At 48.6% G+C, this 71042-nt stretch overlaps 2 protein-coding genes across 2 annotated transcripts; both read left to right on the forward strand.

Moving 5' to 3' along the window:
- The first annotated feature begins 29592 nt into the window (after positions 1-29592).
- On the forward strand, positions 29593-56901 carry CFAP77 (cilia and flagella associated protein 77). The gene is made up of 6 exons (XM_026062064.1): positions 29593-29701; positions 30469-30564; positions 31105-31333; positions 44854-44955; positions 46536-46638; positions 56779-56901. Exons 1-6 carry the CDS (start codon positions 29593-29595, stop codon positions 56899-56901), a joined length of 762 nt encoding a protein of 253 aa, XP_025917849.1.
- Positions 56902-64504: 7603 nt separating this feature from the next.
- Positions 64505-70704, forward strand: BARHL1 (BarH like homeobox 1). The gene is made up of 3 exons (XM_026062364.1): positions 64505-64955; positions 68483-68705; positions 70410-70704. The coding sequence occupies exons 1-3, from the start codon at positions 64505-64507 to the stop codon at positions 70702-70704; spliced, it is 969 nt and encodes a 322-aa protein (XP_025918149.1).
- The last annotated feature ends 338 nt before the right edge of the window (positions 70705-71042 follow it).

The raw sequence follows: 71042 nt of genomic DNA on the forward strand, positions 1-71042 counted from the left end.
ATCTACACTGTACAGCTCAGTAATTCATTAGAGAAATAAACTAATGAAGGGCTGGTTAGTCAAATAATCATTAGATTTGGTTCTGAGCTTTGTCTTGCCAGTGCCGTGATTTCTAAGGGTTTCCTTCTCAGCACGAACTCATTTAAGATTTTAAATGAATTATTTGGTACACTAAAAATTAACTCCTCATGAGCTTCAGTGCCCTCCCACGTCTTGCACAGACACCTCTGAAATAAATAAAGCATTTCCAAAAAGCGGGTAAACGCTCTGCATGAACGAAAATAGTGGATTCTTCTTCTGGTTGTTTGAAGGCAGGACTTAGGCTGCAACCTGACAGCTGCGATGCAGCGGTCAGAGTCGGCACCAGGCATTCATCGCTGCTCACCCCAAAGATCAGCACACGATGTGCAGAAGCAAGCAAGGGGGCATTTTCATCCTTTCTATGAACAAAACAATGCAAATTGGTGAGACTAATAAGCCTAGAAACATGACAAGGTGAATGCCTTTTACGTTCATGAAAAACCCCTATGTTTATTTGTCTAATACAATGGAAATAAAGCTTCAAAGGCTGTTTGATTTAAAAGTGCATTATTAAAATCAGCCAGCACAATGATAACCATTAGACCAAACTGTTGCATTAGTATGACCCTAACAGCAGTGTTGTCTTAGCAGAGAACATCTGTGCAACCTCTTGCATGAGTTGTTGGTGCTATAAAATCAGAAATTAAGCTAAAGGAAGAAAGAGGAAAAAAATAAAATGAAAAAAGGTCACAAATGGGTCCATGCATAAAACGAGGCTGCGCTATTCACAGTGCACCCAGAGCTGTGTCAGGCTATAAATTTTTATGATGAACCTGAAACTCAAGCTGTATTGTCTGAAAGATATAAGAAACTTTGGGGGAGAGCCAACGTCAGCTTACAGCAGAGGGCCCAAACCGCGTTAAGCCAGGAGGTGCTTTTCAGACTAGCTCAAATCCAGATGCCATGCAAAAAGTCAGGGGCGTCTGAGTCCCTGTCAAGCAGAGGGGAAAGGTTTGCAACAGTCCCCAAGGCTGCTGTGTACAGCGTCTCGCAGTTCCTGTCAAAGTTTATTCCTTTCTGCCATTTCAACCAAAAAACCTGGTAACGTGCCCTTATTCGCAAGCTGTTCTCCAGGGGCACTGAACAGTCTGAGGGCAGCACCACGGACCCAGCTAGAGCTTGTAAGAGCATGAGAACATCGCTGCCTTATTTCCTCCCCGCCTTCCTACCCCCACGCCAACCACCACAAGAAATATCCCGGCTTTCCTGGAAGAGGCACACGAAAGTGTGCTGAGTGTAGAGGAAAAACCCGAGAGGCTCGGTGGGAACCGCGCAGTACCAGGGGACATCGTGCAGGCAACGGGTGGGCAACGGCCGGGAGGAAAGCAAAAGGTGCTGCTTCCTTTATCAACCTTTGCTTCACCACCAAAATCAGCTCCCCTCTTTTTGAGTGCTGCACAGCAGAACATAGAGCAAACAACGCGTGTTCACAGTGATCACAGAGACCAACGTTTTTAGTTCCACGTTTCTGCAAGTTTTTAGCCATACTTTCTCCAAGGGCAGATTTCTTTCTGTGCAAATTCTTAGAGATGCTCTTGTGCTTAATCATTGTATTGGAGAAGCCTTTGTTATCTTGCAGGGACTGTTTTGTTCTTGCTTGGCTGCTTGCATTGTACAGATTAGACAAAACTTCTAAATTTTTAAGGATATTTTCTTTTGTTTAACCTTTTATGTTCTTTAAAATGCAGCAAACTACGCTATAACTTTTCTTTTCACATGTAGTTTATCTGAAGTGACACTGATAAGTGGAAGTGGAATCCTATTACTAGATTTCCTAGGGCAGCCTTTAAGAAAACTTTAGTATCAGTGGAAATATGCCCAGTTCTAATTTTTAAAGTAAATCAGCGTGGTGTTTTGTGCCTAAAAAATTTTACAAGTAGAATTTGATTAAAAATAATAGTGTAATTCCCAGCTGAAAAAAAAATAGAAAAGCAAGCAAAATGTGTTATGGAAGATATTGCTTGTGTTACGGAAGAGCAGGCTGGTCTGAAAAATAAAAATCGTTTTAACGACAAGCTTCAGGCTGCCTGCCCAGGTAGAGGAGCCTCTTCGTTTGCAACCTGCTTTCTAAGTTAGCACCGGCCCTTTGCGTTCGTCCTCTCGGATCACCTCTTGGTGGCCGCGTGCCCCTTTCTGGGATTCCCAGGAGATACCAATCAGCTGGTCAGGAGATGACCCTAACGACAGGAATTACCACGTAATACGGGGTGTTAAAGCCCTAATACACACCGAAACGCAAGTCCCCCCGCACACCCACGAGGAAGGTGCTTCCTCCCTCGCCGCGCTCCTCCTCCCGTGTCTGCCTGGCGCCTCTGCGAGGGGCTTCCTCGCTCTCCCGGCCTCCGTGATCAGGGAGATAAAAATTGTTATCAGATTAGCCGCGGCGCTGAAAAGCACAGTCCCGGATCGCGCTCGCGGTTAGTTAGCATTTAGATAGGCTGGGACAGGGGTCTGTACAATAGGCATCAAAGCTGAACTCTCGGTGCAGCAAGAGGGATTAATTTCTTTAACCAACATGCCTGATCTGGCCTATCTCATTACCCTGCCTTGTCAGTGTCGATGTTAGATTTGATTGAAGATTATACCATTTAGGCCTTTCCCCTGCTTTCCACGGAAACCGGGCCGATTGAATTGCACATTCTTCCGTGGGCCCCTGTCAATACGCGCTGGCCTGAGCCTCTAATTCTGCTTCATTTAAACTTCATCAACTTTTCCAATCAAGTGGAAGGATCTGAAATAGGCTCCGTAAGCAGAAAGGCCCTTTTTCCTTTTGTCAGATAATTTATTCTGTTTTCTCTTTCGCTCCCCCTCACTTCCCCACCTCTTTCTCTTTTTCTTCTTTTCGCTCCCTTTCCCTGATGCTGAAAATGAGATTACAGTATTTAAATGACTATGATAATCAATCGGGGGACCTTGAGCCGAGATTGAGGTTAATTTTTCTTAGCAGAACAAAGAAGCGTGATGCCATTGGGGATTTGAAGGTGCAATCTGTGTTTCATGCTTGTATTCCTCCCCCCCACCCGAAACTGCAGTTTTGGAGTCTTTTCTTGTTACTAACTAGGCAGTTGTTGTGGTTTTTAACAGAGGCAACCCCTAGGAGAGAAGAAATGTAATTTTGGGCTGATAAACAGCTAACGGCCTTCAATCAACAATTTTAATAGGAAAAAAAAATTCATTTACATGGTGTGACTGCAGATCTAATGAAAGTGCTCTCATTACCTTATTTATTTTTAAATATACTTTGAATAATTTTCCATAGTGGTATAGCTAGTCATTCCAGCCTGCACAGTACAGTTGTGAACTTTTAACTGAATACCCCTTTCATTCAGCCACCCTTTCGACTTAGCAGCTTTCTTGGTTGCCTGGAAAAAGTCGAGATTTTGTCATGGTTTTGCTAATCAGAAATGGAGTCAGTATGTTCATCTTAAAACCAGCATTGAAATGGCTCATGAAGTGTTTAGATAATGTATTTTTCGTTGTAACATGCCAGCATTCTCTCGCCTGGATCTTTCCCCTACCCTTCTAAGGAAAAGAGAAAGAGAGAAATATGTATTTCTTTGCTTCCATTCTAGCTGTCTTGTCAGTGCTGTTTTACATGCTGCCACCCAATGTTATCTTTTATTTGTGTCAGGAGAGAGGATTTGACAAGTTCAGTATACAATGTTCATTTGGCAAGGCAAATTTTTCATACCAATTTTGAGTAGAAAATGAAACCATCTTTCAACACAATGAGCAACATCATTTTTGGACAGACTTATTATGAGGAGAGGAATTGCAAAACTTTATTTCTCTACACAATCCCGAAAACCCTGGAAATGAGACATTTAAACAAAAAAAATAAATGCATGTATGAATGTTTGAGGCCATCAGTTTGTTTTAGAAATAAAAAATAACCACCAGCTGCTGTCAGGTAGCTGTGGCCTCCTTTTTGTTAATCAGATGCTGCTGAAATTGGTTGCATCATAACGTAGCTTTGTTTCTAGTCTTTTAAACTGTCAAAAGAGTGGGAAAGGCAGACTGCCTTTAAAAGTTTGTCAGTGTTCGCCAAGCAAAACAGTCATTAGTCATCGGTAGCGTAGGCTGAGCGCCTCAAAGATGCCCAAGGCCTCCATGAGGTGGAGGCTAGGTCTCACCACGTTCCAGAGGGATCAGGGTACCTTCCCTCCCTTGAGAATCCCAACTGCAGCATTTACAGCTGCACTAAAACCTCTGAACAATCCAATTAATGGAAAAGTCTCATCATAAATTCTGTTTCCTGTGCTCCACTGTCTCTCTGGACCCACCGTGTGTCCCGAGTTAGGCAGATGCAGCAGGTTCCTTGGAGAAGAGGGTCTTGGTTTTGGCTTTGTACAGCCCCTGCTCTGATGGGATCTGGTCCATGCCAAGGACTCCCTGCTGCAGCTGCATAGTGATGACCCAAGACTGTTAAGGAAGAGCATGTGTTGAAAAAGAGCTGCAACACCTTCAGTGGGTGACAAGCTCATTTTAACACCCACAACCCCTGCAAAGTTGGAGGATGCTATTTAAGGGCCATGTAGTGGGCTGTATGTCTTCCTTGTTCTGCAAGTCCACAAGAAACCTCAGCCTTCAGGGGGAACTGGGATGGTCTTTGATGCCCCAGCTATGACCCTGCATGAATTTTACCCACAACAAAAGAGCAAGAGGCCCAGAGGTCCCTGTCCAAGCCCAGCAGACTTTGAAGAAGCCTTGTGTGCATCTTGGAGCACTGGTTTGCACTGACAGTCTTCTCTCTTTAAGCATATATTGACTCACCGTGGGGAAATTAAAACTCCATTAGATGTTGCCACATTGTAGAGCAGACCCCATTACAGTGGTTGAGTTGCAATTAATTGGTTTCCTCAGATATTACTTAATTTTGGGAAGGCGCTGGTAGACAGGAAGGACAAGGCTGATCTAAACAATAATTTCTTAAAATAACACAATCTAAATAAACTAATGAGGTGATTACATAGTTATTAATGTAAATATAAAGAAGAGTCAGAAAAATATTGGGTATATAACAATTTAGAAAAAACAGCAGAGCTAATATCATTCTGGTTTAAATCATCGTGAAGCAATCAGCTTTTGTGCTTAGAGGTGGATGATGGTTTAGCAGATTAATTATATTTCATGCAAAAACCTGCTGTTTCAAAGTGTACAGTCTCCTGCTTCTGTTTGCTCAATTGTTTGTGCTGTTTAACTTTTCAACATACAGGCGGGAGGAGGCCTCTGCATACACGGCACTGCAGATTTGGGCATCGTTTTTTCGTTAAGGTTAATTTAGGATTAAGAAATGGAGAAGAGAATAATGAGAGACGACCTTGTAAATGGGACACTTGGTGATACAAGGCGGGAAGAAGATCCCCAGCAGGTTAGGCAGGGGCAACTGGTACCACTCGCTGTGTAGCGGGACACAGCAGCCAAGCTGGGTGACCGACAGATCCGCTTCGTTAGCCCGGGAGGCCCCGTGCAGCAGCCCCCTGCAGAGAGGCCACCGGGAGCTGGGTGCTCGGGCTGCGTCGGTGCAGACCCCCCGCGGTGTCCCGCTGCCCGCGCAGGGAGGGCATCCAGCCCCCAGCTCCCGCGTAGCTCTGCTGGGCAGAGCTCATTTACTCGTATTATCAGGGTGAGAAAGTTTTCGGTTTCAGGAGAATAAATAACTAGGCCTTATAGATCATTAAAAATGTACTACCAGCAAAATGCAGGTTGACTATAAATAGAAAACAAAGCAGCTCATATATAAACTTTTACAATGACTATTACTCAGACTGTTGTCACCATCTGTTTTTAAGCGTGTTTAGCATCCGTGTTCTCCGGAGACTGACATCCTTTCAAATTCCAGTTCTTTTGCTCAGGCACTGGCAGTGCGTTGGCCTCCATAAGCCTCCACTGATGTCAGTGAAGAGCATTTAGTGACAGTAGCTCAGGTCCTGCGACCTGCTCAGTCTGTCGCCAGCACCCCGTTACAGCGAGCAGTGGGGTATCTGAGAGGGGTATATAGTGGCTGATAGGTTCTAAACTGAAACTGTGGGTCCCCCCCTCTTTTTTAAGTGGAAATGTTTTACTTATTTCGATTCCAAATCACTTACAAAACTACACTTGCGACAGTCTGACAAGTAGCAGTTCCTTCTGTAAAAGATACCACCTCTTCCTACAAACCTCCACAGATACACATCTTGACTTAATATGAAATTCACTCTATTTAACAATACGTTAATCACTCTGTGATTTCATCATTATTGTTGTCCTTTTTATTATTACTTTGACAATAGGTGGTGCAGGTAAAGTCAGGTATACCTAGCTATTTTTAAACCTTTCTCAAGGAATGTGCACATTTTTTTGAAGAGGCAGATAGTACCTCTGCATTCTGCTTAATGCTCAAACTGAAGCCAAGATGAGCTTGATTTCAGGGGGAGATGAACTGGACTTTGTGTTTTCAGACTTGAGCATTAAGCGTTTGTATTCTCTAGTCTGATTTTATTTTTGTCATGTGAAACAAAGTGGAAGAATTCAGTGGCTAAAACACATCAGTGCAACTTTGCACCCAACTGCAAAGAGGAGATCTCAGACTTTCAGCTATCTTCAGCTATTTGGTTTACAGCTCTGAAAATCAAATACTAACTTTGGTCCAACATGATCGTCACTGAAAACTCCACAGTGGAGTACTTGGGCTGCTTGAACTCCTGAAGGCAGCTGATAGGTTTCTCCAGGGGAAAGGCTGGGCTGCCTCTGCTGGGCGATGATGAACAATTAGGGATTACGCCACATGGGCGTACCGAAGTGCCGATAGGCACGTATTTGGGTGAAGGAAAGTAGGCCACAGATCTGGATAGTGAATCCTAACAGCCTGAGGTGCCGTTTCTTGGTAAGGAGGAGGCTTTGTGCAGCTCAGATTTTAAGAGATGTGTTTGCATCGCTATTCTGCTGGGTGCAAATGAGAAACTGTTGCTGTATGGTACAGAGGGAAAACGATTTGTTTGTTCACAAGAGTTAGAAATAGCTTGGAGCTGGAGTATTCAGATCTTCCCAACTGTTGGGGCATTCAGGATCTGGGATCACACTGTCCTGTTCGTTTCCATTAATGTGGCACTGAATCATCATCCCTGCAGAGATGGAAGATCTGATCATTGAATTCCAGCATCTAATTCCTGATCAGAACTTAGCGACTCAAACTAGTCTCAAAATAAGGCTGCGCCCTGCCTCTGGAGTCATTCAGCCCAGCTCCAGTGGCTGGGCACAAGTTGCCCGGGTGTGATGGAGAGCAGAATTTGCTTTTCTGCACTGACGTGTGCTCTCGAGACTGGACTCCCAGGCATGGAAACAACCGGCTGGAAAACACTGGCTGAGGATTTCTTAACAGGCTGCACCAATTGGACTCATTTCTGCAAAAACACAAAATTCACCAAGCAATGATTGGAAAAAGCAATTTTCTTTTCAGGAAACACAGGTGCTTTCTTTGTTTTCACAGAAAACCATTTTCTAAAATGCTACACCAGCCTCCCTTGGTCAGGGTCTGGCCCCTCACCTCCCTCCTGCAGGGCTGTTAGTGTGCAGCAGTCCTTTTAATTTGAGAATTTAACAAGTAATTCTGAATTGGGACTTTGGAAAACCTGTGATCCTATCTAGCATGTCTATCCTATCAGATGTGGCTCTGTGCTTTCGCTGTGTTGAAAACAAAGGGGAAGAAAGTCTAACACATGGTATCCTCAGCTAGAAAGAGCTTTGCTGTAAGAGGATACTGAGCTGTTTTATAAAGCCCAATATTACGCTTGAATTATGCCTGAATAAGGAGAAAGGACATTGTTAAAGCACCCTAAACATTGACCATAGTGGATCTTCTTTCTTCCAAACCATTCGGTGGTGTTGTTTTTGCCTGTTAATGATTTGGTATTGTATTATAAGCCGGCAGGGTAATCCAGAGAGCAGCAGGAGGGGCAGTTGCCTTAAATAAAGCTTTACAATGCTGCTAATTAAAATGATCCTTCCTCTCCCAGTGATGACTAATGAGACAGAAAGAAGAACCAGGGAGGGTTAATGAAAATGTTGCCATGAGATTCCCTACTTTTAATTGGTCTTTTTAATGTTTTAATCTCCTTTACAATGTGGGAGTGGAGACGGAGAAATTTTCTTTCAACCTTTCTTGTACCGTGCTCGATAGGTTTGTAATGCATGGCTTTTGAGGTGTGCATTTCTGTATGTAATAAGAGTCTATAAACAAAAGTCTGAGAACGAGCGTGTGTATGTCTTGAGATGGAAGAACCAAATTTTGTACTTAACTGGGGACAGAAACAAAAAAAGTGAAACCTGTTTTTAAGCTCAGCTTCCAAAACTCCAAGGGAGCATCCGTACCCTGAGGACTGAGGCCGAGATCTATTGTGAAGGATTGGCACTGATGCTCAATAGTATTTAGAGCTTCAGGTCATGATGCTCTGTTAAATGCAATATTTATCCCATGAGCATGTCACAGTTCACCTCAGATGTCAAGAATTCAATTAATATTCTATTTAATAGAACACGCCGTGACCTAACCTTTTAATGCTCTTAGTGCGTCTGAGCCCTCCTTATTAGTGTCACTCTCTAACTTTTCTTCTCAGCTGATGCATCTAACAACAACTAGGATAGGGAAATTGGAAGCAAGGAGAGAAGGGAAGAGATTTAAATTACTTTCGGACCTCACTGTGTGGCTTCACTAGCTTTATCCCTTGTAAAACTCAGTTCACAGGGAGTTAGCACACCCTGCTTTTCCCATTTTTATGGGGCTGACATCTCATGAGCTTCAGTTTTCTATTGATTCAAAAACACAAAAGGCACCACCAAATTTTTCATGGTTTGAGTCCGTTATTTCCATTGAAACAGAATTTCCCCTGCCTCACACCACATTATCAAACTTAGGGTCAGGCGAAAGCAATCGTGTGAGTAATGCTTGCAGGATTAAATCTTTGACTTGAAACTTCACCTGTTTACTGTGATGGTGGGTTTATATGTATTAGAGATTTTAAAATTCTGCAGTAGCGATTCCAACTGTATTGCATCTGAAAATTGTATCTGAACGTGGGATCACTTGAATGCATCAAGATTTTTCAGATCAGACTAGAAAATCACAAGATTCCTCCTGGTCTTAAGTCTGTGAATAAATAGGATTGCCTTCTTTCATATATCACTAGCAGTAATGCAACAGCAACCCAACTTGACAATTTTGTTGCTGGTTTAGATCAGATGTAGCAGAACCAGATTCTGCCATCTTTGAGTCGTCTCTAGAGGGCTACTAGGAGAAAGCCATAAAAAACACAGTAAACTGTGCATTTGAGATCACATGAAGTAGAAGATGGGCTTAGTAATTTGACGCATTTTATACCTAGTTTTTTTTCAAGAACAGAATTCATTTTGAAGACTCCTAAACAGGATCGGCCCCAGCCCGCTATCATGCATGTGCAAGACATCCATAACACATTAGAAATGGAAAGAGATGGAAAGCAGATAAGTGTTCTAAATTATTTTGTATCATGTAGCCTTTCCATTTGGAGAAGTACTAAATAGCAACGGAGCTTTTCTTCAAGGCAGCGTTTCTGCACCTTCAGGCAGGCAGGAAGGATGTAGGTTAGCGCAGCCAAAAACACCTGCCTGCAGGTGGGAGGGGGCCAGGCTATTACCACACCTGTGATTTCAGCAAGATTTGTTGAGAAGATCAACCAATAAATACAGAGCCTGTGCTGCAGCCCCTTAGAGGGGGAGGAAGAACAGACATTGTGCCAGCTATTTTCATGCAACTATATTCATTATTTATGCAGAAGAAGAGATATTTCAGGAGAGCAGAGCCGAGCCATGAGTGACAAGGTATCTTTCCAGAGCACAGGGTGCAGGAAAATTGCACTGAGGTTGACAGCTTTTTAATGTAGAGTCTCTATTTCACTGAATTACTGCATGTTGGCATTTTGAAAGTACAAGATGACCTATTTATTAGCTGTGAATCAAATGGAAATTATGTGCTAGAAAATAAAAAAAGTTGTATGTTTCTTCCGACTGGTAAGGTGCTTATCCTACAGAAGTAATATATACATAAAACCAGTAAACAAAGGATCATCAGTCACAAAGCACTAAATTTAATGTTGTAGGAGCCATATTCATCTTGTAATATTGCAATCACATATGCTGGTTTCCTTACTTATGATGTAATGTTAAATGTATGTATGTCATAATACTTTAAGTTTCACTATCCTTACTCCACTTAAGCCCCAGTCATCCTCTTTCCTTTTGAAGGGGGCAATACTGGCTTGGAGAATTGGCTTCAGAGTGACATGTATCTCAGAGCAACACAAAATGGGTCCCTGAGATCAAGCCTTTGATGTTCCTAGCTATCTTCTCCAGGCAAAGAAGTCTCCTTCCCCGTGTATGGATCAGGGACAGGGATGTCCCTGATCTGAGGGTGCCAGGTTGTCCCGTGGAGAGACAGTTCCATCTCTCAGTACATGCACTCTCCTTTTAGCTCTCAAAGATCTTAGCCAAGCTTAAACACAAGATGCCCAACCTCACCTGTGGTGTGGAAAGCAGCACATTAGAAAGTGAGAACATAATTGCCATGACCAGCAGCAATGGGTGATTTTGTACAGAGAGTTATACAATATGCAATATCTATCCTGCTGTGTCACTGTCGCCTCTAAGTCCAGCCATCCCAGAAAACCCAGCCACAAGTTGTGAATATAGAAGAGTCCCTACAACATATGGGACAGGCAGGTGCACATCACCCATTGGAGGTCTCTCCACTACACGTGGATACAATTCCGTCATCTAATCTATGCAAAACCCCCGCCCCGAATGCTATCGTTCTTATTTTTCATTGGACAATGATGCCTTATTTCATTAGAGATAGCATCATCCTGTGGCTTTCAGTCAGTATCTGTAGGTCAGCAATAGCTAGTGAATCTCAGCCCCTCAGTTCTGCAGCAGTCCTTCATGTTCCACCATTCGAAAAGCATCTCTTGCTAAGAGAAAAGTGTGCTGCTTACTGCTGTTTTAAGTCCAAGGGCTGTCTCTTACATTTTTATCTGTGATGTTGCAAAATAGTTGCGATTTACCCACAACTTCCCATACAGGGAAACCACGGGGTTTTTTTATTAAGAAAAAAAAAAAAGCTGGCTATCAATTTACCAGGAAGACTAAGCACCATGTATTAGGCATGTATATGGGTCTGGAAGGAGGTGTCCTGTCCTAGCCCCTCTTCTCCTTCCTGCTTGTGAAGGGACAGTACCACAACCCCATGAGGAAGGGAATGAGCTGCCAAACTAAATGCTAGGAGCTGCCCAGGCCACACCAAAGGAGCATTACCTTGGAGTAAAGGCAAAAACAGGAGGAAAGACTGCCAAAACAGTCTAAATAGCAACCCTGGGCTTGCCAAAGAGGCAAATGCCACATGTGAAAGAAACAGCCACATAATACGCACAGCTTGTCATTTGAAGAGTGGAAATTCAGCCTCCACAGGGAACTTTGATACTTATGATTTCAACAAGCACCAGGAAAAAAAAAGCATGAAAATTATTCAATTTGGCAACTGACATTCCCATGAAGGTGGAACAAGTTCCTGCCTTCTCCTCCCTTGAGTTCTTAACCTAAGCACTTCATTTTAAGGAATAAGTTGCAAGCATGAATGTCCAAGCCCAAACCTGGAGCAAGCTTAAATGTAGCTTTATGAATGCATTTCATACATCTTTTAGCTCAGAAAGGAAAGAATTATTTACTTCTCATTTTTTACTCTAAGTAATACAACCATCAACATGAAAAGCAATCCCTACACAGAAAAGACCCACGCATGGAATATAAAAGGATGTGGAGAAACATTCAAGAGCGACGTAGAAACACACAGAGTTGCTCCAAGTATGCAGGAGTGCAGAAGTCATAATCTGATGTACAGATTTGATGCATGCCACCGGCAGGCTGTAAATACCAAAATCTGCGTTTCACGGTGAGTGGGTGGCCTCATTTCCCTCCTTAGTCAATCCATTCTGTTCCCCTCCCTTTTCTTAGTAAGGGGACAAAGTCTTGGTGTCACACTGCGTGGCTTGGATGTTGTTTTCATGATTAGAGCAGCAGGCTTTGTCTCAAAGATGAAATGATTGCTGACTCTTTTCTTCTCATTAAGCTTGCTTGCATTTTGGACTATTGAGGCTTTGCTGGCTCCGCATCTCACGCTCTCTGCTTTGAGAATCCCTGGCATTCATAAAAGTGAAGCCAGCTGAACCTGTGCAACTCTTGCATTACTGAGAAAAGTCTAATATGGATTTTTATCACATATGCAACAATGTTTTTGTTTTTAAAAGTAAAACTCAAAACCACAAACTGGTCCATCCTTAGACAGGAGGTTATCCTACCTAAGCCCAAACTTATCCTGACTTTGTCACAACCAGACAGGCACCTGAACCTGCAATGAGCAATAACATCCCAGTAGTTTTCATCTCTGCTAGTCCATCCATGTAGCAAGGAAGCAAGAATGACATTAAGAACTGCTGGTCAAGCTAACTACTTCAGAAGGAAATGAAGAGGAAGAAGAATACTACAAAATTCCTGTTGACTCTACTGAAACCCATTAGCAGAGGCACGCAGTGAACTTTATAACTGCACCTTTGTCTCTGCCACTTTGCCCTTCTGGCAGTGCCAGCACAGTATCTTTCATGAACCTTAAATTCATATCGGCCTTGTAATCAGTCAGTACCTCATGGATATATATATCTGGATGCATACATATATTAATTATATTCTTATAATTTCCAGCCTTATCAGTATAATATCTACTTCCTCCAAATAGCTGGATAAAGAATATTTTAAAATACATGTTGAGTCAAGTACCTTTGAAATACAAGCAGGGTAGTTATTTCAGCATTATACATGTTCATTTGTTCAAAGTTAACATATAGGATCTCTGGAAAAAAAATCAATACATTAAAAATATTTAATTGACCACTTGACATTATTTCAACCCCTCCGTGTTAAATCCTGAATAGTAAAACTTAACACAACTCTTTTTTGCTTGAATTATCTTCCAGCTCTTGCATATATACAAGCTACACGCTGCAATGCAAGACTCATACATTCGTCTTAGTAATTTATCTCATTTCCTTTGGAATGGTGTCCCTCAGTGGCTCAGAGAAAGTGGAGCGGTTGTTTTAATAGATTTGAGTTTTATCTGCCTCTCTATTTGCAGCAGGGCATAATAATAATAAATTATGATACTAATAAGTAGGTTGTGCAGAATGGACTACAGTGGTACCACTTCCCTCCCCCTCCAAAAAAGTAATTTATGGGTACATTCTTGTGACTTTAGGGGTGTAATAAATTATCAGGGTTCGTTTTTCCATCCAATTTGAGGCAGTGCAGCTGTGTTTTGCAAGCAATAAACTCTCATGTTGTATTTCTTAGCTAAGCACTGAAAAACACAGTGTGATTTTTTTTCCCTCCCTTCCCAATTATTGTTGCAACGCCTGGTAGCTTCTCTGTAGTTAAGGGTTTGCCAGTGCTTCTATTATAAACCTCAATTTTCAGGGGCCTATAACTTTGCTCTTTTAAATCATAGAGGACTAGAACTTGGTGTACATCTCTGTCAATCTAAGTCTTTTTAAGAGAAAAAAATTTTTTTAAGGATTCCAGAACTCCCAAATTGAAGCCACGTATGGAAGTCAGATCTGTGGATGAAAGTATCTAGTAACGCTTGGATACCTCTTAAGCTCCTGGTAAAGCCTGTGAATGCCTCGTATCTTGGACCTATCTTGGGGCAGTATTTGGTTCTTAATCTATCTCGTTTTTGACTCAGTGGACAAGAAGGGTAGTGCCACATGCCACTTTGCAGCTGGAAGGTTTGGGATCAGATATGGCTCAACCGTTTGCAGATGCTCCCTCAAGGTGACTCCCTGTCTTTGCGGCGCTGACCTAGTGGTTCAGCATGCTGAAAATACAGGTGTCAAGGAAGCACCGGCTGGCGGTCTTTGGGACTAGGCAACCATTTCGACCAAAATACCGTCATAGGGCCTTGGAGTTCAAGGAGAGATTAATGTGGACCTGGTTTCCATTCCCAGTACCCTGTCTGCGTTCACCCTGATGTGAGCAAGTGTCAGACAAGGGGGAAAAAAGGGGGGAGAAGGTACAGTGACAACACTAGAATCACACAATCTCTCTCTCAACCATGGAGACCCTGTGCAGAGAGGTACAGTACATGGTTAGCTCTGCCAGCAAATGGTGCATTCCTTCCCCTCTGCAAAATTTTACTGAATGAAAAAAAAAAAAATCCCCACTGATTTTTCCATGAGGATTTTGTACAGATACAGTTACGGCCCATTTGTTTTGCATGGGCCGCACTCTGCAATAGGGGACAAAGCACCTTCTAGCAGAAGTGAGTAAACCAGCAGTGGAGTAAAAATTACGCTGGGTTTCTAGGGTGCTCTCAGGGAGAGCATCGTGCCAGGGAAAGAGCAGCTTGCAGCCCCTTTGTGCAGCCGCCTATTCCAACCGCTGTCGCATCAGGCCTTAGCAGCCGCGCTAGACTAATGCTTCTGCTAAACCAGCCTTCTACGTGATCAGCAATTAAGCTGTGAAGTCAGCCCCTTAATATTATGTTAGCATAGTTCAGTATATTAAATGTAAAACAAGTCATAATTTTTAAAGGTACCTCGGCTTACTGAGTTTAAATGAAGGCAGCAGTAGGACTATCACAGCCATATGCAAATCACCTGCATTTTAAAGCTAACAATAGATTTTGCTTTATTGTTTTGGCATTTAACGAGTGGGAAAATAATAAATTAAGCCACACGGGGAATCCCTGGTGCTTTTACAAACTGAAGCAGTGCCCAGCCGGAGAAAGAACATTCCCCATTTTTCTCCCTAGCTGCATTTCTCTTAACCCACCCCCTTATTAAAGCTTATAGGGCAAAATTCTCCTCTCCTTTTCCTCCAGCGATTCTTCATCCACGTTCTGCTCTCCCCACCTTCCTATAGCTGCCTCTCGGCGAGCTCTCTGCAGACAGGGAGCAGAATAGGAGTAAAGACTGGTGAGGCCATAGGGAGCCAGGAGAACAGTGTTATATTTTGAGGATGATTACAATAGCTATTAGAGCACAGACAGCTTTTTCTGCCTATTGCAATAGGGAACATAGTTGGCAGCTACCAATCTAAGGGTGGGTCAACAATAAGCAGGATCCATGAAAATAGTGAGATGTCCATGAAAATATCCATGAAAATAATAGGGCCTCTGCATCTGCCTATTGAGCCCCCATGCCAGCTACCATCCACGATATTAGCACCTGCCTCGTTGCTCAGTGAGGTGGTGTTTGCTTGGAGTTGTGTAACCGAAAGGAGGAGGGGGATGAACATCTCATTAAGATGACCTCTCTGGTTAGAAGCGCTTTGGAGAAGGATGTTAGATTGCATTGCACAGCGCATGAAGGAAAAAGAGCAATATTTTGATTTTAGCTCATTCAGCTCTTACTGATCAGAGCCATGAGCCAAAATTCAGGCTCAGCTGTGAGGATGTTGATTGTCTCCTGCTGATTTAACAGACAGGTGTTGATCTTCCAAGTGACAATATTTTGCTCACTTGTTGGTAGGCTTGAAATGTAGCTGAAAACAGATCACATCATGGACGTTCACTCCTGAGCTTCATCCTAGATGTGTCTTCTCCAGGCCACGTTTTTGCAAGTCACCGAAAGGGAAATACGCTGCTTTGCTGCCCACGCAGTTCCTGTGCTGTGACTAAGTGCAGAATTTCCCTATGCAGAACAGTTGCGCTACCACGTTTCACACGTTTGCTCCCTGTATTAACTATGGGAAGTATCAATTATATATGTCCACGAACATATCCCTATATCTGCTTTCCCCCAGAAACATGGTTTCATCGACAAAGGATGCAATAGAAATTAGGAACAAAGGTAAAACAGCCAGCCTAAAGTTAACGTGACACTAGTAGCATTAACTAGTAACAGAAGAATGCCAGGGAGAGTGAGAATTTAAACAAAAAAGACAACAGGAATGTAGAGAAAATACTTTGAATGGAAACCTGCAAACCTCAGATGAGCTCTGAACACACCTAGGGATAATTCATCGGCTCCCATCTTGTGATTCTGCACAATCTTTTATAAAAGCCCCTGCAGTCTCACTGCGCACGTCTGCTTTCCACCATATCTGTTTGTCCTATTCAATACATTTTGTCTATTGTCTACATGTGTGCTTACATACTTGCCACATGGGGAAATTGTGGATGGAGGGTTTGTGCAGCACTCTGAATACATAAAGTGCTGTATAAATGCTAAGGATTACCGTTATTTTCATAATAATTCTCCACCATTACCTATGTTTGAAGTCAGGGGCGCCTGGTGGCTTAACCAGACAAGCAGAACGCATGCAAAAGCCCAATTAGCTTCATAGCTCCAAAGCTCTTACAAACACTAATGCATTAATCATTGTAAAACAGAGAGAAGCATTGGTCTGTACTCCTGGCTCAATTCAGCACGTAACCTGTCTGACACCAGGAGTTATACTAGCCCTCTAGGCCATTTATCCCCCTTGCACAGGAGAGGAAACCAAACAGCAAAGTACCTCCACTAGCAGTCCAGGTCTCACACCCCTAGGTGTCCCTTTGGAAAACCTGATCCCAACTCTCGGCTCAGGAACAGGCATGTCCCAGACTGAGATCCAGGAGAAGCTGGAGTCAGTCCTCCAAGTGATGGTTTTTATTAATTTGTTACAAAATCCAGATGCTGCTCAAAACACAGAAGGTCTAAAAATGACATGGGAATAAATATGGAAGGGCTAAACACTGAAATAAGTGTTTGATTCTGTGATAGATGCGCAAATACACAGAAAGCAAGCTGGCTTTAGAAAGAGCTTTTCAGATGACTTGAATGTGTCTAAAAAAAAGGATTAAAATACAGATTCCCCCTATTATTTTTCAATAATACAAGTGCAGCACAGAACAACTCACTAGTGCCACAAACTAGTTTTTCATTTCTGTTTTTGTTTCATGCTTCAATATCTTCTTCCAGCTGCTCATGTCTCCTTTTCCTTCTCCTCACTTTGATCTATTAGTTTTCCACAGAAATGGGGTTTATAAATCATTGTAATGCAGCCCTGGGAAAGACGGTGCTTAGTGCAGGGAGAAATACATTGCAGCTAACAGCCACGGCAGGGAGGAAAACTCTCACCTTGTAGTGGGGCTTTGGCGACAGGTTACTGATGGCGCTTGGTTATTTTATGTCTGCATTCATGCCATCAGGGGCAAGGCCGCAGGGAGCGCTGCCTGTACCCCCTTTGCAATATTTCAAGCTTTCTTCTGCAGGCAAAAACAAACGCTCCGGGGCTCGCAAGGGAAGGGGGAAGGAAAAATTGCCGGCAGAAGGGGAGGGAAGGCAGGACAGGTGGGGATGGATCATTTAGTTCCCGCTTTTGCAAGATCGCATCTTTTTAAAAAGCAACATTTGTCTCTAACACACCTTGGAAAGATGCAAATTTTATGCAAGTCTAATCTGTTGGTAGCAGCCGTAGGATCCAGCTCTCCCATAACATTTCAACCACTTTGTACTAAAGCTTTTGTTTTTCCACCTTGCACTTCAACAACTTTGTTGCCGAAGGCCCGTGGTCACCGCTGACCTCCGGCGTAGCTGCAACTCAAAGTCAGGATGTAAGCGGGGGGGGGGGGGAAGACCCACCACCAAAACCTGGGCAATTTTGCTCTAAATGCAGAAAACCCAACACCAGCTATAGCAGGTGACGCACAGCTCTGTCAGCAGTTGTTTAGGAACTAATCACTTGCCTTAGGGTGTGGGATGGATAGAGGAACTTATTTCCAACTCTGTTTGTTTAATTAGGGAAGAAATTTCTGTAACCTCCTAAAAGCAGCACAATCTCCCCTTCAGACCCTTTCAAGCACTTGCTGTGTTTTTAGGAGCACCAGCTCCTAATAAGACCACCCCAGGCAGGCACACCATCTTTTAAGTTTGAAAGCACACAAAAGAGACACCATGCTGGAATCGTACCTATATCTTTAACAAAGCATTACCCCCTCCTCACCCTCTTCCCCATAATTGCCTTGTTATTGTCATTGGTGCCATTGTTCATTGGCTCGGCCGTAGAGAGGCCCAAGGGAGCAGTTCTGCCTTAGCTAAACCAATATCTCCTGCAATAACCCCCTGCAGTTTCCCCTTTGCTATCCCGTGTTGAATAAATCCTCCATCTCTGTTTGCTGAATGATCATAAAGATATGATTGAAGTTTCAGATTTATGGTTTCTTCTGCGTCGAGGAACAACTCCAATAATGCCAGAGCCTGTTTGCTGACTGCTTTGGACAGGATATACGTAAAGGGAGATTTGTAAGAGCAGAAGTAGGAATGCAAAGAGGAAAGCGTGGTATTTTCCATACATGCAGTGCACACACATGCAATCACGTGTTGGGGTTTAATTCACACACACTGGCAGAGCATCCTCCATCCACGGGCCTCACCACAATTCACAAACACCCTGCAAGTCAGGCAGGCTGCGTGCGCAATATTTTACACTAACAGCAAATCTGTCTCGAGTAACCACACAAGGGACCCACAAGAATTGGTTGCCTAGTAAAGGAGGATCTTAGCTAAAGATTGAACACAATTGTACTGGAAACTACCCTAAAGTGGTTGCTGGAGGCTGGGGGAGGGTTGTATACTGAAGCAGTCCTTAGTGTCGGCTTCATTCTCTAAATACCTCAAGTTCCCTCCAGATTGTGTTAATGCAATCCTGTGGGTACCAGGGTTGGGCTTCGAGGAGCACTGAGAAACCCTCTTGCTCCTGCAGGAGCGGAGAATGTCCCAGCTGCTCCCTCTGATCAAAGCCCCGACATCCAAAAAGGCAGCCAAAGGGGCATTACTTTGCAAAAAAACCACCGCTCCGCAAGGACACCAAGCATTGCGTCTTCCCCTTGGAGGCAACAGGCTCGAGGAGCAGAACGGGGGACTCTGGTGCACGTGCTGTGAACTCTGAGCTGGGGATGGTTGTCATCTTCCCTCCTCCTTCCAGGGACCTGCTGTCTTGGCCCAGGTGTCCAAACCCTCCTTTGGCCCTCAGCCCCGTCCCCGCAACATGTAGTAGGACATTTCAGAAAATCAACAGTTGCTGGGAGGCTTCACCTGAAGCACTGCTGACCTGAAAAAGCTTCCCAAATGCATTCTCCACAACCTTGGGGCCACAGCAGATTTGCTCTTCGCCGATTCACAGCCGTTTATGCTCATTCGCTTCTCAACAGCAACCTATAAAACTCTTACAGCATGACGCAGTCCTAAATTAAATGCATTTTAACATCCCTATATAACAAGGGAGTCTTTGCTCTTTTAAATTAATGCATGGAGCTGAGAAGGGGACCTTTCCTGGAAAATTTATTTCACTTTCTTTGGAGACAGAAAAACTCATCTCTTTCCACCTTCTCTGAGAGCAAAGATTGTGTGTTATAATGAGGATTTTGTAATAACGAGAGCATTGTGTGTTAGACTAGCTACGAAGTGCACAACAGAAAAGAAAAGATGACTTCTGTGAACAGCAGTGTTTGTGTGATGTATGGTAATATTTTTCCTTAGTGCATTACAAAAGAAAAAAGCAAGATAAAAATATCTTCCATTTTCTCCCTAATTTGTAGTTTTCTCATGTTAGCAAGGCTTATAAGACACATGCTCCCAATTAGCTGCTCCTCTTAATTTAAATGCTTCATAAATTATCTCCTGCGCTTGTGGATTATCACTTCATAATGCGAGTTAGCATTTAAATAAATAGCTGCGATGTAGGAAATTAGAGAGGTTTACAGTCTGAGGCAGCAGCATAATGAAGGAAAATACCACAGCAGCTGAACAGGGGTTGGGAAAGATGATGAGACAGATTTTTTTCCTTTACCTTTTAGCAACCAAATTTGGACTGCAGCAGGGAAAATATGGGTCAGAACTCCAGCAGAGCAGGCTCCTTTTGTAATGGCTGAGTATGAAGGGAACACAGAGAATTCTTAAGCACATAAAACATCTGATTTAGCAAATATGATGCAATTACAAAGAGACCTTTCAGAGCCAACGCTTGCCTGCCTCACAAGAGTAGCCCCTTTGAAAGCAATTGGGCTACTCATGTACATCACCTGAGTGATATTTGACCCCTCATGTTTTAGCTTTTTGAAAAAAATATAGGAGTAAAGAGAAACAGTAGAATGGAGCAGAGTGGAGATTTTAGTGAAACCATTTGGTGGGGAAAGCAGTGAGAGAGTCAGGTATAGGATTAAAGAGAATTTTGTAAAAAAAAATTAAAATATGTCAAAGATAACGAGCATTAATTTGTAACCCAAATACCTCTTGCCATGTTTTCAACATCATTAATAAGACCAGCCCATAGGCAATGATAGCTCTTTTAAAAATAGGCAGCAACATCCCAGTGCTACTTCAACCCAGTTTCACAATTATTGTCATTAATGTAGAAAATTAGGAAGGCAAAGCAGGACAGGGAAAAAAAAAAACTCATGACAACTCCTTGGGGGACTAAGGCTCTCATCAGCATTTGCTGGTCTTGCCTTTGGTGTCACTGTTATTTTTCCTCCACAAGAGGATTTTCTGGCAAGTTCCTGCCAGTGGTCAATCACACTCGACTCCCATTGACTTGTCTGGGAGCTGAAGACATACGGGTGCTCGTGGGCGCGGGACCGTCCGTGTCCACATTGCAGACAGCCCCAGGTTGAGCACTGCAGCTCTCGGGGAAGTTCAGCTATTACAGCTCCCTGCTCATTCGCACAGAGAAGTCCCAAAATGTCAAAATCGTGGAATTTTTTTTTTTTTTCAAAAAACACATGAAAATCATAGAAGCCTTGACAGCCTTGACCAAAGTCCAGCCTTAGGCAGGAGTAAAGTTGTTAGTTACATTATTTCCCAGAGAAATAGTCTGACACATTAGGATTTCACAGTAACTGGCTGTAAGTGTAATGGGCAAGGTGTGATTTTGCTCACTAGGTTTTGCAGTTAAATTTTAGCATGTTGAATACATTTTGCTGTAGGACAGAGCAAACGATTTGGGCAGATTCTTGCAGTAGCACAAGACCCTCTGTGCTTAATAGGAGTTCTGTCTAGCTGACAGCACAATTTGGGTCTTCACTGTAGTTAATATACTTTAAGAGCGGGGGTCAAATTGTCTCATCATTTACATCCATACAACCTGCTAATCCCAGGAGAACTGCAGAGCTGAATCTCAAGACAACCTGTAACTGACTCAATTTTCTGTTTGCTTAGCAGGTTTCAGCTAATTTTTCTAGTAAGCTGCTTCAAAATGCTCATGGTTAGAGGTCCAGCTCTTCCCAAGTCAATAGGGCTGAACATGGGCAACCGGGCTGAAGCCTGTTGTATGGAGGTTTCCATCTGGACCTCTCAGGGTGCTTTGGTGGAGTCTCTAGCTGTTGAGAGTGAAAAGGGGGCTCCAACCAAAATCTGAAAAGCTATAGGGGCTCTTCCTCCAATACGGTTTCCAGCCAATAAAACAAGGCTGTGTGGGCCAGACTGTCACCCTGGTCACAGCTCTGCAATGCCGTTGCCCTCTGTAGTATATTTGCATCCCCACTGCCATCAGCTTGTGTCTTCTGCAGCAACCAGTGCGTTGGCACAAGCGCCACTGGTTTCTTCTGAGCTCAGAGCCTGATGAGCCTCTTGTGCTGGGGTAGGAGCACACAGGATCCAGCTGGTCTCTCCTAGCTGCAAAGACTCTTCAGGTCTAAGAAAAATGCACTAAATGCTGAAGGCACTGAAGGCAGGAGATATGATTGGAGACCTAGGCATCAGATCCCTTCAGAGAGATGGTGCCACTTTTTACAGAATCACCTTTTATTCTAAAAGGGCATTTTAAATAATAAAACTGGAAGCTGCCACCTCTATCTTTCCAACTGATCTACTAATCATATTTCTTCAAATTTTATATCCCTGACCCTTGTAAAGGGATTGCAAGAAAGGCGTTTTTTAAGCTGCATTTTAATAAGTCAATATGAAAGCTCAAAATTATTTAAAGCTTCTTAAATAGGATTATATTTGATTTCTTATGGGAATAGTGGGGGATAGTCTAGTAAAGACGTTCTGTCCTGCTGAGGTTTTATAACATTAAAGAAACAGCATCCTTTTTTAAACAGCAAAAACTTTTATCTATTCTCTAATGAAAATGGAGATTATTCTGTACATGAAGTAGCTGAAGTTGGTAAGTTCCTACATCTGTGATTAGAGATTAGGGCTTCTCCTTGAGTGAAAGCCAAGAGATTCCTAAACCAGAGGTTGACCCAAATTTAGCAGGCTGTCTGTTAGTCTGCAATATCCGATTAGTTTGTTCTGGGAGGTACCGCAAGCATATTGACTTCGGGCAAATTCTGCTGTGAAATGACAGGGAGGTCTCAAGGCAGCCAGCGGATCTGCATATAGGGATTGAGTTGGGTCCTAAAAATCAGAGATGTATGCCACTGGCGAACTATTTTGCTATACTGTGAATGACCATATTCAGTCTGCTCGAAAAGGCCCAGAGTCAAATTCTCACTTATATGCAACTCCCTTATTGTCACTACGGCTATATCGTGTTGTGCTGCCAGTATTTGGCCTAATGCGTTCTACAGAGCCCAAAGAAATTCGGGGGAGGAAATTTAAACTACCTATATGGAGTCGAATGAGCCAGCAGCAAGTTACATAGTGCAAACAGCAGCCTCACTAAGCGGGGTTGTGCTGGATGTAAATCAGGATGTGTAGCCTTAAGAACATAGGGGGATTTTTCTCAGAGCAGCAGATGGGGAGGTTTATAGACATTACTAAGGAGGAGGCACAGAGAAAAGGTCGTAACTGGTGGAAGGGGAGGGAAACAATTTTTCACATCCTGTCCCATCTCTCTAACATTTAGGCCGTGTTCTCTCACAATCGTCAAATAACCCAAACTGCTCTCAGATAAACACCCCCACTGAAATCAACAGGAACTGAGGAAAAGCATTCCCTGGCAGAGCACAACTTCAGGGTTTACAGTATGGCAAGTACCCCCAAGACTCTGGTTCCTTGGGAAATAATGGCCTGACTACACCCTTTCTATCCACTCTGGAGGCTTCAGATTTCCATGGGAAATCAAATGCAAGGATGGTGAAATAACTCCTTTTGCCAAGGCGACATGCAAGATTCTGCCCACATTCTCTCCAGAGCTCTCAGAACCTGGTCCCATCTTGGAGACACAATTATTCCACAAATTTTCCCACCCTGTTCTGTCTAAAAACATCTCCCCTCATATTGCCTACAGGGACAGCATGGACTCAGATGTCTTCCCCCATGCAGCTGCTCTAGGACGACCAACCACTGGTTGCCAAAGCAGAACCTTTCTTGTACCCAAGCATCTCTGCTGCTTCTGGCCTGAGGCCTTGTCTTATGACTGTGGAGCAAGCTGCTGCTTTATGGCTTGCTTGCAAGCAGAGGCTGATGTGAACTTCACAAGCTCTACCACCCACTACAGTAAATGCATTTGCTTCTTTGACCCTCAGCATTGGCACAAAACCTTACATAGGCACAAATTTATCTTCAAGTCAGGAGCAGATTTAATAGAGCAGAAGATCATTTTCAGTATTTCCATCTCAATTATATTCAAAACCCTTAGCGAGTCTCAGCCTTTGGGGCTGTACCTGGGCTGCTCGCTCACAGCTTTGAGACTGTCAGCAGAATCAGCAGAAATAGCACAACTGGGCAAGGTGGTGTTGATTTATCAAAGCTGAAGAAATTCCTACTGACAGAGACACTGCTGAAGAGCTCAGAGTCCAGCAGGTGCCCCCAAAGACCCCAAAATTACAGGGTGCCACGCACCAAGAGAGACAGATGTGGGATCTGACTCCCTAGCAAAGAGCATCTTTTTTGCCAAGACCATTTTGTGACATCAAAAAGAAGCAGCCTTGTTATGGAGAAAGCCAATTTTGATATTTGTGATACTGTACCGCTAAAATTGTCCATCTAACAGTGCATTACATTTTATCTCAAACAGTGACTAATATTTAGAGTTCCAGAATTTCAGCACAAAGGTATTTTTCAAGGGAAACCTAGAAGGGGAATATGCCCACAAAGACAAATGAAAGTATTGTGCACATAAAAACTTTCATATCTGCCTGGCCCTTTAAAACCAAAATGCTAGAGTTCATTTGCATTTAGATCTCTTTGGCTCCCTCTTTTCATCTAAAGACAAATCCTCACAAAGGCTGCTTAATTAGACCAAATTAGATTTCCACCTAGTGGCTTGTCATTCATTAGAAAACGCTGTTCTTTTTTTCTATTTTGGTAATTATAGGCTGGTCGCGCAGTGTTCACTTCAGACTCCACGTATGACTAGCATTCATGATTTTGTGCAGATGAGAGGAAAATTATTCAGTCGCATCAAGCCTGTCCATTTTACAAGTTGGATAAAGATCATCACTGGAGTCTTTTATGTAATAGGGTATACTCTTTCTTAAGTCTTTAATGATTAATTGTAATAGCGTATCTCCTGGCAATTTTCAAGACTAAATGCTAAGTACAAACAGTTCTCACACGGCACTGCTGTACCAGACCGTGGGTGCCTTTCCTCAGGTTCAGGCTCCAGTTTCAGGGACCCTCGCGCGCAGCCCCTGGTTATCGTTACGGCAGCGTTGCCCCCAGCCATGGTCCTTCCGCACTGGGTGCAGTGCCAGAGCATGGTAACGGAGAAGGTGGAAGGTGCAGGCTGGTGGCAGAGCATGCGGAAGCAAAATCATGGGCTGGAAGTGCCATCTGCAGCTCAGTTGCCACACTGGTCTTACCCAATGAGAGGAACACCTGTGTCCCACCATCCTCGCAAACCTCTCAAAGCAAAGTTTCTAGAGGGGAAAGTCTTTCAAATTTAGTCCTGCAGCTTGAGGCTTCCTACCTAATGTGAAAAAGTCACAATCACAGGTTAACCCAGACTGCACATGTAGGCATATTCTGGGTTAGTAGTTTATCTAATATGGAATATTTGCAATGATGGGAGTTAAATCTACTGTAAGATCCCCGAGCTTTACCTTTCCTGAGTCTGAGAACAACTTTTTACCCAAGCGTCAGCCTTGTCTCCAGGAGACTTTGATCAAAATCCCTTCCCTCTTGTGTGGTTGGCCTTAGTCCTTACGATGTCTATAAGACAGGGCCAACCACCCTGTCCTCAGCACTGAGCATCAGCAGGTCTTTTACAGCTACCAGTACCTGACACCTGGCTACATATAATGTACCAGCACATACACCTTCTCCAATGGTTATCTCATGCTAACGTGGTCCTGGACACTTTCCCACAGGGCAGCCACCCCAGCAGAAACAGTTTCACTCACACGCCAATGTGGGAGACCATAATCTGGTCTCCCAGGCTGAACACAACTGGGTGAACCGTGCCAGAAAGTCCACTTCTTCCCCAGTCCGAACTCGATTCCCTTTGCTGTTCTGCGTAAGCACATTAATTCTCTGCCTCAGTTCCCCCAGCTATTACAGCAGGCTTATTGCTCAGTGACATGTTCTGAAGTTTAATAAATCAGGGCCAGATTTTGTGGCCCTTCATCAAGCAAAATTTCTTTGACTTTGACCTTTTATGTTTATGAAAGTCTTCGAAGTGCCAACCTATTAGTAATAATCTTCTTGGGAGTGGAAGTTAGAAGCAGTTGGGTGTGCATAGCCCAGCAGCCAGCCAGCCCCTGCTAGGATTTCTTCAGCGCTAACAAATGTAGATTTTTCACCTGCGTTTTTATAACAATATTCTTGTTTTCCCAGGCATTTTCATGAGAGAGGGCAAATAAGTTTTTTCCCTCCCTCCACCTTTAAAAAAACACTGATCAAATTTGCCTTTTTCAAAACACTGAACATTCCCTTTCTCATCTACCTAAACCTGATGTTGAGTTACTGTCCCCCAGAGGCTTTCAGTAGCTCAGTTCTGATGTATCCCTGCACTTTGTAGCTCACTGCCTTCTTAGAGTGTAATCAAACATCAAGCTAAGTAGCAAATAAATCTCCCGATCTCATAAGCTGCACAGCAAGATCATGTAAATGCAAATGAAGGGCTTGATTTCAAGCTGTCGCGGGGGGAAGGAGGGAAAAATGCTGGGCCTTGTCACCGCAATCGCTTCACTCCGCAAGTGCAGTAAATCTGCAATAATAATAGTAATGGCAGCGTGACGGGAGGCTTTACTGTACAAGGGGGTGTAATGAAAAGTCGAACAGAAGGTAGGGGAAGAAGCGGGGCCTGGCGGAGCAAAGGCGCGCGGGCACGGGGTGGGTGGGCTGCCGCGGGCCGGAGGTGCCAAGGAGGAGCAGGGCAGCCCCGGCTGAACCCGGCGGAGAGGATTCATGAATTTCCCCAGCGTCTCCCCCATGGAAGAGCTGCCTCAAATGGCGGGATTAAAAATGCATGCCTGCCTCTCTCTCCCCGCACACAGGCAGGTCTCCTACCCCCCTCTCAGGCTTAGTCTTCTTTAGAAAATTAATGCAAGGAGCAGAGAGAGGCCATAAATACCAAGGGAGGAGACAGGCTTGCAACAAAACCTGGAATCCTTCAAGTTTTTGTACTTCGTTGCACCTCTGAAACGCACCCGCCTCTTACAAACAGACCCTTTTCCAAGCCCTCTTCTTCCTTTGCAGTGAACATTTTCCAGTGCCATTAGACACGGGGGGCTCAGATCCAGGGCTACGCGAGTCGGAGACGACCAAGACAAAGGCCAGGGAACTCGATACACCCGGCTCCGTTCTTCGGCCGACTGGGCCGTCCGCACCGATAAAACACCCCCACCGCTGCGCTGCGGCCAGTCCGAGCCTGGCACTATCCGCACACGGGACAGGCGCACTCGGGTCACAAGTGAGAATCATCATGTCGGAGAGGAAAGGGTGCACCAAGTGTCCTTAAAGACACTTCTAGAGAGCAAGCAAAGCCTCAGCCCACATCTCTTGCTCTCGGCCCTAGTCCCTGCAGCATGTACAGGGAACGCTTCAGGAAAAAGATTAGAGTTGTCGTTTCTGAACGGGCTGTATCAACAATATTTAAGATGCCTGATTTTCCTCACCGAGGTCGTAAAGGGAGAAAATTTGCAGAAGGTACCCAGAGAAAATTAGGACCGCCTGGGATGCAGAGAGAGACGGTTTTAATTAGAGCCAAGAGGTGGGAAATAAGGCAGAGAAATGACATCTTAATGAGGTTTAATGAAGTTGTCTGCTGATGGGCACAGCTGTCAGACAGATCTGTATTCCAGCCAAGCGGCTCTGTGACAGGCTAAACCCGAACACAGGCAACGGTGGTGGAGCCGGGGAAGAAAAAAGGACCTTCCGCGTCAGCCGGGGCTCCGTCTCTCCCCACCGCTGCAGGACGCAGCGCACCTACAGCGCCCGAGGACAAATGAGCGAAACCAGCCCGCGAGGCTGCGACAGCGCCTTGCTAATTCACAAATGAGAAAATCTGTAATCTTTGATTACGCTTAGCAAGATTGCTTCCTGATATCGCCTCCCGATTCTTTGCTTTTGCGGGTAGAAAGATCTTGGCACGCAACCAGAATCCTCCGAGTCCAACGGTTTTCTTCAGAGTCACTGGTTCTCGCCGTGTTCAACATATTGGACCAGATTTTTTTCTTTTAATTAATTATCCAGCACCTCCAGCTTTATTTATTCAGTGCAAAATGACTGTAAAATGCTACCACATCACAAAAGGGAACAGCGGGCGCTCATTTTGCCACAGAGTAAATATCCAACTGTGTTTACTTAAGGTGCACAGCAAAAGGGAACCTTTAAGCCCCTTAATTTCCTCCGTTCTACACACTGCCGCATCCAGAGGTCTGGAAACAGCTTTGCCACATTTATTACAAACCTCTCCCCTTTTCTGCAGTTTCTCAGCGCTTCCTCTCCCACCTGCCGCACCTTCACCATAATAGCAAATCCCTGACCTCACTTAGCTGATACGGCATCCAGACATGATCCCAGAAAAACCCTTTTCGCAGGCAGCTGAAGAACGCTACGCCGTTTCCCTTGCATATCTGTGACGAGGAACCTAAAAATAGCTACCGTGCAAACGCCTGTAAATACAGGAGAAATAGATCAACAACGAGAGCTAGTTTATCATTCCTGACAACAGTTTATACGTTTCGAGCGAGCCTCCCTAACTCCCGCGCAGCATGCACATATGGTTTAGTGCTGCTGTGCAATATTTCAGTTGCGGGAGCACTAAAAGCCCAGTCGCTCCCATCGTGCTCGGCGCTGGCCACATCTGGAAGCGACGAGCTTGGCCGCAGCCAGAGGTTCACGGGAGGCAGCCGAGGGAAAGCAGCCGCCTTCTGCCCCGGTTGTTGCAGGCAGCTAAGTGCGTGATTCAGTTGCTTTCAAAAAGCTAATTACCAATGTCTGGTTGCGATGAAGGATCCGGAGCCCTATGCAGGGCAAGGAGGCGGATGGGGTTTTCAAATCCAAAGGATATTAGCAAGTCCGGAAAATTCATTTTTTTGCTGAACCTGTGCTCCCCCGCGGACCACGGCGATCCCAGACCTGCTTTGCAGCCTCTGAAGTGAGCAGATTTAATGAGCCCGAGATGGTGCCTCCCTCCCAGCGCTGGGAAACAAGCACCCAGATTTCACCCAAAAGCCCTGCTGTGCGGACTTGCAGGCCTGGAGGATTTGATCCCCTGGATCAAAAGTGGCAAAGTTAATGGCCAGTTTGCAGGGATCTGCAAAGGAGCAGAGCTGTCACAGCCACTCGGACAAGTGCCTCCAGCAAGCAAGGCATCACCCAAGACGTGCTGGCAAGGAGCCCAATGCCCACGTCACTGTGCCCGCAGCCACCGCACAAGGAGAGCGGTGCAGAGCCGAGCTGCCCGTGTTTAATTTTTTATGTAGCTGCACATAGAGGCTGGAACTGAGAAACAGCAAACTGACAATATACAAAACACTGCTCCAGGTCAAAAATTTTGATTACGAACAACTTTCAGAGACCCTAACACAGAGCCCTCCTACACGATGTTCCTGCACAAACAGCCCCGGTGGGCAGAGCTCTTCGTGTCCCTTATCAACCCCATACAGCCTCGACCAGAGCCAGCAGCAGGAAGGAACCAGTTCGTCTTCAGTCGCAGCCTCTTTGCTCAGTCCCTGCAGAAAGGGCAGCATTTGACCTAGCCCAGCATGAATTAGCACCTCCCCATCCAGAGGGTGTTGACTCTGGAGCTTAATAATGGTCACATCCATGTCGGTATTCAACAATTCCCCAGAGAACAGCACTGTAGGATTTCAGCACTTCCCTTCTCCCAGCAAGACCCGTGTCAACAGCTACAAACCCCGCAGCTTCCCCAACACCCTTCCCATGGAAAATCTGTCCCAAAGCACCCACAGCCCATGCTCTGCATCAGGGCTCTAGTAGGCCTGTTGCCTGGCTCTCTCCAGCCTCCCCTAGCAGGACCCCACCAGACTGCTGGGGTCCCACCCCTGCCCTCTTCCACCGCCTCCCTTTCAGGCAGCGATAAGGTTTCCGAACACACACATCCTGCAGTGACAGCACCATGGAGACCCGAGACCAGAGACAAAGGGGTGAAGGGAGGTCACCTAATCCCACGGATACCACCCGGCTGGGATGCGCACGGGCTGGGGAAGAGCTCATTTTAAAACCAAGTAAAAATGCAGTTACTCATCAACTCAAGTACTCTTTGGTGCTATAAAGCCCAGGCTCTGCTCCCCTTCTTTCCTCTTTCTGTCCCCCCCAACACTTGCCTTGAGGCTTGATTACTCCCGGGCAGGAGTGGTGACATGACTGCATTTGGGGAAGTTTATGCCAGTTTTCTAGGAGGATGCACAACTTGGAAAAATGGAACAACTTGAAGGAATGTTAAGACTAGCTACAGAAAGAGTCTCCCCTGCAGGCACCACTGCTGGGCACCGCAGTCAAAGGAGAAATTAGCTAAACAAGCAGACCCCAGGTCCATATGTCATAGCTATAAACAAGTCAAAATCCCTAATTCCAGCAAGGCTAGGTCACTTAATTCAGGCTGTTTGCATGAAACTCGGCATCCCTTAAGCTTCAGCTCTGGCGAAGACTCAAGCACTGCTTATGTCCAGGCAGCGGGATTCAAACCTGCACCAAGCAGAGCCAGAGCCATTGCTGGCCCTCGTCACCATGTAGCAGCCTCTTCTAGGCCTCTCTTGGCCCTTTGCTTCCTGCCCCAAGCATTAGTCCCGGTCCTTGGTTTGACCCACTGTTTCATCACCCCCAGAAAGCCCTTGGGAGCCAGGGTGCTGTTAGCCATCCTAACAGAGCCAGGCATTAATGGGAACAGCAGGAGCAGCCAACACTTCTGTTACAAACCTGTTTCCAGGGGGTTTAGCTTGTCATGCAAGGTCTTTACACTTCTCCTCTAACCTCGGTCATCTTCTGCAGGCAGAACTGGGAAAACCCCGCAGAAGCAGCTATACCCTGCCAGGCCCTGATTTTTCGTACGGGCTGTACATCCATAGGACAGACGGAGGAGTTCCTGAAGGTATGACAACACCACTAAAATAGGGACATGCAACAAAGTCCTAATGCTTAGGGGGAGTCTCTTCTCCTTACAGGTGCACTGCATTACTTCTCACTAAGCTGGAGGAGGAGAATTCCAACATTCACCCACTTACATAAATATCACCCAAATTGCTTGGTGACTAGTAAAGTTTCCCTATGACCTTGCAAGCCATTAAAGGCTCACACAGAGCCCAAGCAGAGAGGGGTATAGCACTTGCAAGGGATGATACACATGGCCACTTCCACAAGTGGACAGAGCTCTCGCTCTGTGCTCTCAGGGAAAACTCCCCTGTGAAGTCAGACTTGCTGACCAAGCCAGGGTGCAGGGTGAGAAGACATCCAGTTCAGACGGGACACCCTGTACAAAATGCACTGTGGCAGGACATGGTGACACTCCGCAATGGAGTCATGATGAAAGGCCCACGTGCCTGGTGTGCAGGCTTCATCACAACCATCTTCCCAAGCAGGTGTTCACCAGAGATGCTTCATCTTTTCCTCTTGTGTCTCCTTCCACCTCCAGCAATCGGCCACTGGCACACCATGAAGCCCAGGCCTGCTTTACTACGGAAGATGCCCCGTGACTACATTACCATGAACTGCAGCGCTCTGAAGGCTGGTTATACCACAGCCCATGAATTTAATTTGTACTACAAGGCCAAGGACATTCATCGCAAAGCAGATGAGGAGAGTCGCATCAAGAGAGGGCCTCCCAAAGTACCTGCGGACATGACGTACGGCATCGTATCACGGTAAGGGGGAAAGCTCGGGGCCCTCAGAAGGAGATCACCCCTGCCCACCCTCAGGCCTGCATCTCCCCCACCTATCAGCCAGCAGGGTCCCCAAAAGAGAAGCTCCCTGAGCCTAGGCACACTGCAAATGAGTCACTGCAGCATTTCCAGATCGCACCCCTTGTGTCAGATAATCGACTACCTAACTCCCGTCGGGATGCCACAGCACGTCCACATTTAACTGCTGGTACTAAGGGCTTGTAACCCCTTAAAAATATATTCAATGCCAATCCTTAAATTTAAAGGAGCATGATGAATTGTGAGCTAGACTTGCTGCTTCCCAGGGTCATTTATGCCAGGAGAAAGTGACACTAAGGCAGAACAACAACATTTCTACCTGGATGTACTGACTGAAATACTCTGATGCAATTAAGGATCAGTTCAGGCTCTTCATCCCACTCTCTCCCACTTGTTAATTCATAACCCCATGTTGAGTCTCTTCGTTTAGCCCAGCCCAAGGGTTGGAGAGGAGCTGACCCCTGCAGCTCCCCAACCATCTCCTCTAACAGGGCATAAGCCTGCCTGTTCCTCCCTTGCAACACAGCAGGACATTTAGGGCTTCAAAACTGAGGTCTGTTGCATTTTCAAAAAGATTTTACAAGGCACTGAGCACATGCGAGCCATGCCCGAGGTTCATACAGGCACAGCGTTTGGAAGAAGTGACAGAAGCGACCCACTGAATGTGCCCCTCGCATCCCAGCTACCCACAGCGCAGCTTTCTTGCAAGTAGTTGTGCAACAGGGAGTCTGCAAGGGGAAACATCGGCACCTTGCTCTGACTTATCCCTTCCACTGCCTGCCCAGCGCTGGCGCGCAAGGGAGGCCGCAGGACACAGGAGCCGGGAGGAGTCCGAAGCGAACAAGTGCTAAAAGCCTCGGAAAGGGGCTCCAGAGCAGCCCTTCTGCTGCAGCGTAGAGGGTTTTCATGCTCTGTGCAGGTCTGGACTAGACATTAGGTTTCATTTTAAGAGCTGGATAATAATCACTACCAGAAAAATAACAGCTACAAATTCTAGAGAAAGGACATGATGAATGACACTGTGTATTTTACATGATAGTAAATGGGCTTTGCATATGCAAATTGAATGGATTTTAAAATGGTATTTAATGACAATTTTCGTAGCAGACATTAACATTAATTGCATCAAAATGAAAATGCAGCATTAGCTTGCTGTTAGCTGCAAATGCCCCAGCTATAAAGCTTTATCTTTATCAGTATCAGCCCTCACTGATGTGACAGGGCTGCTCTGCAAATTGCAGGCAAAAGGGCTTTTATGTTGCAAAAGTATCCCCCAATGTAGACCAAAATCAACATCAATTTTGCTTTATTTCTTCATAAACGGAGGTTAAATGGCTGCCTGTAAGAAGTCTAGGCACGTTTCAAAAGTTTTGAGGAAAATCTGCAGACCCCACAGCAGCAAGAGTAGTGGGAAAGGGCTTTTAATTTAAAGTTATCATTGTACAACTTGTCTGCTCTTTAATAGCTACCTTTTATGCAGACTGATTGTATTTATCCCTTTACTTTAAAAGCACGTTATAGACAAAATCAAATTACTAGGGTTACCGAGGAGTTGTTACAGCCATTTGTGTAAAAGCAGGGAATTTAACTCACTTTTCACAACTGGCAAGTTAAAGATACCAGCATGGGTGAGAGCTCCCCAGACCTGTTCTGTCTCCAGTTACAGCTGAGCAGTTGCAGAAAGGCCATTGGCACTGGGCTGAAATTTGGCCAGTGGTCAGTTCTCAGTGGCAGGACTCAGCGTGGAAATCCCATTTTACCAGCTTTCTAGCTTTGTGGATGGGCACAACTGTAGCTGCCCTCCATTTGAATTTGTAGCATCTGCTGAAGTTGTCAGACACCCTCACAGACAAGAAATACAAACAGAGCCAATATTCCTGCAGGCTAATCCAAGAGTAGAAGGATTCCTGAACCTTGCAGTCACCATTCAAGTAATGGGGCAGGACCCCAGCAGCATGGCAGGCTGTTAAACTACCCTGCTAAAAATGGCTTAGTTGTCAATGGATTTAAGTTGCTTCTGCTTACAGATCCTAAGCCCTGCACAACTCAGTTGCTAGTGCTGCTAGACGGGAAGGTGCTCTCGATTAAGATACAAGCTGGGCTGGGGGCAGAAGAGGCAAGAATGGCGACATACTGTCCCTTTCCATGACTCCAGGCACTCACCTGCCTTTAGAAATGTCCACTTTGATAAACATCTCAGGTGCAGTGAAGTTTTTTTCACTGACAAAAGAGCCTACACAGTGTTGCCTTGCCCAAGGCACAGCACAGAAGATGCAGCCCAGGAGACCAAGGAGCAGCAATGCCTTTCCACCATGCTGGAGTCACCTGCAGTGGACATGGCTGCAGCAGCCCTGCCTGGTCACATCCCAGAGCATCTCCAGCCCACACTTGAGCTCTGTGAGCCTCTCCCTGTGCCAAGCACCAATGCGAAACCTCCCAGTCTGCACCCAGGGCTCTACTGCAGCTGCTTTGCACCACTGGAACTGCATCTAGGGCCAGCACACAGCCTCCAAACTGGGTGTTTCTCACCCAGGACAGCAGTGCAGGGTGTTATCAGGACCAAACAACACAGCAGCTGTCACAGGAAAGTATTTGAAGTCTTACAGCCGTCAATGGATAATGCACGGAGTACTAAAAGTGTGGCAACATTTCTCCAGACACTGGGCTACACCACTAAAGTCTTGTCTGTCTCCTGAAGCCACCAAGGTCAGGACTTCTCCCCAGGCTCCCAAGTGCAAGCTATACTTGGATCATCCCAAAGAGAAGTGAACAGAGATAATGCTGGGGTTGCTATTAGTGCCTTATTAATCATGCCCTGGCCCTGCTGCTCCCTCTAGCACAGCAGATCGCTTATGCCTCTGCTTTCCATTCACGGTGGCTGCAGGCTGCATGGAGCATTTCACAAAGCAGTGTCACAGACACCGGAGTGAGCCTGAAGCTTTGGGGCCTGTTCCCTTTCACAGGATATTTACCTTCAAAGGTCACCCGTGCCCCTCTCTATTAATTCCCCATGGGCATCTTCCAGAGGAGAGAAGCTGCTCTGCTTTTTTGCTGATTCCCCCCCATTCCCACCCTCCCTCTTCCCCGAGAAATGTTTGCTACGAATCATGTGGCCAGCTTTGTTGTGAGAGTCATAAAAAGGACATTTTTCATCTCTCCTTTTTCCTGCTCTCGCTCCCTCTCTCTCTCAGTATCAGACAGAGATTTATTCCCTCCCTGATGCCTGTGGCATTCGGAGCTGGGAGGGGTCAGGGGAGGCACTGATGGGACGATAATAGATAATACAGTGGTTCCCCAGGGTCTTGTCCAGCTCCACAGCCTATCCATCAGCAGGCAGCGCTCGTGCCAAGGTCAGCGGTAACGAGGATGCAGTGGGGTCCCGGCCGCCCCCATGGGGCATCCTCCAGTCAGGCTCCTCCGATTCATGCTCCGGCTTCTGATCTCTGCAAGAGCTGCCTTGTGCAAGCCACAATTCGCAAAAGAGAGCGCATCCGCGGAGCACAAGCGCTGGGGGAACAACCACGTTGCAGCGCATGCATGTTCGGCTTTGCCTGCCCCAGCCCTCAGCCCCGCCGTGAACAGCTCTGCAGACTTTCTTTCAAGGAAAATGCCGGTCATTAGCAACACCTCCTCCAGGAGCTAAATCCATGCCATCCAGGTAGGCGCTTTGTGCACGACACATAGCATGCTGTAAGATGTTTGCAGATTAAGGTTACTGTTCTCCTGAATCCCAGTGCCTGTCTTCCCTGGTCCTTTCATTTTAAATAACCCCCCCATACAGTGCTACTAGCAGGTGTATTCAACCCCATCCTCTTCTGCATAATGACCTTGTTTTACAAAAGGGAGGATTCAACACACTGAGTGAGCAGATTTTTTTTGGTGTTCGAGATCTAAGAGACAGAGGTTCTGTGAAGACCTCCAGGATCTTCACTGGTATCAATAGAGCTTGGTATTCAGGTTCATTTGGAAGTCTCAATAGATGTCCAGGTCCATAATTAGCCTCCTAACAACCTTTTCTGATTGATTGAAGTTTACTCTGTGCTGAAAATAGCAGGCACTAAATGGTAATTTTCGGAACTTAAATACACAGGTGCTGTCTACAGCAATATTTTAGATTATATTGATTTGCACAATGCCTCTCAAGGAGTTTGAAGAAAAAATAGAAAAAAACAGGGCAAAACTGGCACCCCAAGCACAAGTGTTTTTCCCAAGGAGTTAATGACAGATATTATAGCAGTGTAGAGCATATCCTCAGGATGAACAGTGTCCTTACAATAGCATTTCCAGGACCGCTTTTAGAGAAAAGCTCTTATTTGCCTCTCATTTACCAATGCAAGTTTTCCAGTTCCTCCTTCTACATGCTACAACATGTTCATGGACACAAGGAGCTGCACAGACCTGCTGTTTGCTCCCACCCAACACTTCTACCTCCTCCAAACCCTGTATGGCCATAACCCTGCCTTGGACACATTGCCATCCTCTTGGCAGTTGGCCTGTAGGTTGGGCTGACCTTGGGCATGCTGGCAGGATTTCCCTGGCACTGTCATCCATGCAGCTCCTGCCAGGTCCCCCTACTGTCTGCCTTCACTTCAGCCATCCCTTTCCTGAATTTCACATCCTACTTTCCTTCTAACTTCATCTCCTCCTACCTTTCCACCTCCCATTCTCTAAAACCGATTTTAATCCTTTGGCAGCTGCTTCATTGCATCGCCACAACAAACTGGCCCCTCTAAGCATTTGAGCACTGCCATCTCCCTACTTCAAACTGGTACAACTGGCCAAAGGGATCAGTTATCCAGTACCTCCCTCTTGTCTTCATATCATCTATAATTGTCCTGAAGCTCTGTTGACAATTCTCTCAGTGGCCTTTAATGGTTCAGCTGTTATATTAGCTATTCCTGCAGCTCCTGGCTTTACCAAGTCACTGCTCTCTCCTTATCTTTCACCTTCCCTGTCTGTGAAGGGAGAACTCAATGCTCATGCTCCTGCTTTGCAAGTGGTCTTTCCATCCAAAGTGTCCGCGACATCTGCAAATAGCCAGAGCAAAGTTTAGAAGGCTACCTAAATGCTACGTTGACATTTCCAGCCTCTCTTTGGCACAGAGAAGAGTGCCCTAGCAGGTTTATTTATGAGACACTTACAGAACATTTCAGATCACTAGTACATGTCCCTGGGGGGGGGGGAATTAACTATAAAATGACTGCAAAGATAAGTCAAAGAAACAATACTGAACAGCAGAGGGTGTTCCTGGAAAGACTCCATCAGGAAAAGCTGGACAGGCAAGAAAGATGACTATTACAGCAAGCCTACACATGAACCACAGTCACTGGGAAGCAGAACAAAAAAAAAGGTAAAGCCACAAAATCCAAAAAGATTGAGCAAACAAATTTTGGAAAGATATCTTAGCACTGACAAACCAAATTATGAAGATATAACAAAGTGGCCGGAACCAGTGTGCTCTATTGCACACAGTCCAGGCTTGGTGCGCGTTCACTTCGCTGGGCGCATGTCAGCACCGAGTAGCTCCCAACACACCTCCCTGGCTTGCACCGCCTGGCACCCGGGAGGCTACAGCGTCCACAGAGGCCAAGCACTGCATAAAGACCTGTTAGCCCCTTCATGTACTTTTGAGTGCACTGTGAAAAACATTGGCTCTGGTTAAGCATAGATACCTACTGCAGTTGTAACAGCTTCTTTGACTGCTTCACGCTCTGAGATTAAGAGGAAATAAACTGCCAAGTCATGGTTTGGCAGAAGGTCCAAATCCTGCACACCAGCCTCAAGGACAACCCCAGAGCTGGGAACAGGAATGAGCTGAAGAGTAAAGATTTAGATCCCTTATTACCAGATGCATAACGCTGAACAGAAAAAAAGAAAAGTTTACTCCCTCACACAAACGTACTATAGCTGTTTTACATGGGCTTTATCTCTGTCGAGTAGAGCTGGCTGAAAATTGCTGCCAAAGCTTTTATGATCTCAAACCACCTCTTGCCTGCAGTGAATTTTTTTTCCCCTGCAAACATCTGCTTTTTCAGTCTGTACAATAAAAGTCTGGGTCAGAGAAGAACAGCCACAGAATTCTTTTTGTGAAAGCAAAGCTTTTCAGCCCTCATTGACATCTTTTCCTTTCAAGCAAAGTAATATTCCCACCCAGCCGGAGAGAAAAAAGCACGAACTTTAGGTCAAGGGGAAGAGCAGCCTGCCCTTTGATTTGTTTTGCTGCAGTTTCTTTTCCATGCAACGAGCGGAGCAGCGCTCTCCCCTCGGGACTTTTTGCATTTGCTGTCGCTGGAGCTGCTCAGTCTCAGCCCTGGAGTGAGGTCCCTGGGCTGGGATGGCTCTGTCCCATATTCACATCCCTCCCAAGTTTTAGAGGGTAATGAAGGGGATTTCCAATCAGTAAAGAGGAGAAATGTGTTGAACACAAGTCTAGATAATCCACAACTAAGTCAGCCAAACTGTATCTCAACCCCCCCCCCCCCAGAAAAACGCTAATGCACAAATTCCAACTTATGAAGCCAGTTATTTAATGGATAAGAGCTGGCCAAGTAGCTTCACTACAAGATACGTGTTTCCATGTGTGCATTTAGGACTGTTACAAGCATAACCTCACTCTTCGCTTGGGAGGGAACAGTAAAGCAAATTGGTGCTCTTGTAACCACGTGTACTCCTAAGTACAGCTATGAGCATCTGATAAATCTTCTAAAGTGTGTGTTTACAATGGATTTTATTCTTTTTACTGTTCTATACATACGAGTCCTCTGAGCAAAATAACAGATCCTCTGACACTTAGAAGAAGCCACTGTCTCATTGGCTGCCCACAGTGAAATAATTTATATTGTTATTTCCTCATCCAAATTACAAGGGTTGTATAGGAGCTTCAGAAATTCAGAGTAATCAGGGCTTCAACAGCTCAGATTCCGCAGTTGCCAGGTGGGCAAAAGACCCACTGTTTCAACCGGGAGTTTTGCCAACACAGACTGCAAAAAAATTGGTCCCCAAGTGTTTACTACCAATTTTTCTCTTGTTATTTTCTTCAGTGGTTAATGGAAAGTGAGGACAAGTGGAGACCATTTAAAAATGATCTTTCAGGCCTCTCCATGGGTTTATTGCCATGGCCTATTTAGAGTACCATAAAGCTGTAAGGAGCCTATAACTTTACTGTATAGCCCACAAGCTTCTTAGGAAAATGAAGAGTCTTTGCATTCATGCCCTGCTCGTTTCTCCACCTCTCCCTCTCCCTATAACACACATGCATGCATGTGCGCAGGGACTTTTGGAGTCGCTAATTGAATTCACTCCAGTGAAAGCGTTAACAAATTGTAAGTGACCTTTTATACAAATTTCAAAGTCAAGAATTCACCACTAGCTATACCTCCCTCCTCTGCCCTTCACTCTTATGCAAAACCCACAAACAATTAAAAGAAATAACGAAGAGCCCAGCAGCCCTCTTTCCTAATTAGCTGCAGGAGGCAATGTTTGCAAGTGCAGCTAAGTGCTTCAATTACCTCGGCCCTCCTCACTGCCCTTGTTAGAGCAGACAGGTCCACTAGCCAAAAGGGAACAATTAAGGCCAGGCAGAGCCAGGCAGTTTGCAGGAGATGCCGGGGCTGTGCCGGCTCTCGCGCGAGGGCCAGAGCTGTAATCATGCCCCGGATTCCTGCTGGGCTACACAGAGACAAATTAGTGGTAGATAGATTGCTAGCTCCAGCCCATCCGTAACAAGGGAGGAAGGGAGACAGTATAGTGGTACAAGGGAACCGTAATCAGAGTTTTCCTGTGCTATAAACCCCCTTTCCGGGCAGAGGGACCTGAACATTAATGCCTTGCTGCTGCGTGTGCCGGCAGTACCCCGAGGCCCTGAGCAGAATCGCAGTCCCCCAGCTTGCACTTTCTTTGCTGAAGACTGTCTGCACCGAGGAGTCCCATGCGCCAGAGATGCTGGAGACCAAGCTGGTTTCCAGCAAGAAACCAGCCCGAGCTGGAGGGAGAGCCGGCTCGGCTGCCGCAGCCTCGGCCACAAGCCAGATCACGCACACACAACCTCAGCAGAACTTCCCCCCCCATGGGTCTCCTGTGCAGATATCATGCTGTGAAGATAAGGGGGACAAAACGCAGGCGTTTGCAAGAGGTTGCAAGTGTTTTACTCTCCTCCCGGTGGTGGAAACAACAGTTTGTTCTCCACACCGTGAAGTTTCCGGGTTTATGAGCACATGGAGGACCATGCCAGGCCTGGGCTGTTTAGATTAAAGACAGTTTGTTAGTTACCAGCTCCACCACAGGGCCAGAGTGTCCAAAATGAGGGTTGCAGCCTGGTGACAATGACATCTATAAAACAAGGTCTAAACACGCCCCCTCTTTTGCTGGAACTAGAGCTAATCACTTCAAATGAAACAATCAGCATCAGGCACAGGCAAAGGAAGATCACTTGATGCAGGCGGTTCTACCGTAGGGCAAATCCGTCCCATCGCAAAGCAAATCCACAAGAACGTGACGACGCTGGTGCCTTGGAAGGCTGTCTCCTCTGTGGGCTGAAGACCCCGTAAGACAACTCTGGCTACTCAGCAGACCATTTTAGGTTGAGGGAAGCTAGCATGGACTAAGACCCACAAAGCCCTGTGAAACCTCATTAACCTTTTGGACAAAGGATTAAAGTTTCAGGACAGCTGGTGGTGTTGTGATACTGTTTGGTATCAGGACTGTTAAAAAAAAAGGAAAAAAAAGAAAAACAGTGAATCCATCTATTGCATAAGAACCCAGGCAGGGCCAGATCCTGCTGCCACTAAAGTGCCATTGAAATTAGAGGGTTGAACACAGTTCCTAGGAGCAGTGTTTTCAAAGCAGCCCAAACAGCTGCACAGCCACCAGGGAGCCTACAGTCCGTGCAAATCTCCGCTCGCCCACTCCGCTCCCCACCGAAGCTTGTCCTGACTATCAACAGGAAACAACACTGCAGGAGCCCGATGCAGGGCGAGGATCTCTACCAGAAAAATCCAAGGGTGGACCTTTGCACTAAGATATTCACAAGCCAATGTTCTTTTGAATTATACAAAAAAAGCTAGCACAAGCCAAGGTTTTACCCTTTTACAACACAACTTAGCAATTAGATTGATTCTTTTAAGTCAGTATAAAAGCCCTACCTGAGCAAAGTCCTTTATATGCACTTTTGCCAAGTACCTTTTTATTCCGCTGATATGTAATCCTTTGAAAATAAGTTTGAGGGGAGACTGACAACCTTGAAACCTCAAGAGCAGCATGGCATTGACAGGTGCCGCTCTCGCAGCTGAGTATTATAGATAGATTTTAATTTCATTTTAACAAAATAGCTGTCTCCAGTGGAAGAAGCATCAAGAGCTAAATGAGGACCCGTCTTGAGCTGAATCTCGTTGAACAGACCTCAGCACTGTCATTGATTTTCTGGGAAGAAAAAAAATGCCTCTGGCTACTAAACCAAATTAGTAGTCACTGATGACCAATTATTTTGCCCCACTGTGAACGGAGAGGCGTACTAAAATTCCAGTTTGTCAGACCCAAGGCTCCCTTCTCAAACACCTTTCAACAAGCGTGTACCAAAAGTCCCTCAGATGGTTCTGACGCCTTCCTGTTTTTGGCAAGTTCTCCTTCTCCAAAGTTTTAATGAGCTGCTGCTATGAGGATGGCCTGCCAGAAAGGGAGCCCTTCCAAGTGCTGTAGAGCACTATTTGGCATGCCGCACAAATCACAGCTGTCAGAATTTATACACACATACACAAAAAAGTGTCAGCCTAATGTTTGCAAATTATAATTACCATTTCCCTTGCATGTCCCTGGTGCCTTCATTTTAGATAAATCCCAGCTCTGAGGTATCAGCTGCAGCGCACTGAAGGCTCACATTGAATAGAATAGATTTAACTAGTTTGTAGCTTATTTAAGGCCTACACTGTTTTATTTTAATATTGTTAATACTTTATTATACTTTTTAACATTTATTTTACAGTAAAATAACCCATTAGAAGGCTGCAGCTCTTTTTCCAAGAGACTTCTGGCAGAATAGCGTACCACATTTTATAACCAAGTTAGCAGGCGCTTGTCATTTCAATTGAATGTAGGTCTAAATCCTGACTCTTGAAAGTAATTTATAGAGAACGTATTAAAGAGACAGGAACTGTTTCAGGGATAATAGTTTTGAAAATGTGCATAGATAAGCTTTAAAATATTTAGGAAATGTCAGCATTAGAAGTGGCTCCAACTATTTGACTATAAAAGGAAGCAGCTGATTGTTTTTTCCACAATTATAAATAATTTGTTACATCCTATCAGAACTTCTTTCCTTTCCCCCTCTGTGGCAGGGTGCTTGTGCCAAAACAAGGAGATCTGAGTTATTCTGAACAAGATGGGTTTTAATCCACAATAAGTGTTTTCAGCGGATGCTTTCCCCCTCCCCACAGCACCCACAGATAAGAGCAGCAGCAAAATCCTCCCAATTCAGAGCAGTGACATCAGGGCAGTGACAAAAGAAAACAGAGCACATAAGCAGTTCGCTCCTGTCCTTAAGTAACACTAATGTGAGAGAAGAGTTTCCCATAGGTCAGCTGCAAATGAGAAGTACTGTCATAGTGCCAAATCACAGCGGTACCAGGGCCAAAATTCCCATCCACTCCAATGGGATCAGCATTTGACCCACAAAGAGAAACCTCCTCACTGAAATTTCTGACTAAAGTTACCGGAGCAGACTGTGATGCCTGATATCCCCTCCTCTCTTCCCCACTTTCTCTATTTCTCTCAAAGGAGCCAGGAAAAACAAGATGAAGCATCACTTTCTACAGCCCCAGCAGAACATAAGTGTGTAACTAAGCACACAGGTTATTCCACTAATTTCAAAGAGGTAGCTCATGCATGTATTATCCCAGGCATGATTCTATACTTTACTGGATCAGGACTTAAATGTGATTAATCACACAGCAGGGAAGAATCTCTGAAGAGCATCAACCCAAATGTGTCCTTTCAAGCATTTACTTACAAGCCAGCTGTGGACTAATCAGTCACCAACTGGCTGGTCCATCAGAGATGGTAAAAGTCACCTCCACAGAGATGTAAACACACATTCAGCTACTGCAAAAATCAATAATCAAACACTCCCCACAAAGCCATGGTGTTGTCTTGCTTTCCTCCCTGCTATCCAGGCATGCCAGGAAAGCTTCTGCCTTTAAGAGCAAAGCCCCTGCACTTAGCAAGCAAACATCTAGCACGGCCGTTCCTACCCACAACGATGGTAGAGCTGGCCGGGGTGTTTTCCACTCCTCCACTGGTTTTACTGCTGTACTGGTGCATACTGGGCTAGCAGCATGATACAAGGTAGAGCCAAGATCCCCCTTGGAGTTATGCCAGGGTGGGACTGGGTAAGGATACAAGCCCACGCACACAGCTCACTAGGTACTTGTGCCAGGACTACCAAAATCTACACCATACAATGAGACAGGAGCCCCATCTGGGCAATAAGACACTCAGCACTTGTCAGAACTACCCCACAGTTTTGCCAGATCTTCTATGCCTTGTAAATTTGCCCAGCTCTGATTGGCATGAAACACCAAACTGGAAGGGAAGGAGGGGAGAGAAGACGATGACAAGGGGTAAGTGGCAATGTCCCCTTTGGCACAGGGTGTCTCCAGATGACAGTCTGGAGCACAGCTGATTTGTAAGCAAAGCCTTGAAAAGCCCTGCAGCATGTGATCTATAAAACGGAAGGTCTGCAGAAGGATGTCTCCTCTGATATGAACGCCCCCTTGGGATGTAGACTGCTGGATTGCACATCTAGTATCATTAGAAAACACGACCATAGATTAGGCTGTTTTGAAGCATGTGGCGTTCAATAATTAAGTAATAAAAGTCATGGCAGGGGTGAAGGAACAAGAAACAGAAGAGTTACTATTTGCATACGCACTGCTGGCACCCTCTGCCACTGTCAAAGTTCCTCCACACTGCTAAGAGCTGGCTGCCACCGAATTCAGACAGATTCCTGCTGAAAACCTGGAAGCAGCAGAAGCAGCCCTCTCTGTGGCCCAGCGGATGGACTCTCTCCACAGAAACCAACCTCCTGGAGGAGGCCCAGGAGAAGCCCCAGTAGTTAGCCCCAGACACTAGTGTCTCGCAGCTGGTCTGGACAGGCAGGGAAGGCTGTGCCTTTCTGTTACAGGAGCTGAAGGCACTGCAGACCACAGGTGTGAGCAGAGCTAGACCTGTTAGCTCCATGTTGCCACTGGTTGCTGCTGAGATGGGAAAAGTCCGTCCCCAGAAAGGTGTGGAAGGACAAGAATTGACAGAAGTTAAGCTGGAGGTCCTCCATCACCTTCTCAGCCCTCAGGAGTTCAAATGTCCACTGCTGGGGGAAAAAAAAAATAGCACCACAACCGCAGTGATAAGTGATATGCTGTCCTCATGACAAGAATGCTGCTGCTCCATTGCTACCGCTGCCATTTCTGCCTTTCATGGTGGCTGAGGAAGCTAAAGCATCCTTGCTTTCTAGGTGCAAGGCACAAGAAGTCCAGGCTGCAGCTCTGCCACAAGTTGGTCAAGCTAATGCCAGCTCAGTGCAGCTAACTTGGATGCTGCCCAACAAGCAACTACTTTATTTTCACCATTTCTCTAGAACTGTGGTCATCAACAGCTGCTCCCTGCTGCTGTCCCCTCCTGGCTGGGATGCTCCCAGGTGCCCTGTTTCAAGGGCAAATCCATCCAGCAAGTGCAGCTAAGGCACTAGGCTGGGGCTCAGCAGTTCAACTGTACTTTCTGCTTCAGGCACCTGACCTCATCTGCACAGAGTTTGTTTCTATCTGTGCCCAGACTGCTTAAGACAGCACTTATCCCTCTCTCACAATCCATCATTGCATTTGATTTGGCTTTTTTGAAATAACATAACAGTGTTATTTTAGCAAAACACACTTTATACCCACTGGGGTAAGGACCCAGCAGAACTATTTACAGCTGGTCAGAGCCAAAGTTGCTGCTCTGAGCTCCAGGATGGTGAGGCAAAGGCCCAGCTCACTTCAGGGCATTGCTCCCATCAGTGCTTTCATTCCCCACAGTCAGGCACCAGCTGGGGAATTCTCTCCAGGAGCCGCGACAGAGTGCAGGGCTGAGCTGCAGCCTGCGGTGCTCTGCGCTCCCTCAGGCGCACCGCAAACTTGGCGATATGGCCCCTGCAGAACGGTTGTGCAGAGGGGTTGTTGGTGCCCAGTGTGGAGATTGCCCTGGGGTGGTCCTGCTGCAGGGTACCGCAAGCACATGCAATCTGTGGTGCGTTGCAAACAGCAAGGAAATGGGGGGTTGATTCTTGCTCTAGGCAGAGAAGACTTTCCCATTGCAAGGGTTTATCCATGTTGTCACTAGTCACATTTTCCATCAGGAGCAGAGAGAGGAATCAGCATGGGGAAGTAAAAAGAGGCATTAACCCTGGAGATTACTGTTGTCCTTTCAATGTTTCCTAGGCCTTCCACTTCCTTTTTTGATCTCCTCCATCACAAGTACAAGGAGCTGTGGATGGAGCAGCAGAGAGCAACAGCAGTGATCCAGCGAGAGGAAAAGAAAAAGGTGATAACTCTCCAGCTGTGCTTTTCCTTCTTTGCCCCAGGCAGGCATAGCACTGCTACCTGGCACAAATGCCCACTGTCCCACCCCACAACGGATGGACGTCTCCCAGCCACAGGGAGGGAGCTCAGCTGGGAAATCATTTTCCCTGACTACTAGAAGGTTGGCAAAGCACAACTAAAAGATCAGCTGCTTCCAAGCTGAGATGAGCCTGGCTCTGGCCAGAGCATGTCCAGCAGAACGATGCTGTGGGAGCAAACACCAGATGTGCAAATCACAATGTGTACCTAGAGACAAAAGGGGAAGGGTTTTTTTGTTTGTTTTTTAAGAATTTTGTTTCTAAGGATACACCCAGGAGCTGAGTGAGACACCTATCTAGCTGTCATTAAGCATCTGTCTGTATTGATATGTCTCTAGTCTCAGTGTATCCAGCTAAACACCCCATATCAATAAAAATGGAAGCTCTAATTCTCATTTTCACCCGCACCTCTTTGCATTGCAACAATACTAAAAGTCCCTGTCGTAATAAAGAATTAGGCTTCAAATTTTCTTAGGCCTTTAATGTCATCCTCACTGCAGGAGCCCTACAGACAGTCCTTAGGAGAACATCAGCTCTGCTCAGATTACCCATGACAAAGGACAAAACAGAGCAGGCGGCAAACGTTCAAAGGACCAACACCAGCCCTGATCTTGGCATGGCATGGCTGCTGCTAGCACCCGCGCAGTTGTTAGAGGGAAACTCTGTGCCATTAAACATAGCAATATTGTAATAACATTTAAAAGCAGCCAACGACTGGTTTATTAGTTAATGGCTCAAAGAAGAGTTGAGCTAATATGGTAATGACCAATTTCAATGGGCTTACTGCCATCACAAAGTATGCTTTATAGTTGAAGCGCAAGAATACAGTATTCTTAATTAGCAGCTATTTTATGAATGTACGAGTCTAGGATGCTGGAAAAATGCATCTACCTGATCTATTAATGACTGATGCTTTTAATAGCTAAGTTCCCTCCATCAAGTTTCTGAAGCCTGCAGCCACCAATTACTGAATTAAGCAACACAAACCTCTCTACTAGACCACACAGCAAACAGATCCCCCAGGGTTTCACAAGCTGGCCAAAATATTCACCCAGTACCTGCACTGGCTCATGCTGGGACTATCAAGCATTGCAAGCTGCAGCTAGTCAGGAGAGCAACTCCCAATGGACAACTGGGAAATTTTCCCCATGGTAGGGACAGCAGGAAGGACTTCCACAGCTGGTGATGGCTCACCACTCTAGCTTGAGCACAGGGCTTATGGTCAGCGGTCACCTCATTGCCATATAGAATAGGCACCCTGATAGCAGGCGGGCGTTCGTGCTTTCCTCATCACTGTGTTCTAAATATCAGCATTAGCCACATAGATATGAAAGTCTACCAAGATCAGGCAAGTATCAGTGTCACTTTTTCCCAAAGGGACACACTAGTGATCATTGGTCCAAACTGACTTTTTGCCTGGTTCATCCTAGTGTCATTATGTTGCATGACCCTGGCCTGACGGATAGAGCTGTGTGGCCATTTCAGGCCTTTCTTGTTTATCTTGTTACAGAAAGGCAAAGCTTATGAAACTCGCACCACACTTCTCCGAAAACACCCACTACCTGCAAAAGAAGAGTCCTTCTGGCACTTGCCCCGCTTGGAGAAGGTATGGAGCACTGTCCAAGTGTGGGGATACCCTCTGACCTTGTCCACATGCCCCGATTATACCCTTAACACATGATGAAGATAGACATGAGGCTCTTGCCTCAGAGCTCAGTGTGAGACCCAGACCCTGCAACACTCCTGCCCTGGACATGTTCAAACATCAGCCCCTTTTGGACTTCAGGGTGGGATTTTTTTTTTTGTGCAGCTGTAGGACCTGGAAGACAGGCAGCAGTTGCACAGATGTGTTTAATGACTTGTTTTCTAACTTGTGTGTACTTTCATGAGCTTCACCAGATTAGAAGCCTCTCTTCACACACACACCCCATCAGTGCTCAGGCAGCCTTTGCTCTCTGCTGGCATCTCAGCACCCAGACCTCCCCCAGCTGCCCTGAATGAGCAAGACAGTCACACCTGTACTTGTACAGCCTCCCACCCTGTCATCTCTCACCATAACTAATTCAAGCCACACCAGATCAATGTGTTTCAAGTAGTATTTCCCCCCCAAGAATAAGATTTCCAGAAAGCCTACAATCTGGATACCTCTCTAAACTACCTGATTTACAATATTCTGAGACCAAGCAGAAGGTCTAGCCAGGTTACAGATGTATGTGACACTTCCCTTAATTGATCCAAATAAGAGTCAAGGTGAAGGTTTCTTGTTCTAGCAATGGGATATAAACAGCTCCCTGAATTCATCTGTGCATCTTGCTGGGCTCTGGGGTACTTGTTTGAATCCTGTTAGCTTTGTTTGTGGTGTAAATTACAGGGAAACTTCAAATGAAGAGCTAGGGGGCATTTTAGGAAGGAAGAGAAAAGAGTTAGGCAGGGAGAATAGAAAGGAGACACCAGAAAGTCTGAGAGCACTGAAATCCTGCAGGGAGTTTACATGGCCAAAATCATATCTGGCATTGATAGATACCACTGCAAAGAGCCTCTCAGCCTCCACCCAGGCCCTTGTTCTGATGTTGTGGGGTTTTTTTGCCATGCTGTTGATTTTTAACTGTAGTCTAAAACAACAAAGAGGGCTTGCGACTTCCTGAAGCTAATGTACTTGAACAAGTTGGAGAGTTTCGACCAAGAAATGTGTTTTGCACCACCTTGATGTATTCTTCTAATGTCCTGTCTAAGACTGTCCGATTAGCATATGTCAGTAATCATTTATCCCGGCTGCCTGTCAGCACAGAGCTGCTGCTGCGGCTAGTGTCAGGGAAGGAACATGACCGATCGCTGTTAAACAGATTGTGCAAGTCACACGAGATACTGGGGCAAGCCTCCTCTTTAGAGCTCCTCTCACCCCAGACCTTTCCATCACTATTCATTTTTCAGCCTGTTTTGCTTCTCCATGCTTTCCCTTCCGTTTCATCTGCAATTGCAGTTGGGTTCCCCCCCAACCACAGGTCTCACACCCGGCTCTGAGTCTTCCCCTCTCCTCCCTGCCTTTTCTCCTTCCTCTCTCCTCTTCCCTTCTTCCTCAGAAGCAGCAGCTGAGGCAGGAGGGACAGCTCATCTGCATATTTTCTGTACTCCTCCTCTTCCTCATTACATTAACCTGGAAAGTTTGCCTTGCCCCAGATGCAGACCTAACAGGCACAGCCCATATTAGAACTTGGATCAGGAAATTCATTGCTCAGCTGAGTTTCAGTGCATGGCTTCCTTCATAGAAAATTAAGTTTTCTTGCACATCCATAAATGTTTGCACTGTTAAAAGCAGTAATGACCTAAGGAAAGCTGATGGCTTCACAGGCCACTCAATAGCCTCCAAGCTGTGCCTTAAACTGTCTCTCTATAAAGTTGGGTCCTGAGTAGGCAGTGATGGAACAGCCTTGAAAGACAACAAATTGGTCCAACCCTTCAACCAAACACAGCCAGACTGTGGGATTCACTCCATCACACTCCACAAGCGTGACAATAAAAAGGAGCACTCCAAAGTGAGGTGAGGAAATTTGTTCCTGCAGCATTTCTGCCCTCAAGAAGCCTCTTTCCTAGGCACTTCCTTGGTGGTGGATGACTACCTTATGGCTTTAAAATTGACTCCATTGCCTGGGCAGGACAGTTTTTCAGTCTACTTTAACCAGTTTACCAAAATGCTGCCTTTAATTTGTATATTGCACAGTTAACAGTCAGTACACATCTCAGACACTCTGCTCTCATCCAATATACAGACTAAAGGCCAGAAGCAGCTTTGAATAGTACCAGGTTACACATGAAGTGGCAGAGCTGCATGCAGATGTTCATGAGGGAGCTACTTGGAATTACAAGGCTCCTTAGAGCAACTCTCCTTTCTCAGGCTCCCCACCATTCCTGCCAGGCTTCCCCGGCACCACCAAAAGATGGGAGTCTCTATTGCTAGGGCCTGACAAGTTATCTGATTTTTCTCTACTAGAAGCTCCAGCCCATCCACCCTGGAAGTTCCTCCAGTGGTAGGGAGTTGCAGAATGACATTACAGAAAAGCCAGACCTCTCAGCCTAAGCAACAAGGTCTGGACTGAAACATTTTAGTTTTCAGGGGAATTATGCTGAAGTCTCAGGGATTCCAGTGGTATCTAAGCATGCGGTTATTGGCTTTTCTGAACAGGGGATGAGCAGAGAAAACTCTGTCAGACTGTTTCTTGTTTTGGTTAGCACCCATGGAAGGCAAACAGCTAACTGACAATTTGAAGAGGGGACAGAGAGCTGAGCCAGCCACACAGCTCCAGTGTGCAAGGGGAGAGGTTTTGGCCTGAGGCTGGTGCGAGGCACAGGGGTGCGATGTGTCCTCAAGCCATTCGTCCTTGTCATCTGGTGCCTTTGCCTGTCTGGCCTGTCTCAGGGAGCAGTGCAGAGCTCCCTGCTAGGGCAATGTTTGCAATCCACAGCAGTGGTCAGCAGGAAGATGAGAATTTATTCCTCTAGGCCTGTTAAAAAAAAAGTCAGAAAGGAGAATTTGCTCTGTTTTTTCTCCTGGCCCCTCACATATAGCTGCAAAAACTGGGTTTGCCCATCTTTACTGGCTCTTAAACTGTACTTTCCACTAGGGCCAGGCAAGACCATCACCTGGCATCATGCTAGGGCTTGTAGAGGAAGCTGAAGAGAAGAAAACAAAGGAGCTTTGCCCTCCCCACTAATTGCCCTGCCTTCTCTCCATGTTGCCAGGGCTGTGTGACATTACATAGTCATTCAGTTGCTAAAGTATGGACAAATTGACTATATTTTCATTTGGATTTAGGTTTCAGCCCCACTGCTTTAGAATAATAGCCCACACTATTAAGCTAACCGTGTGATTTACAGGCTCTCCCACGCCAGGCAATTGCTCTTGCTTTGTGTCTCGCTCTGGAAGACTAACCTGGAGCGTGGTCTCCTGGGCCCCCCAGCTCGCCAAGACGAACAGGTCACGGGGAGCCAGTCATGTCCCGGCAAGCGGTTCGTTAGTGAAAGTTGCTGAATGGAAGTATTTTTATTTTATTGTTTTACAAAGCTCTGGACTTAACCCCTTACTCACCTCAGTGAGTCATTTCTACTGCCCTCCCCCTTCCTCAGTCACCCCCAAGGTGGCCTTTTACCCCAAGAAAACCTCTGCCTTGCTACCTGCAGTGCCATGAGTCCTGAGCACAGGCTTTGGTAACAGAGCTAGGACTTTGCACCAAGACTTCACTGGGCATCTTCCTGCTTGGGCACCTAGGAGGGGAGGGAGCCCCGTACTAACTAGATACCAGAAGGCAAGAGTAGACCCTGCACCACCCAGCAGCTGTGCGCACAGCACCAGAAGCCCACCCCATGCGCCCACAGCAAGGCACAGGGCTCCCACCCCTAGCTGTTACCTGCTGGCACAAAACTGTCTTCCCTGGGTACTGCAAGAGCTCAGGCAATCAGCACAGACACAAATAAGCACCCCCAACTCCTGGCTCACCAAATGTGTCTCATCCCCATGTCACTTGCTGGGGCAGAATGGTACCCCCATGTCCACCAATTCTTGGAAAGACATTGCCGCCAAAATACAGCGTCCTGCAGCCTTGCTGCATGCAGAGTGCAAGTGCGGGGTGTGACTTATCCTACCTTTATCTGAATATTTGATAGTTGTAATCCAAACCAGTAAGTCAACACTGGCCACTCTGGGATAGATTCTCAGGGCTCTGTCAAGCCAGTCCAGAATGGCAGCATGTTTTGGTGGAAGCATTTCCCAGCAGCAATGTAGAAGGACAGAATTTGCCCAAGGATCAAAATATCTACTTACACCACATGTCACTGACACATATTAAGTTTTTTTTCTTTGCTCATTAGAGAATTCCAGCTTGTGCAGGCATTCAGGGTTGCTTTCCAGAGAGAAATATTCTTGTTTACTTGACCAAATAGGGGGAGGAAAGAAAATGCAGCAACTTTGGACAACACTTTTGTCAACACGCGCTGCCTTCCCGAGCAGATGAAACGAGCTGCACTCAATGCACAATATGAATAAGCGATAAGCAATTGATGAGCAAGTGTTCGGGTACCTTGGCAAAAGACTTAATTTGCAACCTGGCACAAAATCAAAGGCTCTGTCAACGCATGAGCGGCTCTTCCGCGTATGCCTTGCATTACCTGGGAAAGCTCTGTCAGGTAAATTTCCAGTGAAAGTAATTAGAGGAATCCCCACTGTATAAACTTTGCAGCAAAATTCTGGGCTCCAGAATTTGATTCTCACCAGGGATCCGATATCTGCTCACAGCCTGATCCTTCATCAGAATTAACAGTTGAGGTTTAACACACACACAGAAGTGTTCCGCATTTTTTTTTAATGCCTTACCTCTATTTTTGTCTAAAGAGCTGAACTGACAAGCACAGCTCATGTTATCTTGCAGTAGTTGTCTTATCAGAAAAACCATAGACTGTGCTTAAATAGTCTGTGTTTGATACACATAGCACACAGTGGTCTAGCTTTTCAGCTATAGCATTTATCCTCACAGGTTTCAGGAGGACAGCAAAACTTCATATAGGTGGAATGTTATAAAACTTGTCTCCCGGGGCTAGATAGTCTTTAAAGAATAAGGTCATGAGTGTGAGAGCTTTCCATCACTCTGGTACCACATCAAACCTTGCTTCAGCTGAGGTTTTGGCTGACCAAGGGTCAGTGTCACCTGGTGGCCATTCAGTGGCCCAAGTGAAATGAATTGGTGGGTCCCAGTCCAGTAATGGCAAACCAAAAAAGCACAATTGGCCTTAACTGGTGTTCAGCTTACAATAGGCACAATATAAAAAGAAAATACAACATTGTGCAAGGTCCCAAACAGGCAGCAGAGACCCGACTACCTTCAGGTATAACACCTCCACAGCTCCGTTAGGGCAACAGCAGAGATTTCACCTCCCACATTGCAGTCACCCTGGAACTAATGCAGGATCCAATCACCAGCACTAAATTGTCTCATCTTAAGAAAAGAAGAAAAACAAGGTTTTCTTACTTTGCTTAAGAGCAGAAGCTTCCAGCAGTATGATTGCTCACACCACAGCAAGGCATTTCCATGGTCCAGTCTTTCCCAGTGGCCCTTTGTAGATACCCAGAACACTTAAGAGCCTCTCCATCGTCCTTACCCCATCCTCTACCACCCTTAGCCCATCCTTCTGCCTAGTGACATGGCAACCCATCAGGTCCTATGGCATTTTCACTGCTGTCTAGCATCTCCTGATTGACACCAGTAAAACAGAGCATAAACAGGTTCAAAAGGCCTTTTTTTTTAAAAAGGGAGGAGACATTCAGTTCTGACACCTAAATCAAAGAGCCAGTGTGAGACCCCAAACCCATGCAAGCTCATCACTTCCAGCATCTCTGATAAATCAAGGCAGTGACCTAAGGGCTTGCAGCTGTTGCGACTGGGGCTCAGCAGAGCCCACAATGCTTTCCCATGCATCCTCATGATCGGATCCTCCCCAGCGCGGTGAGGTAAAACCACAAAGACCATCTCATCTTTCAAGTGATCCCCTACTGCCGCTTTCAGTGCCTCCTGCTGTTTTGTACACAGTTTCAAAGTGCTTTTTAAACAGACTCAGGGTTTCATTCATGACCCATTCAGCAGAGACACCAGCCAACAGCATAGCTTGGAGTAACACTCCTGCCTGGCACAGAAAGGGTCTGGATTCAGATCTCAAGGGAACACCAGTGTCACAGAAATCAGGAGTAAAAACGCTCCTTGGCCCCTGGTAACATCAGCATGGAAAGCTACCTGCTTGGGTCTGATCCCAGCACATTTGTTGAAGGGCAACATGGCTGGGTTATGGCTCGAGTGGGTGAATTCTCCTTCACTCACATCGTTGCCCAGCCCAAGCAACCAGTGAATTTTAGAAAACAATTATGGCCCTTATTTTCAGGGAACAAAACACACCCCTAGATCCCAATGGGGCATTAAATACAGCAGCCAATAGGGACTCTCTACCCCAGCCTCCTTTGTCCCATATTTCCCTAAATCCTTTAAGTTAGGAAGGGGAGAGAGCAAACAGGCCCCATTCACTGATGAGGTTAAGCACGCTACTGCCAGGAAAAGCCACAGCATTTGTAACCCTAATAATCCAACACACGCCTCCGAGCGTGGCTCATCTTGGGCAGAATAACATCTGTTTTAAAAATACCTGCCTCTCTCTAACTTGTCATGGCATTTGTTGACAACCCTATTGAAAGCAGCTCTCGATGCAGCTGTGAAGGATCTTTCAGTACCTCTTTCTCTTTCCTAGACAGTTTTTGAAAGGGAGGGGAGGGGGGAAAAAAGCCATCAATACAGGGGGAAGAAGGCATCAGCAGCCAACATCAGCTGATGAAGCGCCTCACCTGGGCCCCCAGCGCACCGCCTCCAATTAAATCAAAATGGTTTGTTTTTAATGGTCTTTTACACTGACAAGTGGGCTATCATTCCAGGCCTAGATAGCTGTCAGGGAGCCGAGGCAAATCCTTCGTTGATAATGCCCAATGCTTCCAATTAGGAGCCGAGGCCGCTCCTGGCGCACTAACGATTCCCCAGCCTCCCCCTAGGCCCCTTCGGCGCTGGCTGTTTCGTCTTCCCTCTTCCTCCGCCACAAATTACTGACACAAAACGGAGGCGCCCTGGTGCCTCCTCACCACGCCAGGCCCCGGCCCTGTTGGATTTAATGAGGCGATGGAAGTTTTTGCGGCTCTTTCGCTAAATTCTTTTCTTGTTTGACAGCTGCTTGAGTGTTGACCTTATAAAAGATTTAGTGTTTCTCATTATTTTCTGTCAAGCTTTACAAGTGATAGCTTCGCAGAAATAATTTGCATCTCGATGTGTGCGCGCGTGTGGTTTTGCCTGCGTGGGGATGCGCGGTGTAGATAGGTGAGCATGTGTGCGGGTACCCATTTCCTGTATTGTGTATTTTACCCCCTCCACCCAAAGAAATCTGCAAACATGACACCGTTTTGTGCTGTTTTGGGAAAAAAATTGGGAGAGGACTTAAAAGGGCCTGGATCTGTTAGACTCCTGTAAATGAGGGAGGTTTCGAAAAAGGAATTGAGATTGCTTTCCTGTAAAGAAAACGCAAGAAAGTGTTTTGTCACTCACTAAAAGGATTCAATCAAATGGACAACGGAAAAACAAGGCTGAGGCTCAGGGCATCTTTGTTGTTAAAGTGAAAAATCATGCAAGGAGGGGAAGCCACCTCTGAGCATGCAGAAGGGAGCAGCTAAAGCAGCAGCATCTCAACAGCAGCATGCAGGTCTTCCCCCGGCAGGAGGAAAGCCTGCCACCGCTTATTTCTTGCCTAGGTCCTTTTAATGGGTTCATTCCCAACACATTCTGCAAACCATAGCAAGCCATTTCATCCAGCTATAGCAATTAAAACTTCTGCCTTTCCCAAAGCTGCTCACTTACCTTTCAAGAAGCCAACCTTACCCATCACCTAAGGGTGCTCAGAGTGCAGAGCAGGCATCACACATGCAGCTTCTCAACACACACTTCCTAACACCAACAGGCCTAAGGCCAACAGCACCCACAGGGCACCCATCTCGGGGATGTGTATACCCTGCTGCCCACACACTTGCCAGTCTATCAGCTGGGATCTGCCTTTCCTACACCAGCTTTGCCTTTTTGCATCTCACATGCAATTAATTAGTCCTCCTTTAACACACCTGCCTCTGCTTGCAGCATGCATGTGATCACACTAATGCTTGGCCAGTGATCCTTTCCATTCTTCCAATCTCATATTATCCTGAGAAACCAAAATGAAAATAGCCCCCAAGTACTTATTTAAGTTTTGGGAGTGATAAGTTTGTTATTGTCCTTCTAATTGCTGGAGGCAAAGGCTGATGCTACAACATCCCAACTGCAGGAGTGTCCTGCAGTTTAACTTGGCAATAAAATAGACAATGAGCAACAGCAAAACTTCTAATCAGCAATTGAAAACAATTACAGCTACCCCATCCCACAAGGAAAACAACCAAGCTTTTGCCCCTGAAGTGTGTTCCTGACCTGTTATGGCCAAAGCTCCAGATCTGATTCAGACAAAATCCTGCCATAACAGTTCAAAAACCATATCAGAGTAATGATAAAGATCATCAGCTGTCTCTAGAGAAAGTACCTTTGGGTTCATCATTTAGAATATGAAATAGAAGAATCAGAGATGAGGATTCATCACTCTGGCATTGGCTTATTACACCAATCTCTGTCATATTAAGACCTTTGACCCAAGGACACCCTTATCTTGACTCTAATTACTGGCCTGGGACTAATCCATACTTCGAGTGTCCCTCATTATGAGAGGGCATCTCATTTTTTAAAACAACACTTGTCCCCTGTCTTACACCTGGTGCTTCCCACTTACTCACACTGAGGGCAGAAGCTGGCATCACTCACAACTTTGTCAAGGGCTCTGCTAAAAACTACAGCCAATTGTTCCTCAGTGTGGATCAGTGTGTCATTTCTCACCTGGGAGCTTTGGACCAAGACTGGAATGAATAAACTGTTGGTTTCTTCCCCCATGGCTTCAACCCAATCCAAGGCAGACATTTCATCCTGCTCAGTTCCCAGCACCGCTGGGCAGGGAGCACCATGGGAAACGCATCAAAGAGGCAGCTGTCCTGAGGTTCAGGGGGTGGATTTTTCTAACAAACCCAGGTCTGTCTCCACACAAGTCAGAGAGGAAAACTCCTGCATCTTTAGTGGCAGGTTGGAGTCAGCCCAGCTGGGGGATTCTCCCTGCTAACTCCAGCAGGGCCCCCAGAAACTGCCCACCTCTTTAGGCAGGCTTTGCTTCTGCCTCCCATGTTTCCCTCTCCAACAGGGGTTATGTCACTGCTGCCGCTTGTGAGAAAGCAAAAACTGCCAAAAACAACTGTCTGAAGTTAGGCACTCAAATGTATATTTAAGCACCTGAACGCCTTCCTCCAGAGAGGAGGAATAGCTAAATACACTTTGTTTGTCTTGATTAATGAGATCACTAGCAAGCTTTTCAGGGCAAAGACTGCTGTGTATTTTTACATATGCAAAACCAGGCTGACATCCATCCTGCCTGAGCAGGACTGGGGGGGAAGCAGGAGGAAGCACTGCACATCCATGCAAGGCAGATGTACAGCACAAGGGATTGAGCTGGAGCAGGTAAAGCCTGGTACCCCCAGAGTAAACCTGCTCCATACATGAAGACATGTTCACACCCTCTGTACAAGCCCAGGGCTCCTGGGACCTCATTCCACCAGGGGACTTTCCCCAGGCATTTTTTTCCATCCCTTCCCCACCTCATATGTGGCTCCCAGGATAGAGGCTGTTCATGTATTTGTTGGGCAAGTCACAGAAGGTGTCCCCAACCCCGACAGGGGCTTCCCCAGCAGCTCAGAGCCCTGCCTGGCTAGCTCAGGGAGACACGCACACGTTCTCTGCTGTGGAAAACAAGTCATTTATTTCAGGGCCTATCTTAAGGCGTGCCAGCATTTGAAAATGTCAGATAACCAACAAATCATAGTGGAACTACATGATCTTGTTACTGGAACAGAATAAGATTATATGCTGAAGTCAATCAGAAAAATCACTCGTTTTAAATGTGTCAGATGCGTTTAACTTCACCAACTGGAGTAATGTTTCCAAAACAGACAGAAACCATTGCACTAAACTGCAGACTGTTCCCTGTTTGTGCTACAGCCTATTTTCTTTGGACTGCTCCTCACTGTAACCAATCATATCTGCTCCTTTCATTACAGGTTGGTCCTCATCTCAGTACTTTTCCAGACAGTGAGGCTCGTAAAAAGGCATTCAGCGCCTACCGTTCAGAAATGCCTGTGAGATGCGGCCCCCTTCACCAGGGCATCTATACAACAAGCTGAAGGCTCAACCACAGCAGTGTGCTGAGCAACATAGTCTTTAGACCCCTGTGATAGCCATGGATGATAGGTTTTTCTCTCAGATTTAGGAAAGTTATTCTGATGTTTATATAGCCAAATAAATCACAAGTATGTGGAAAAAACAGTTCTGGCTCAAACTGTTCACTGCTTTGTGTCAGGTGCATACCAGCACTTTATCCCCTCTGATCACCTCAAATCTCATCACATTCAAGATACCAATGCTCAGGCCACTAACAGGGCAGTGTTCAGACCAGTATAGTCCCACAGGGAAAATAGGACAGTCTCCCTTCGCTGGCTGTTCTGAACAAACACATTAAATGCAACCATATCCCAATTGATACCATGTCTGTAATATCTTGTAATCTATGAGTCCTTCTCATTTGATTGCCAAGTAAGCTTTCCATTACCACCTGATTCGGCAAGGCACTCACCCATTTGCCTATATGAAGGCATCCAAGCACCCACTTTAAGTGCTCAGTCAAATTGAGGCCTTACTGCAAATTAATGCATTTGCTGAAGGTAGTCCCAGACAATTCTGCACTTACACTTGAATAGCTGCTGGAGCCTGCTGTGACTCAGGCCTGAGCATATCAAAACAGTGGCTAGACAAACTCACAAACTCCACCAACACCAGCTCAACCCCACAGCACCCAAGCACCAGCCTGGTGCCTGCCACCCAGGCAGAGCTCAGCTGTACTAACCCCTTCAAAGCAGCCTCCTCCCAACATGGTGCTCCACCTTAAGAAAATACCACTCAATAATGATTGCAGTTACTTTAATTGTGTATCACAAAGATTGCTAACTGAATAATAAATTGCTCCTATGTAGCCCTAATCTCACATCTATTGTCATATCTCAGATTATGCCAGATACATTTAAGTCTAATGTTAGTTTTGAATATTTGCATTCATCAGCCCTTTCTCCCACAGCAAGCTCAGATGTGCCCACCCCACAATGTCCTGAGCATCTCAGGGCCCTGCTGTGAGGGGGTAAGAGCTGCTGCCCTAGGTAGCCCCAGCCATCCACCATCCTCCTACACAGGCCCATGAGCAGTCAAGGGACACAGAGGCTCAAGAAGCAGCACTGAGCCCAGGACTTGTGCCTCACGTTATCTCCAGACTAACTTTTAGACCCGAACCTCAAAGAGCAGAGCCCTTCATAAAACTCAAGCATGTTGCTCCAGATGCAAGCACAAAGCAGGCTATAGAGGTAGTTTTTCTTACCTTCAGCAGGACAAGCAAGGCTCAGCACCAACTGCTCTGGCATTTCCAGCAGCCCCTCCTTAGGGGCAGTTTGTGGGTTAACCTCCCCTTTATATAGGGCAGCAGCTGCAGCAAATCCCACCCTGCCCAAACCTGCCTCCACCTGAGCCCGGAGAGACAGGAAACCAGCTGCTCCGCAGAGGAGAAACCCTGTTATAGGTTTCTCTCTTTTAGTACAGGTCTCTAAGTAAAGCCAATCTAAAATAACTAGGAGGATAACAGTAGGGTTTGCCATGCTGGCAGAGGTGGAATATAACAGGAGACCTTTCCCGCTTCCCTGGGGAGGGAGAAAGCTGGGCCTTAAATATCTTGTCTTGCTAAAAATGACATGATTTATAAACCTCCTCTAGCCAAGCCGCGGTGCATGTGTGAGAAACCCAGGCAAGAGGTTTCCCGTGCTGCTTGGCAGGAACCACGTTCAGCCCTGAGTCCAGCAGCGACATCCATACCTGCCTGCAGCAACTTTCCATGTCTCGGGGATGTGCGGGGGGAAGGAGGCATTTCCAGTAGGGCATTTCCATCATTAGAAAAGGGCTAACAAACAGCCATGGTCTGAACCACGCTCATTCAGAGCTGCTGATTCAGAGAAACTCAGAGCGCCGGCCACCGAAGGCGAAGTGAGTGACGTTACTGTGGCCGATCCCTCACATGCTGTGGGCTCACCTGAACTCATGAGGTGGATGGGCCCTCAGCACCCTGCAAAGCCAGGCCTTCATGGGGAGGGGGAGAAAAGGGATTCATGACATGCCCCACAGCTGCCTGTGCGCCTTGGCTGGCCAGGATGGCTCCAAGAAGCCAGCAAAGAGACCAGGAACATGAAAAGCAACAGTTGGGTCAAACAAAGCATGTTCAGGAGGAGACAGAAGTCCATTGGGCTTGTAGCAGACGGATCTGCCCCGCAGGACTGGGAAATCCTGGGCACAGCCGTGCAGCAAATGGCCCAAATCTAACAGCTCTTGCCTGGCTCATCCAGCATGTCGGCACCCGCTCCCTGCTCATCGGCTCCCACTGCAGCCCCGGCTCAGGGACAGCCGCTCCCCAAGGGGTGGCAGCTGGAGTGAGCCCTGAGGCCTCGTCCCCCAGCAGGTGCCCAGTCCCCAGTGCCACCTTGGGCTCCTGCCACCCCGTTACCAACAGGGCCTCTGCTCCCCACCACTCTCAGCCCACCACCAAAGTCACCAAGGGGGGGAAACAAGCCAAAAACCAGGCGTCTCCCTCCCGTCCTTCCTGCCCTGGCTGTGCCAGCTGCCTGTCGGTGCTGCGCTGCTGGTGGAGGCAGATGCTGGAGGGAGCCCTGGCCCCGGGGAGCAGGGCTGCGGAGCCCCCGGCCCCCTGCCACCGCGCAGGGCCAGCCGGAAGCCTGCTGTCCCCTGTCCCCCACAGCCCTGCCACCCTCCAGCGCCGGACGCTCCTTGTCCTGCAGTGACACCCACTGGTAAATGGGATTTTAACGCTGCTGCAGGTTGCCCACCACCGGGCCCTGCGCTTGTCTTTGATCCCGTCACTGCAACCCCCGGGTTAGCTTCCCCTGCCCTTTCTGTCGTCCTCCCCACCCCAAGGCTCTCTGCTCTTCTCTCGCTCATTAAGATCTTCGTTCAGTTACCTGAGCATCCCACCCGCTCCCGGCGTGGCTGAGCATCCCCCTCCGCCTGTCAGGGCACAGCCTTGCCAGTAAACACGGTGGTCACTTCAGATACGGATTTAATACAGCAGAGCCTCCGGGGGGGGGGGGGGGTCCCAAGCCAGACCCTCGATGATCAGGATACTGGTGAGTGGCTTCAGCAGGTATTTCTAGTGTAACTCTTGCTGTAGCCATCACCGCAGCGCCGCAGCCTGCTGCCTCCAGCACCTAGCCCCGGCACGGAGGTACCTTCCCCCAGCTCCAGCCCCAGTCGGGGATCTCCTCACCGCCTCCAGCCCGGGAATGCCAGGGCCAGCCCTGCCGCAGCGGCCGTGGGGCCAAACCCGCCACGTGGCCATGGGGGCTGGTGTTCCCATCGAGGGGAGCCAGCAGCGCCTGGTGCTGAGAGAGCCTTACCCTGCCCCAGCAGCAGCGATGCAGCAGGATGGGATGTTCGGCAGCTCCAAAAGGCATCAGTGTCCTAGAGCCAGCCAGAAATGGGAATGGGAAATGGGTTTTAAGGACAGTTACATTTGCTTTGTATGAAAATGACAAGCTGCTGAGAGCTGAAAGAGCCAAATCCTGTGAAGATTTTAGTGGAGCTCAGCACCTCTGGGTCCCCTGCCCTGTACTGGTGATAAAACGCTCTGCCTGTTGCACAGCATTGAAGCTGCTGCAAGGACCAACAGGCTTCATTCTTCCTGGGAAGCTACCACAGCTCCAGAACGAGCATCAGGTGGGACTGGGACACCCGTGCAGGGCAGTGTCGAGCCTGCCTCACATGCGCCATGGGCTCTCCTCCTCCTCAGGGGCCCACGGCCCTTTCTTGATCATGAGGCACATCTAGAGAACAAGAAACCCTGCACAGAGAGCACCCTGCAGAGCAAGTCTTGGGTGGAAGGAAACAGGCTGGTGCTGCATGGGAGGACACGCACGGGGTAGTCAGTGCTCTGTGGACAGTGTACACAGGAGTTCCCATTCCTACTGATGCTGGGAGCCATAGATGAGTTATTCTGCGCCCACTTGTCCAGTGGGACATGGAGGCAGCTGACCAGGGTCGACACAGTTTGGGATTTCCACCCCCACCATCAGTCCAGCTCTTGCACACAGGAGCACTCCTAAACTGCCTTTTCACCCCCAGGGAGAGAGGAACTGCCCGTGTTGCGTCACCTCCTTTGGGGTCTGCCACGTTCTCACGCACCACAGGGCTTCTGCAGCGTTCACCTCGGCTGAGGCAGGGAAGCTTGTGCCTGCAGGGGACCAGCTTTGCTGAAGTCAGAACTCAAATTAACGAGCATTGAACTGATGTGAGTGGGACACCTCATGTGGGCAAAATGGGGCAGGTTTCTGCCTTTGGCAATCTAGTTCTGAAACAACTTAATAATAATATTAATATTTCATATTAATTAACATCAACCACACTAGTAACAAGTGCACCTGTAGCTGCTGAGAACTCCAAGTATGTCCTAGGAGCATCAGTCTCTGTCCCCAAGGGCTGGGGATGCCACAATACAGTGTCTGCTTAGGGATGAGGATCAGACCCCCCCCTCCCTGCACCCCAAAACCTTGCACAGCATTTCCCTCTGCAGCGGTGAGGCTGCAGGCGGTGAGCAACCCTAGATGCCTGTCTCAAAGCTCAGGGCTGGCTCCAAAGAAGCAGGATCCCCCTCACACATACACACACTATCCACACCAGAGGACACTCTCAGGACCAAGGTGCCTGGCTGGCATTATGGGCTTGGGAAGATCAGAGTGTGGGTCTGATCCGGGGAATTTCCTTGAAATAGTTTGAAGGCAGATGTTTTAAACAGAGAAAGAAATATAGCAAGAGATCCTGGCAGCCCAAACCTGTTCCTGTATGGATGTCCTGCCCCTCCCATAAGCATCCCAATCTGAGTTCTGGTCCCAGTCCCAATCCTGATTCCAAATGCAGTCCCAGTCCCACTTCTAGTCCCCTTCCTGGTTCCAAACATAATCTCAATCCTAATTCTGATCCCAGTGTAAATCTCCATTCCAAATGAAGTCTCTTGGATAGATGGGGAGGCTGCCAGAGCCCAGCAGCCAACACAGTCACACAGCAGAGAGCTGGGAAGCCCCGTCGGGATCTCTGCCCCATTTCTCACCCAGGACCAGTTCCTGCCCATCTGTCACTCCGGTCCCACCAGATGCGGTGCTCGGCCCAGCCCTGCCTGGGCAGGGGGATGCTGCAAAACCAACCCCCCAGCAGATCGGGCCCCTCCAGCCTGGTCCCGAGTCCCTGGCACTGGAGCAGCATCCCTGTGCTGGGAGGGAGGTGAGGCAGAGCAGCAGCAGGGATCCTTCACCCAGGAGGGACGAGCAGCCCCCAGGGGGGGGGGGACCGGGACTCCGGGGGGGGGGGGGGGGGGGGGCACGCTGGGACCGGGGCTGATGCCGCTTTTGCCTCTGGATTTATTCTCCTATAAAGCTCTTTTGTTCTGCTGCCCCGATCCCAGGCGGCCCCGAGCCTGCAGGGCCGAGGGCAGGAGATGCTGGGGCCCTGCCTGCCCCGCTGCCCGACAGCTGGCAGCCGGGCTGCCCCGGGGGGGCCCCTCTCCCCGCATTGACCGCCTCCAAGCTGCCGGCCAAGGGCGCCCTTGGAAGAGGGACAAGATGCAGCTGCCTGGCCGGGAAGGGGGAAAGAGAAGGAAATCGAGTATTTGAGAAATAACCACCGACATCACTTTAAAGTGGCACCGCTTTGCGCACACGGCTCTGGACATTTCCCCCACGTCCGTGGCCAAGGGTCTACCCCCAGGAAAAGCCCCTAAATTAACCCTCGCGGAGAGCCGGGCTGACCGGGGGGAAGGTGAGATCCCTGGGTGAGCCGGTCCCCTTTAGCCTGGAAGATTAACAGCAACAAAAATCCCCCGTCGGGGTGGAGGGGAGGAAAGTTGTGTCTCCAGGAAAAACGGGCAGGGAGCGGGGAACAGGGCTTGTCCCGAATAGCCCGTGCTTATTTCACCAGCAGGGCGGACAGCTCGGCCTGGACCCCCCCGGGCCATCGGGGTTATTTTTAAAAAGGGATCGGCGGCAGGAAAACAAAACAAAACAAAACAAAATAAAACAAAAAAAACACCTCGTCCAGGAAAATGGCTCGGCCCGAGGCAGGACGGCGGTGCCCACGGAGCGGGGAAAACACGCTCTCCGAGGCTTTGCCCACAGCCAGCCCCGTAGCTGAACGTGTTTCTCCTCGGGTGGCAACGACAGCGTGTCCTTAGCAGCGGGTCCTGCCGGCTTCGTGCCCCCTCTCGCCGCCCTGAGCGCGGGCCCTTCCCAGTTGCACCAGTACGTACCGCGGCTGGGCGCCGGGGAAGCGGCGAGAGCGGCCCCGGCTCCTCGCCGCTTTAGGAGCGCTACGTTTCGCCGGGGCGACGGTTTCCCGATGGCCCCGTGGTTGCTTTCGCGAAAGGACCTTTCTGCTCGTTCACAACCGATTTCGAGGGGATTCAACGAAATTCCTTTCTCCGAGCTTCACCTCGAGCTCCAAGCAGCCGCCTCTGCGCTGGGGCTTTGGGGAGGGGTTTGGTGTTTTTTTTTTCTTTCCTTTTCGGTTTCTTTTTTTTTTTTTTCTTTTCTTTTTAACGCGAAGCAAAACTTTCCCTGCTCGGGAGGACCCGGCGGCTCGGCTGTTGCGGGGGGGGAAGGCGAGCGGGAAGTTTCAACCTCTCGACCGCCCCCCCCCCCCCCCCCCCCGGTGGCTAATCACCCCATTACGAGCTCCATCAGCGGGGTAATGACAGCAAAGAGGGCGGAAACCGCCCGGAAAGCGCGGGGATCCGGGCGGCAATTAATTCCCGTTAATCAAGCTGCAAGGTGTCGCCGCCGGGGAGTGACATCCCCCAAAACGCCTCCCGACCAATGGGCGCGTTCACAGGGGGTGGGGGGGGGGCGCCGGAGCCCCCGAGGCGGAGTGGCACAAGTTCATTTTTTCCCCCCCTTTTTTTTTCCGCGGGGGAAGGCGCCGAGTGAAGCTGCTGTCCGAGGTGCTGAACGCGGGGTGACTCCGGATTGACTCCGGTCCCGGGCGCTGTCCGCGGTGCTGAACTCGGGGTGACTCCGGATCGACTCCGGTTCCCCCCCTCCTCCCCAGCGCTGTCCGAGGTGCTGGCGGGGAAGGGGGGAGCCGCGGCGGGCCGACGGCTGGCCACCGCCTCCGCCCTCCCCTCGCCCTCCCCATTGATTTCTGGATCATTAAGTGGTTAAGGCGCTGCAAAGCCTCACTATCGATCGCTGCCTCCCCACCTCCGGCTCGCAGCCCCCGGGCTGCCCCCAGCCCCGCGCCGCTACGGGTCCGGGCAAGGGTGGGGTGGCCGGGTAGGGCTCGGGGCCCGGGGTGAGGTTGGGGTCCGTCCCCCCACCCTCCACTCCCCCTCCGCGGCCAAAGTTTGACTCTGCCTCCCTCTCCCCCCCCTTCTGTCTGTCTGTCTGTGAGTGCAGCTGGGCGCGATGCTGAAGACGGAGCAGCCCTGGATCTAATGCGCGGAGCCTCGGAGAGCCTTGCAGCAATTGTTGCCCGGATCCCAGGCTGAACTTTGCTCTTTTTTTTTCTTTTTTCTTTTTTCTTTTTTTTTTTAATTTTTCTTTTGCTTTTTTTTGTTTGTTGTTAATTATCATTATTAAACCGTTTCCGCCGCGCCCTCCCCGCCAATGCCCGTGTGAGCGCCGGCACCTCGCGGGGGCCATGGAGGGCTCGACCGGGTTTGGGATCGACTCCATCCTCTCCCACCGAGCCGGCAGCCCCGCCGTGCCCAAGGGGGACCCGCTGGTGGGCGACGGACGGTCCCCGCTGGAGCTGAGCCCCCGCTCGGAGGGCAGCAGCGGGTGCCCCTCGCCCCGCTCGCCGGGCCGCGAATGCCTGGAGGCGGCAGTGCCGCGGCCGGGCCTGGATGCGCACCTCCAGCCAGGGCAGGGCTCGGCTCCCTCCCAGTCCCGGACCGTCACCTCCTCCTTCCTCATCAGAGACATCCTGGCCGACTGCAAGCCCCTGGCCGCCTGCGCACCTTACTCCAGCACCAATGGACCTCACGGCGGGCAGGAGCCGGCGGGCAGGATCCCTACCAAGCCTGGCGAGGACTTTAGGGAGAAAATGGAAAAAAACACCAGCAGCTCCTCTTCGGACTCGGAATACAAAGGTAAGAGCCGCTCACCCCGTTGGGCTTTGCACAGCGAGCAAAGGCGGCCTAGCCCAAAGCCTCCGGCGGCCCCGAAGCCTCCCGGTGCGCCGGGAGTCCGCCGTGGAGGCCGGCTCCTGCGCGCCCCGGAGACCGGGAGCCGCGGCACCGAGTGCCCTCGAAATGACCGCGGGGTCGGCGCCAACTTGGGAAAACTTGAGGGCGAAAGGGTCGGTAGGGCTCGGCCGCGGCGGAAGGTTTGGGGCGCTGGGTGCCTCGCCAAACGCGCCTGGTAGGATCCGCCGGGTTGTTTTACTCGGGGAAGATCCGGCTGTTTCCTTCCCACCCGCGGGGAGAGGGAAGAGGAAAGCCGGGGATGGATTTTTGCCTGAACAACAACAAATATTAACCACGGAATTTTGCCGGGTGTTTCCCATGCTACGAGTTACAAACGAATAAGAAAGTCGCCGGATTTCGATTCGATTTGTATTGCCACTATTATTTGTGTTACTATTTTGGAGACTTTAGAAACAAGCACGGCACACAGGGAGCCCCCGGGCCGCAGCCACGGCGCCGGCGGGGAGGGAGGCTGCAGGCGGCTGCCGCTCGCCCCGGGCCGGGGTTCGCTCTCGGGGCCCCCCAGGCCCTGCCCGGCCTTTCCCTCCGGCAGCCGGAGCCGGGGGGGGACACGGGAGGTCTGGGGTCGCCGGTGGGCACTGCCGGTCCTCGCCCCCCCGGAGAAGGCTATTCCAGGAGCCTTCGTCCATCCCGCTCGCATCATCCTCCGCAAAACTTTCACCCGGGGAGATTCTTTGCCGGGTGTTTGCGAGGGGAAGGCAAGGGGGCCCAAGCGGCCGGGGGGATCCTGGCACGGTGAAGGGCCGCTGGGTTTGGGGTACCGGGCAGGAAGGGGGGGACGGGATGGGGCGAACCCCGGCCCTGCTCTCCTGTACCCTCGGACCGCCCGAAGCCGCCACGCTGAAGCCCGGGAGGTTTTCGGGGAGGAAAAATAAGCGCCCAGGCCAGGCTCTGCCAACGGCCCGGGAGGCTTCGGGCGCTGCCGGGTGCATTTGCTCTCTGATCGGAGGAAAGAGTCCCGGGCTGCTGCCGGGTCTGCCAGCGACCGGGGAGAAAGGCCGGGATCGGCGCCGCGGTTTTGAAGGGCTGGGATCGAAAACAGCAGCCATTCCCACCTTTGCGTTTTATTTTCGTCTCCTACATTTTTGCCCGAATTCTTTCAGTCTTTGTCCCCTTTCCCCACGTGCCGAGACACGAAAGAAGCGAGGGGGGGAAAAGAAATGCGGGTTCGCCGCTTTGCCCCGAGCCGGGCCGAGCTCGGTGCTGCCAGGGGCATATTTTGGTTGTTGTTGTTAGCCAACGGCGAGGAGAGAAACCGCCGCCCAGAGCTGAGCCCGCAGGCGGGGATGGGAGCATCGTGCTCCGCATTAGGCAATTGCACAGCGGTGAAGACCATCGCAGCGATGATGATGGTGGAAACACGGGGCCCCGGTGCTAGAAAGGCTCCCCAAACCGTGAGGCGCGGGAGGGAAATCTGCTCCCGAGCACCGGCTCCTCGCCTGCCCCCCTGCCTGTCCGTGGGGCGGTGGGGCATCCACGGCCACCGGTAAAAACACCGCTTAAATGGTGTTAAAAACATCTCTTCAATGGAGTTAAAAACACCGCTTAAACGAGATAGCAGACGAAGGGCCCTGGTCCCAAAGCGATTCTTTTTCCTGCTTTGGAAATAGCCTTTCCTCGGGCAAAACGCCCCCTGATTTACGCCGGAAAAGAGGCTGAGGGGCTGGGGCCTAGCCGCAGCGAGGACGGCAGGATTTGGCCCATGCAAAAGTGCTGAAACACCCGTAATACATATATTTTTTTAATTTTATTTTTTTAAGCTAGGAATAGCCGGGGGAGAGATCCGGAGCTGAACGGGGATATCTCCACCGATAACGAGAGCAGCCCTTTGCGAGCAGGAACTTTTTTTTTTAGGAAGGAGGTTTATCCCCGGCCCCGGGGAGCTAACCGGGCCGGCCAGGGGGCTCCAGGAATTTGCCTTTCCCGGGATGAGGGAGGCGAAGCTCGGCTTCCTCGGCCCGTTTCCCCTCAGGCAAGGAAAACTCCGCACAAACTTTCGTGCCTTCGGCGGGAGGCAGCGGGGCCGGCACCCCCCGGGGCCGGTGCCCCCACCCGGCCCGGCCCGACCCGGCCCCGGTCCCGGCCCCTTCCCGATGAGCAGGGCAGGCGGAGCCGGCGCTCTTGGTTTCTCCGTTAAATGAAACCGGTTCTCATGTTTAAGGGATATTCCCGGGCTCGGGCTCTGTCTGCTCGGCTAGAGCCGGGATTTCTGGTTGAAGGGTTTCGCTCCCCGGTGGCTCAATTAACCGGATTATTGTCTTCCTACAGAGAGAAATCAACGCGCGTTCAGCTACAGCCCTGTCGCTTCTAACACCTTCCACGAGGAAATTTAACATAAACCCCGTGAAAACCTAATGCCGCCGATTTATATAAACTGAGCCTTTTTGTTACATAATTTCTTCCAGGAGGGTGGGGAAGGCGAGGACAGAGCAGGGCTTTTCTTCTTCTTCTTCTTCTTCTTCTTCTTCTTCTTCTTTTTTTCTGCTCGGATATTTTCCTGTCACCTTACAAATGTTTTGCGGCGTAAATCCCCGCCGGCCGCCGGCCCTGTCCCCGCGTCGCTGTGACATATTGATCCGCCGTGTGCATATTCCGCAAACACACACAGACACGCTCCCTCCCGCGCTAATCTGCCATCAATAAACCATCTCATTATGCGTTTTTTAAGAGAAATCACGGCATAGGCGCGGGCTTGCGGCGCCGCTTCCTAAATATTTCGTTGTAATCCTGGAAGGGGGGAGGCTGCTTTCACGCCCTGGCGGCGTCCCTGTGAGGACAGGGAGCATCGCGGGGGGCTTCTCTGTGCAGAGGGCAGCAAAACCTGAGGCATCTCCCCCCGCTACTTTCCGCTCCAGAAATACGGCCTCACCCTATCCATTTTGGTGTTGGTTTTGTTTTGGGTTAAAAAAAAAAAAAAAAGGAAAGAAAAAAAAAAAGAAAGAGCGAGAGAAAGAAAGAAAATCCAAGAACGCAAGAAAACTGCTGGGTTCTCAGGAATAAAACTCGGGTAGGATCCTTCCCAGCGTGAAATGAGAGCGTGAAGGAGACCCGGGTGCATCTCTGGACCAAGCCGCTGCGCAGCTCCCGGAGTGGAGCAGGAGCCCGGCGGGGACGGAGCCAGCGCTCCCAGCTCCGGTCACGTCTCCCTCCTGGCTTTCCAACCCTGCTCCCAGGTCTTGGGGACGGGGACAGGCCGGGGCCTGCCTTGGGGACACCTGCGAGTCCTCCGGGGGCACGCAGGGAGCTGCTGGCCTCGGGTTAAAATTTACGGGGCAAATGCGCTTTGAATTAGATTTGGTACCTGATCCCTTCTCCTCCGGCTTATTGTTGCAGGGATTTACACCCCCTTTGAGGGCACTTCCCTTCCCTTCCTGCCCTAATCTGTCCTCTCTTTCTCCCTCTCGGCCCAGTGAAAGAAGAAGGAGACCGAGAAATCTCCAGCTCCCGGGACAGCCCCCCAGTGAGGCTGAAAAAGCCGCGCAAAGCCCGCACCGCCTTCACCGACCATCAGCTGGCCCAGCTGGAGCGCAGCTTCGAGAGGCAGAAATACCTGAGCGTGCAGGACAGGATGGAGCTGGCCGCCTCCCTCAACCTCACCGACACGCAGGTGAAAACGTGGTACCAGAACAGAAGGTAAAATGCACCGTTCCCTCCTGCCCGGGTACGGGGGGCCACGGCGCCGGGCTCTCCCTGCAGCCGGGGCTCGGGGCTCCGATCCTGCCCCTCCCCGGCCCCGCACCCCCCATAGCATCCAGGGGCTGGGCACACCACATGCCTTTAAAAAGCGCCCCGGAGGGTAAGTGCTCGGCCCCTGCCCTGGCACCGGGCGAGGAGCGCTTCCCCTTCGCCAGACCGGCACTGCCCGTGCCGCAGTGTCTTTTACCCCTGCCCCGAATCGGGGGGCAGAAGTGGTGCTGGGCGAGGGCGGATCTGGGCATGGGGGAGCAATGTGGGCCCCTCTCCCCCGGCCCCGGCAGGGGAAGGAAGGACCGGGCTTCCAACTAAACACAACAGCATAACACATCGGCCCATTAATAATAGATACCAATTACTGCTTTGGGCATCAATAATTAACACCCCTTACAGTAATTACACAATTATTATTATGATGAATAATTTACTGGTGGAAATAGGTTTAGCGCTTCAGCGACAAAACTGTAAAAGGGTTGGAGATGTTTGATGGCTTCAATTGATTTACCCGGACGTCCCCGTCGGCGCTGTCCCCAGTCCCGACCATCGCCACCGCGACGAAACGAGTGACACCTGACTGCAGGCCCTCACCTAGTCCCCTCTCTCCCCGGCTTTTAACCGCCCTCACCGCCCCAAATTTCCAGTCCCGTTTGGCGAGCTGCAGAGATCAGCGACCCTCCAAGCCATCGGGGCTTTTAAGATGCTTAGGGCAGGCGGGGGGGCTGTGAGTTCAACCCCTCCGAAATCCGTCCCGCAAGGAAACCCCGGCGCGGGGCCCGCAGCCCCTTCCGAGCCGCCCCCGGCCAGCCCGGCCCCGTCGGGGGCCCCAGCCTTGGGCGAGGGAGCGGGGCCGGGGATCCTCCGGAAGACAGAGCACGCACACGCGTATATGCACGTATACCGCCCCCCCCCACACACACATTTATATAAATACACACACACACACACACACACACACACAAACGTCGCAAACGAATCCCCCGGCCCCGGCGCGCTGCCCCACTCGTGCCCCCCGTGGGACCTCCGCGGCCGCCGAGTCCCCGGTCCCGGGCCGCTCCCGGGAGCCGCCGCCGCCCCGCGCAGCACCGGGCAGCGCCGCTCCGCAGCCGCGGCAGCCCGTCTCACCGGCGAGGCCGCCCGGTACGGGGTCACACATATAACACGTAAGATACATATATATAACATATAATTTGTAATCTGCAACTTGCGTACAAGGAAAGGACTAAAACGTTGGTCACATTTTATACAGCACAGTTCACACCCGGCAATTTGATCCCAGCCGGTTTGCGGCTCCGGCGCCGCCGGGGAGGCTGCCGGGGAGCCGCGGACGGGACGGCAAGGAGCTGAGGGGCTTGTGAGCGTTTCCTCGCCCCGATAAGGGGGGCTGCGCGCCCCCCCCCACCCCGCACTGGGCTGATCTCCCCCACCCTTTTCCTCCCTGCCCTGCCCAGGGGCTGGCGCACCGCACCGCACCGCACCGGCGTGCGGAGGGACCGGCGCCGAGAGGCTGCGGGGGGAGAGGGGGTGCGCGAGGGGTTCAGTGTCTGGGGCAGACCCTGGGGCAGAGGGGGTGCGGACGGGGCGTGCAGCTGCTTTTGGAGCATCCCTCCCTCCTTAACCCCCTGTCTCGGCTTGTCCCCCCCCCAGGACCAAGTGGAAAAGGCAGACGGCGGTGGGCCTGGAGCTGCTGGCCGAGGCTGGGAACTACTCGGCCCTCCAGAGGATGTTCCCCTCGCCCTACTTCTACCCGCAGAGTTTGGTTTCCAACCTGGACCCCGGCGCCGCCCTCTACCTGTACCGCGGACCCAGCGCCCCCCCCCCGGCCCTACAGAGACCCTTGGTGCCCCGCATCCTCATCCACGGACTGCAGGGCGGCAGCGAGCCCCCGCCGCCCCTGCCGCCGCTGCCCGGCGTCCTGCCGCGGGCCGCGCAGCCCCGGTGAGCCCCGCGCCGCCCCGGCCGCCCGGCAGACACCCCGGGCCGGGGGCCGCCGGGGGCGACCCCCACCTCCGGGGGCCGCGAGCAAGCGACAGACTCCCGCTCACCCCCCAAATATATATATATCTATATGAGACACCCCCACTTTTTTAATATATAACGAATGCAAGAAGTAAAGGACAAGGTCTGGCAGCACCGAGAGCCGGCAGAGCCCGGCCCCCCCCACGCCCCCACCCCCCGCGGGACACTCGCCGCCTGGGGCCCGTTTTGCCCCCGCAGGGCAGCGGGGATGCTGCGCCCCCCCCCCTGCAGCCCCCCTCCTGGGACTGCAGCACGGGCAGG

This window comes from Apteryx rowi, unplaced genomic scaffold, assembly GCF_003343035.1.
Source record: "Apteryx rowi isolate R43461 unplaced genomic scaffold, aptRow1 scaffold_19, whole genome shotgun sequence".
Classification (NCBI taxonomy): domain Eukaryota; kingdom Metazoa; phylum Chordata; class Aves; order Apterygiformes; family Apterygidae; genus Apteryx; species Apteryx rowi.

Bases quoted from the DNA above. Each gene is read 5' to 3' on its own strand.
- CFAP77 (XM_026062064.1), top strand. From the start codon at position 29,593: ATGGAGACCCGAGACCAGAGACAAAGGGGTGAAGGGAGGTCACCTAAT. The intron at 44,956-46,535 runs GGTGATAACTCT...CTTGTTTATCTT, and splicing joins CAGCGAGAGGAAAAGAAAAA to GTTACAGAAAGGCAAAGCTT. The intron at 46,639-56,778 runs GTATGGAGCACT...CTTTCATTACAG, and splicing joins ACTTGCCCCGCTTGGAGAAG to GTTGGTCCTCATCTCAGTAC.
- BARHL1 (XM_026062364.1), top strand. From the start codon at position 64,505: ATGGAGGGCTCGACCGGGTTTGGGATCGACTCCATCCTCTCCCACCGA. The intron at 64,956-68,482 runs GTAAGAGCCGCT...CTCTCGGCCCAG, and splicing joins TTCGGACTCGGAATACAAAG to TGAAAGAAGAAGGAGACCGA. The intron at 68,706-70,409 runs GTAAAATGCACC...TCCCCCCCCCAG, and splicing joins ACGTGGTACCAGAACAGAAG to GACCAAGTGGAAAAGGCAGA.